The sequence below is a fragment of the Cupressus sempervirens genome, chromosome 5 (genome assembly GCF_028749045.1).
Source record: "Cupressus sempervirens isolate cs-2001-9-10 chromosome 5, ASM2874904v1, whole genome shotgun sequence".
In the NCBI taxonomy this organism is placed as follows: Eukaryota; Viridiplantae; Streptophyta; class Pinopsida; order Cupressales; family Cupressaceae; genus Cupressus; species Cupressus sempervirens.
In genome coordinates this window covers 939,427,100-939,496,365 of record NC_143122.1, presented here as the reverse complement: position 1 = coordinate 939,496,365, position 69,266 = coordinate 939,427,100, and the positions used below count along the sequence as shown (strand labels likewise).

Sequence of the window (69,266 nt, the reverse complement as noted above, 5' to 3'; positions counted from 1 at the left end):
CAGAAGAATCTCGCAGGATCATAAGCATCTCTACCCTTCGTGCGATGGAAACGATAATCCTCAACCACCAATGCAGCCATAAGCAAGCCAAATAAGAAAAAAAGACAAAATAGAAACTCTTTGAGCCAACCTTTAGACATTGACACGGTATCTAGTTCACATTCAGACAATGAGATATTATGCCATGTTGAATCCTTTTGGCTCGGTCCACATTGAAGAACCTAACCAGTCAATATCATATTCACACGCGCACGTGCACACTTCTTAACTATTCAATCTTGTAATTAAAAAAAGTCTTTTTATTTATTATGCACAATAATTCAAACGAAATGTTTTAGTTTTTAGTTTTTTTTGGATTGGTAAGAGGCTGAAGTCAAGATTAATTATTATGTATTATTATTTTATTAAGCACGGGTAGATTCGAATCGAAGACCTCTTCGATAAGAGGCTCACAATTTACTGTTGTGTTATAGGCTCTTGCCTAATGTTTTAGTTTTTATTGATGAATGTTTTTTCATTACTAATCCATTGAAAAGTTATATAATATTTGAAAGAAGATTACTTTATTTTTTAAAGATATTTTATCCATATTATTTTTATGTTTTATTAATTTAATTGAGTTTTTTTCAAAAAAAGTGTGTTTATGTACAAGGATTATGTAGATTCCAACCAAAATAGTTGTCGTCTTATAAGACAAAAATACATGAATACCACAGGGCTACAATTTGAGCCCAAAACATACTTACAAACTTAATTCTACCAATGCCAAACCTTAGAGCCTAAGCTTGACCCAAAATCATATGGGAGACCACTAAATTGTCAAAATCCAACCCAAAAAACTATCCATGTGGAGAGCCCCAACCACTGTCCATGCCATTGCCTTTACCATCCATCATTATCATCCATGTTGCCATGCCATGAAAAATTGATCCGAAGACAAAAAAGGAGCCTTACCACCTCCATGTCAATAGCCACCCTCTATAAGAAATTCTTACTAATTGTAGCCCAATGTTGGTGTTTCTTAAACCTAGTTGCATCTAGGTTCATAATGAATGCTTGCTTGGCCACTTCCATAATAAATTGCAGGAGTTTAGAGAGATTCCCAGACCATGGTATTCCAAAAGCTAGTTTTGTGAAGAGTACTATATTAGTGTTATCAACTTATAAATCCTCCTTGAAATTCTCTTTGAGAAGCAAGAGAAAGTTCAATTTCATGCCACCAAAGAACAAATGTGGTGTTAGAAATCATGAGATGTCAATCTCCTGAAAAATATCTATTGATAGAAGATTGGAAATCTCTTCCCAAAACAATTTTGATTCCCTGTATTTCTGAAATCCCACTAATTTAACTTTCTTTTAAATATTGATAAAATATTTAGAAATTTAATCTAAAACTATAAATATATAAAAAGTATACAAATGCCAATTTTAGTCGCACAAATTTTAATTGACGAAGGTTCTCCAATTCACTATTTTAGTGTAATATACCTCTCAACAAAAAGAGGTTTTAAGTAAAGTTCACCTAACCTACGAAAATAACTTCTACTTGACATTTAACTATTAATGAGAAATTAGATAAGCCGACGGTGTTGTAAAAGACCTATCTTACAAAGTTGGAAGAAAAGACCTATCAATATCACCAACCCAATCAAATGTACAAGCCCAACAAAATTTACCAAACAATTTAACCTTTAAATATTCTTTAACTTGTTATCAACATTATCGACAAAGTAAACATTAAACCAACATGCATCATATAGATGACATCCACATAATTATAACACTAGATATATCTTGTGGAAACCCAATTAAGGTAAAAACCATGGTGTGTGAACAATGCCCATAAATATTTGTACTCTTTAGGGATACACTCTATTAGGAACCTTCCCGGTTAAGGGTTAAAAAACACTATTAAATGCTACCCGGTTAAGGAATTTCCTTAGAGACCTATTAAAATCTTATACCTTTTTAGGAGTAACCTCGTAAGACAATTTTAAACACTCTTTTGAGAATGCCACTTGGTTAGAAGATTTACAAAAGACATGTTAGGGCCACCTGATTAAGGGATTATTTTTGTTACAATTGTTAGCGAGGTAAATATAAGAAATGCTCTGTAGTTCGCACTATTCTTGCTTAATCAGATCCAATGAAGTTACTTGACATATCAACATACCATTCTTGATCCTCTATTTTGATCTTACTCGATTTTGTATCTTCCTTTGTGATCACAACTTTCTCCAACCTTCATTTCTTCCTCACAACACTTAGTCATACTGTGCAACATTCAACTATGATGCCAATCCTCTTCTCTATCTCCTCCTTAAGTAGAAACTCTTCGATCAAAAACCCTAAACGTAAATCCAACGCTCCAGCTTAATCATAACAAATGTTGAGCATGTCATCCTTCTATTTCATTTTTCCATAAGCCATTTTGACCTTGTAGAAACATCCCAATGAATCCATCCACAAAGGTATTATATCGATCTTTTTGTCATTATCTCTTTCCTTCAATTATGCCATAGATTTCCAACTATCCAATACAATTCACACTTGTCAATAATAATTTGAACTTTGGAACTACGCAATGAATCTTCATCAATTGTTCTTCATTCATCAATAAGCTTTTCCTGTTTACCTATTTACCTATCCTTCCTTTTTTTCGATAAGCTCGATTATCCTTTGTACTGATATGTCTAGTCTTCTTGTTCACTTTTGTGTTTACCAATAAGACCTTTGTTTACTGGTAAGATTCTTCCTTTGCCTATTCATCTGTTCAATTTACCTATTTAACCTTTCTTGTCTACATCACTTTTATCATATCACTTCTCCTACACTCATTATAAGGCGTTGTCTTCACCATGCTTTCTCAATATCTTCTTGAATCATACTTAACAATCAAATCAACTAATTCGTTTACAAATTTGACAAATCGTTCAAATTATTCAACTATCCATCATTGTTTGTCTCGATCTTTACCCAGTTTGATTCCTATCTTCATAACTTACTGAAATCTATACATAAATAGCTGCTATCATAAATTTAGCATCTATACTCATCACTTAACATCTATTTATGATAGTAAAAGTATTATGTAATTGACTCTTCTAGACTATTTCTCCATTCTGGACCACTTCTCGCATGTGAAGAGTTCTTAGCTGTTGTTATTCCTTTTTCTTGGTTCTTTTGTTGTTTTCTTTCACGTTCTTTCTACGGACGCCGTTTGGTGCTCCCTCTACTGGCGTTTGCCCTTTGTACTGTTTCCAATCCCTTAGATCCTCATTGGTCTCTTGTTGGACATTAATAAATTTATCTTATCTTATCTTATCTTATCTTATGAATATATGGTTATAAGTTAAAACAACATGCCAAATAGTTTGACATCAATGACAACAATATAATTGATTATCCTGTGTATCTTGTTCCTCTTGATTATCTGTACTATATCACCATCAACATTACCATCATCAACTTTCCTTATTAATCATCATCATTAATCGATCAACCAAATCAATTATACCAACATGCCCTATTGATAAGTTGATTATCCTTTGCATTTTCTCGCAAAGATGAACTATTTAACAATATGGCCAAGGGGCCATGGCTCATCATAAGTCAAATTTAGATCTCCAAAGAGGGGAAGCAAGACTTGACACGTTCCACAACTCCTTTAGCATGGCTCAATCATGAGTTTAGTTTCCTAGTCTCTCGATGGAGCATTAGGATGATGAGGTTTTCAAGAGGATGACTCATGCCTTTGGTTAACTCATTTATATTTATCCTATGACCCTTATAAGAGGGTTGATATTTTCTTAAATCCACATCCATGTGTAATAGATTTCAAATTTACCATCATAAACAAGTATCAAATCCAAGTTGAGGAATGGAAGAAAATGGTGGATGCTTTAAATGCAAGTGGTGAGAAATTGGCAGCAATACTATCGTTTTTAAGTTTTGAAACCTTCAAAGAAAGTCTAGAGAGATAGTCTAGTGGAGAATAAGGATAGAGACACCCTTCTAAGGGGTACACTACAAAGAAGTATGAGATAGATATACCCTTCTAAGGGGTACATTACGAAGATGCATAAGATAGAGATACCCTTCTAAGGGGCATCCTACAAAGAAGCATGAATCTTCCAATGCTTTACCTTCAAAGGAAGTTTCTAATTAAAAGAAGTAGATATGTAGAGTGTTCTTCCTAAAACTCATTTTGGAAAACCATCTTAATTTAATGATCTTTCCTTGGAAGAGGAAGAAGAAACTCAAGGCCTTAAGTGTATGGGTCACCCTCCTAATGTTTTTTCTTGGATTAATGTAAAAAAGAGGTTTCGAAGGGACCGAAGACCCTTTACAACTTCAAAGTATAAACATATACAATGAAATATCTAGGATAAAACATTTCCAACATACCCTTGAATAGCAACCAAAGAAGAACTAGAGGAATTGTGCAAAGGACAACACTATTCAAGACCAAAAGAAACTAGTAGTATAGTAAAACAAAGAGAAAACCCAAACGACCCCATTGAGTTTGAAAACTATGACTCTACAACCAAAAGACTCAAGAAAAAACTAGAGCTTTCTTTTTCCTCCCTTCATCTGGGAGTGCAAAGTCATGTCAAAATGAGGAGAGGACTTCTTATGGTATTTACCAATAGCTAAGATCCACCCCTCCTCCACCATCACAACCTTATCATGCCAATCTTGAGAAATTGAGACCCGAGACCCCAAGACATAATTAGGACAAGAGTCAACAATAATTGAACCAACAAGAGAGTCCTTAATAGGACCAACATTGGAGGAAAAAATGAAAATTTTGTTGAACACAACTAGTGACAACAATCACTACAACATAATGTTGGACATCGCCAACAATATTGACTATCTTAATATTTCTCTGATTAGAACTAACAAATACAAATGAAACAATATTTTGATTAGAGCTAATATTCATTGCAATATATTGAGGAGATTTCCACCACCGGAACTAGTTGTTCCAAACCAACAAGATCAACAACCAGGATCAACAACCATTGCCATTTTCAGAGAAGAAAAATATGTAGGAATCTCATTCCCTTCTAAAGCTACATGTACTTGATTAGATTCACCTTCTTGATGCCTGAACTTCTCTTGAGAGGTGTTCTTAACCATTGCATAATGTTGTAAAATAAGCTCTTTTCCACCATGAAGATGGCTTCTTAGATTTAGCTAGTTGGAAATTGCACTTTTCAGCCACATGTTACAAAAAAATCTAGAACTTCAAATGTTAAAAAAACCCCAAAATTAAAAAGGATGAGTGCTAATTAGGAAGAGCCAAAGGTTTGTTCTAGAAGGAAGATGATGGACTTGTGTCAAAGCTCAAGGGATTTCTCAAAAAATCTGGCAGTATTCCCCCCCTTGAAGAGATAGAGGAGGCATCACTTGTCTCAAGGAAACCCTAAGTTAATACTTTAGATAATTATTTCTTTGAGAAAGTGAGTCTGGAGTAAGCCTAAGCAGATAAAAAGGTTTCTCAAGATTTCTTGGAAGAAAACCCCCTTCTTGAGGAAATAGGCAAGATGAAGCACTATACTCTAGATGAACCCTCATATTCTACTACTAGTTTGGATCAAATCACTCAATAGGGGAATTCCCCAAGTTATCTAGTTAGATGTTGTCTCAAGAGTATTATTGATACACAAGAAAGAAAAACAACCCTAAAAGAGAGAAAATAGAACATCCAATCCTCTTCTCATCTTGGAGGGAGATGTCAACATGCTGAACTAGTCTTCACAAATTTATTAATTTATGTCTAATAATTAATTAAGTTAATTATTATTTCCATTTGATATGATTAATTTGAATAATAATTATATTTCACCTTTCTTCTAACATTAAATTAATTTTAATTAAATAAATATATCCTAGCCACCTAGCATAAGGCTTGAATAATGCTTATTAAATAAATCCAACCCATGCCTTAATACACCAATTTCCTCCATAATCTGAAAAACTCATAGTCCCTAATTAATTAGTTAATCTCCTTTATTCCTAACCTCATTAGCCTATTATTTATAATTTGAAATTCCTTCACACATGTGAGCCTTTTTCTCCTAGTTTAAAATTATTTTCTCCCTCCAAAAAGTGTCATGCCTTTTGTACCCATACATGCACCCACCCCACTCTTCCATTTCCCCCCCTTAATCCCTCACACCTCTTGCATGATTTGTAAGCATGTTTCCTAATTATGACCATCACCCTTTCCTAAGGTTGCACTTACATGTGTGAGCACACCTCACTCCTTTTGCATGATTTCCTTTTCACTTGTTGCAAGGATATGAACTAGCTAATCCACCTCACCCCTTCACATTCAATCTCAACCCACCAATGATATTGAATCTCAACCATCTAATCTCTCTTCAAATTCTATAAATTGATGTCTCGTCCTCCCACAGATCCATCCACTTTTATGTTATTATTGCCATACCCCTTTTCCTTTAGAATCTATATCCATTGCAACATTATTATGCCAAATTGTGTTTAGATATCCCTTGTTGTAGACTTTTTTAAAGAAGTAAAGTACACAAACAAATGAGCGAGGGATGGGGGGTGAATCAGTTGTGATAAATTAAACTTAAACCCAAAATTACAAATCTCAACTCTAGCAAATAAAACAATGATGCACAACACGAGAAAACCATACACCATAGCACAATGATTTGTTGACTAGGGAAATCCTTGATCATAGGGTAAACCCCAATGAGGATGGTATTGTTATAATTCTTAGAATAACTTGGGGGGGGGGAGGCGGGTGTGAATCAATTATACAAGGTCCAAATGTACAAATAAAACTTTTTAGTGCTTAACAAATTCATATCCATAAAACCATAACATGCATGCATCCATTAGATCATACAATGTCTTAACTTAGTAGGTTACTGTCCTAGGTAAAAATAACTTTGTAGAAATGTAAACATGAACTACCATAAGCACATTCACACAATTTTATACAAGGATTTTATGTGGAAACCCAATTTGGGAAAAACCACCAGTAACATGCTACCTAATTTCACTCTTCTAAAGTGATGCCTTGTGAAAGACCAACCTTGTTAAATGTTACAATACACACTGTTAAATGTGACTTGGTTAAAGGATTTCAATCACACTATTAGGAGTGAGCCTTATTAGAGGACTTCAGAACATTCCATTAGAATGCCACCCAGTTAAAGGATTTACAAATGACTGTTAGGTCAACCTTAATCCAAAGGATTTTATCCACATTGGTACAATTGTTAGAAAGCTACAACAAGACTTGATCTAATACAAACTTACAACTCACTTGTAGATTGTAGCTCTCTGGTTTAGTCTTCCATTATTCTTGGCATTCATACTCTTTAGCTTTGATAGCTTGTTCACCCTTCAAGCATTCACCTCCTTAAGCCTTCTTTCTTTGTATGCCAACTGCAGTCTCTTTCGTTCTGCCACTAAATGAAGCAACACCCTAGACTTCTTGTGATTCTTAGGTTCTCGCACATGACAACCTTTTCTTCTTGCCAACTATCTTTATAAATAGAGAATTTAGATCTTTTGTTGCTTAAGCACAATCATCCATTTTAGGGTTAGGTAAGATTCAATGAATCTACCCACTTTTCCATTTGAGTTCCTCTAGAAACTTCCTCTACAATCTTTCTTGAATTTGCCTAAAAATGGTTTACCTTGAATTCTGTGCCACTAGCTCATCATAGTCATCTTCCACATGCTTTACATAATTCAAGAAACCAAATTAGTCAGTTCAAATTTGTCAAATCTTTGATTTAACACCATTTTCTGTCACTTGGCATCTATACTGTTCTGTCACTTGGCCAACACTAGTTCACTTGGAAAACACTAAAGTTTACTGATGCTTGACATCAACTAAAGTTTACTCGACATATACTAACTTTCACTTGGCTTGCACTGTTTGTCTTCTTTTCTCAGTACCTATTGATTTTCACTCGACTTCTACTATTTTCTACTCACCTTGTACTATTTTCTCGGCAAGGCTTGGCAAACACTTTTCTTTACTTGATCTTCTTCCAATCTTTGCTTGAGTAATCTTTCATTACATAATTTAAGTAGATAAAAAATACGCTATAGTATCAATGTATTACTTGGTCTTAGTGCTCCTTTTATACACTTAAATAACTCAACCTTTCTCTAGGTGCTCTTGTTATCTCCTCTTTTCAAATCCTGTTCATCAATCAACCAAATGATAGCATTTAGACCAAAAAGAAATTGTCTCACCAGCAAGTAGTGGGTTTGACATCATTGATAAAATAATGATTGTTCCATCACATATTCTACACTTCAAACAATCTCCCTCCTTGACATTGATGGAAAACTAATACCAACAACAATACCAAAAAGAAAATTAATATCTACGAAATTTATCCCTCTATCAATGTATGTCCTTCCTCTATATAGGGTAATGTGAGCTTTGTCAATCTCCTTCAATGCATCTCTCTTATATCTCTCTCTTTCTTATATCTTCCTCTTTATACTTCTTTCTCCCTCTTTGACAAAAATGCCAAAGACTTGCCATCTTTTCATGCAAATATAATCAATCCAAGTTCTCGCTCTATCACCTTGCATGTGACTTTAAATCTTTTAATTCAGCTCCTTCATTACTTTAGACAGGTCCTAAAGTAAGATCGTCTACATCAAGTTGTAAGATACAACATTTAGCTTAGTTAATGCAAAGCACTACCCTTGCTTCTTAAGTAGCTTTGGATAGGGGTATCACCTCTAGTTTACCTCTAAGTATTCATGTGCATCCTTAGGTAAAGCTTTTGTGAATATATCAACTATCTATTTTGTATTCACATATTCTATTCTCACTTCTTTGTCTTAAACCAACTCTCTCAAGTAATGATGCTTGATTGCAATGTGTTTTGTCTTTGTGTGCATCACATGGTTCTTTGATATGTTTATAGCACTTGTATTATCGCAATAAAGTACCACAGGTTTAGTAATTTCTTTTGAGTAGCTGTTTTATCCATACCACATTTTTACAATTTACTGCAACAATTACATATTCAGCTTCAACAGTAGATTGAGATATACAGTTTTGTATCTTGTTGGTCTAGGTGATCAATCTCTTTCCTAAGAAAAATGCTCCACCATGTGTACTTTTTCTATCATCAATGTTTCCACCCCAATCAACATTTTTATAGGCTCTTAACTCAAATTTATAATTTTTCTTGTAGTATAGACCATAATCTTCTATTCTTTTTAGATATCTCATAGTTCTCTTAACAACCATCAAATGATTCTCCTTAGGATTTGCAAAAAACTCTTGCAACAATCCCAACAACTAATGCAATGTCAGGTCTTCTATGTACTACATATTGCAACTTTCCAATCATAGACCTCTACAATGTTTGATTCACTTTAGTAGATTCATTAGTCTTTGAAAGTTTATGTCTTGTCACCATAGGAGTGCTAATTGGTTTTGAATCCTCCATACCAAAAGTTTTCAATATTTACTTTGCATACTTAGACTGAGTGATGTAAACACCATATTTCATCTAATAAACTTGCAAACCAACAAAGAACTTAATCTCTTCAAACATAAACATCTCAACTTCTTTCTTCATTTCATTTGCAAATGTCTTACATATTGCATTTTGACCTCCAAATATAATATCATCAATAAGAATTTCAGCTAGTAAAATACCTTTACCTCCTTTTGTCTTCAAATATAAATTGTTTCTATCACCAGTCTTCTCAAAACCAATCTTCACAAGATAATTGTGAAGCCTCTAATACCATGCTCTTGGGGCTTTCCTTAAACCATTTAAAGCTTTGTGTAGTCTACATACCATGTTCTTGTTGTTTGGATCAACAAATCCTTTAGGCTGTTCTATGTAAACCTGCTCTTCTAGTATACCATTTAGAAATGATGACTTCACATCCATTTGACAAACTTTGAAACCTTTCTATGCAAAGTAAGATATAAGAGTAGTCTTTCATTACAAACTTTAAGTAGATAAACAATACACTATATTATCAATGTCTTACTTGGTCTTAGTGCTCCTTTTATATACTTAAATAACTCAACATTTTGTCTAGGTGCTCTTTTTATCTCCTCTTTTCAAATCCTCTTCATCAATCAACCAAATGATAACATTCAAATAAAAAAGAAATGATCTCACCAACAAGTAGTAGGTTTGACATCATTGATAAAATAATGATTGTTCCATCACAGATTCTACACTTCAAACAATCTCTTTTCATTAGGTACCCACAAGATAATGTACTAATATATAAGCTCCTTGTAGAAGGATGTGACCCTGTTAGGAGCCAATTACTGTGCATTCAATACAATAGTCTCTTTTAGAGAAAATATTCCTATTAGGAGACATAGAAATGTTGTTAGAAGGTTCTAATCTTGTTAAAGGTTGACAGAGAAATAAATAGACCCACTATCTAAATGTTCTAGAAAGCGTAAAGATCAAACTCCAGGATAACAAAACCAAATCAAGTGAACCAACTGATCTGCAACTTGCTTACCAAAATAGTTCATTTGAAGCTCACCACAATAAACCAATTCATTCACCACTCTTCTTTGATCATTGAGTATGAAAGATCACATCCACTAGTCACTTACATGATACTACCACGATAACTCTTAACCAATAAAAATAACTTTTCTATATGCCCCCACAAATAATTAATAGGCTAGCCTACTAAAGATTCTCCAATATATAATTAATTACAAAGGACCATGCTAAGTCATACACACCTTCATAAGATTCATTAAAAATATTACATTAAGGTTTCCACATGTTACAATACAATTATTATATTATATGATGATACCAATATGTTTCCTCAACATGATCAATTATCAGTAAAATCTACTACACATTTTGCAATACTGACCTTTCCAAAATATTCACTAAGCTTTTCTACCATGAATATAGCTACACAAAAAAAAATCTTCTACCATGATCCAAGATCACTAACATTAATTTTATTTGGCCAATAAAATACAACAAATATGCTACCAATTGTCTTTGACATTATTTCCTGTACATTGGTATGCTACAAGTCTTCACCAAACATATTTTAACTTATCTATAACTCAACATATGATCCAACGAACATAGATATGATATCTATACTCATCCTTCAACAAAAATTTAACCTTACATAGCTTAACTTGTTATGTGCTAACTTCACTATGCTAACAATCACTATACAATATACACAATCTTTGTCTATCATGATTACATAAACATATGTTGTGATCAATCACAACACTTGTCATTAATACAAAACATAAACAATACATCCAAGTGCCAACCAAACCTCTATTTATAACAATATCTCCCTATGACATTTATGACAACATATGATGAAAAATCATCAATTCAAAAGTCACAAAGTAAACTGAATATAATTTTCTGAATAGTCTCAACATATACAACCTTTCTATACTTCTCTTCATTGAATTTCTCCCCCATATGCCTTCCATAGTTTTTTCATTGAATTTCTCTCCCTTTAACATCAATAGAAAATGTGTCACTATTCCAAATATCAACTGTCAATCTAAAATGCTCCCCCTTTCATGAATATCTTCATTAAAATATGTTCGAATTAGGTTGTATTTATTAATTAATTAGGATAAATATATACATCCCTTATATACTTTTTTGTCCTCTAGTACAAGTGTGAGGACATGTCACTTGTTTTTCCTCTTGTCTATGTGTGAGGACATGCCATTTTTGTAATTCATTTATTAAGAAACATTGTTTAATCCTCTTTAAGAGGATTATGACACTTGGCATGCGTGCATGTGCGCGCGTGCACACACACACACACACACACACACACACACACACACACTCTCGAATGTGGCATTCATTTACTTGGGAATTACTAAATAAATCATTTTCTCGTCTATATAAGAGATGTTCCTCTCTCATTCTCTACACTACACACACTATGTAGTTCTTGTAATGAGCCTCTCTCTCTCTCTCTCTCTCTCTCTCTCTCTCTCTCTCTCTCTCTGCATTTTCCTCATTCATTTAATTCACATGGGTTTTTTTCTTCCCTTAAAAAATATCTTGTCTCCTTGTGTTGATCTTTGGAATCTCTTTCAAGCTTATGGATTTATGACAACAATTTTATTTTCAATTCTCTTTAATTATTTCCTTTACAGTTTTTCATTGAATATTTCTTACATGGTATTAGAGTTTTTGAATCCTTGTTTGAGTTTGTTTTGAAGGTTACCATTTGTCTTGGAGACATTGTTGTTGAGAGAAGAGAAGTTTGAGCTTAATTTCTAACTTATTTGTTTTAGGGTTTTTATGATTATATGTATGTGTACATATACTTTTATTTTATTTTATTTTGATTTATAATCCTCTTTGAAAAGTTTAATGCCAAAGGATCTTGTTTTATTTCTCAATTTTTTTTTGGTTTGGGTGGTTTACAGCCAAACCCATTTTATATTCTCTTGTTTTGGAAGACTTACCACCAAAACTAAGAGAAACATATTAACATTTTTTGCAACTTATTTATTTTATTTTCTTTCGAGTCTGATAAACACAAATAAATTAATCTATTTTGTTTGCATGTTATTTTAAAATACTATTTTTTTATTTACAATCATTTATTCATTTTGTATTACATGTAATTGTAAAAAAAATCCTTTTTCAATATTGATTTTTTTTTTTTTGCGATCTGTAAACGACCGAAGCCTTATATTATATTAGATATTTTTCAATATTGATTTGATATTTACAAGTTCAAAATCTATTTTTTTCATTGTATCTAATAATTATTGCAGATTATCTATCTCATATTATATACTAAATTCAAAATCCAACTTTTTATCTATTCTTATTGATATTTCTATTTCTATTTGCATTATAATTTATTATTTTTAGGTGATATATTTGTTTATCTATAAACCTAAGAAATATTTGTTGAAGAAGGATCTATTTTAATTGAAATAATCAAATTCATCCGAGAATTTCTACTTGGCAATATGCTTTTGCTATTAGATGCTTAATATGGTATGACAAGGAACCACATGTCCAAGCCAACGTTGGTAGAAACACCTTAGCTCAATATGCATCGATGAAGATCATAATCGGTACAATATTTGGGAGAGAATTCACATTGATAAAGCTTTTCCTAGTCTGCAATAGGTTTTTTGTGCACTGGTTGAGGAATAGGCTGCTCAACCTTTGCATGTTTGAAAATCTCATCAAGCACTTCAGATATATTTGGATGTGCATGAACGATAAATTTTATATCTTGAACTTTTGTTCCTAAAGAAATAACATTTGATGCTTCATGAATAAGATTAGCAACATGCAAGCCCAAATTGTGAACACCAAGTATTTCTCCAATGTTTAGATGGTATATCAACTTTGCTATACCCTCTCCTTCATTCTCAACAAGAGATTTTGTTTTGACTTTGAAGCTTGTCTTAGCTACACTCACTTCAAATCTCTCTTTCTCTCCCTTTGTTCTTGATTGTGGCTCAATCAAACCAACCATCTTGATCTCTGGATGGGTGAAGCAAGCTGTTGGAATGATAAAATGATTAAGAATATCATCCCTCCCATAAATTTTCTATATGACCAATATACTTTGTGTACTAGCACCATGAGCAAACATCATTTTACCATTTGCATCTCTAATGTAATAGAAATAGGGAAACTTGCTTCCATTTGCATCAAGAACTTGCATACACTCATCAATGATAATACAACCTCGTTTAGTAGTTGCATTAATATTCTCAATGTATCAATAAATGTTGCATCTACCTCCAAGATCTGCTCTAGCTCCTTTGTGTTTTAATCAATAAGCTCTATTGTCACATGTTTCCCATCTTGGCTTCCCTTGCTCCTTTTGTATCTTGTTTGAAAATAAAACTTGGAATTCTTTTGTCTTTTATGCATGTTTTTTGGATAAAGCTACTTTGCTTAGTATGTAAGCTAACTCAGGAATACTTCTATTTTTTCCTTTTGTTTTATTCCCATTTTTTCCTCTGCTTTATGTTTTGAGGAAACTTATATTATTGTAATTCTTCATTGTAAATTAACAAGAAGTTTCATTTTTGATCTTCTATTCTAATTTTTTTCTTTCTATAGTTGCATATTTTTCCATCATTCAAACTAGATTATTTGCTAGCTAAGCTAAATTTTTACATGGTATCAGACCATAGGGTGCTAGAAAGAAGAACAAATTTCTTTTGCAAATATTGAAGAGATTTATAGTTTAGAAAGAATGAAGTTTCCAACCTCTGTACATCTTACACCATATAACTAGTTTGAATGGAAGCGAAAGATTCAACTTCATCTTAGAAGTAGAGGCTTGTATTGAATAATAATGGCAACAGAGGTAGAACCAAATTTTGTAATTGAAAATCTATATATTGCAACAACATGGATGAGACTTTCCCCATAATTACTGTTTCATGTTGAAGCATGCACAACTCCAAACCAAGTATGGATTACTCTGGAGGCTCTTTTTGTGAAACAAGATGAAATTCAAGGTCACATGTTGGAAAATGAGTTGAACACATCAAATCCAACTAGTTTTGACAATATTCAATATTTTTAGACTAAGTTCAAAGCTCTTTTAGTTTTGCTGAAAGGATGTGGAATCAACAAATCCTCATAAGAAAATAATTTATTTCTTGCTATTTTATAAAAAATAGGTCCAGAATATGTTGTATTTGTCTCTTCTTTTTATACAACTAGGCTAACAATAGGAGCAAGTTGGAAGATGCCCAAACTCGATGCCTTTATTGAGTCTTTGATACATGAGCAAGATAAGCTCATAAAGGTGGGCACTTAAAAAAGCTCCAAATCTCATGCACTTGTTGTGCATGCAAGTGAGAATAACAATTCAAAATCCAAAGGAAAAGGGAAGAAGGAAATTGATCAGAAAAAGGGGTTGAATGCTAAACCTCTAGATGAATCTACTAGCACAAAGGAAAAGAAGGACACAAAGGGAAAACCATAGTGTATCTATTACAACTGTAGTTACCATCCATAATTATCATGCATGAAGAAGATCATTGATCTCATGGCTCAAACACTTCAACAAAATAATCTTGGTAAATATATTCTTAAAAGTGTCAAGAAGAAGGAAGAAAAAGAACTAGAAACAAAATGTAATGCCCATCCATTAATTTCTATTCACTCTTCTTTATATGCATGGATCATAGCCTCTAGAGCTTCACACCACATGGCAGCTACAAAATATGATCTTTCATCTTTAAAACTCTATGAAGGTCCTTCTATTCTCTTGGGAAATAAATCTCCTATAGAGGCAAATGGACAAGGGAGGGTAGAACTTGAGATTGGTAGCTTTGAGAATGTCTTGCACATTCCAATTTTTTAGCCAATCTTCTTTCTATCTTCTATTCGAGCTTCTGGGTGAGATTGTGTGAGATTTTTTAGCATCAATGTTTCAGATCATACTCCATGATCCATCATTAGAATGAGTGAGAGAGCTAAGAATGTAGAAGAATAATATGTTGTAGACCAAGATAAATAATAAGAGGAGAGAGAAAGGCAAGGAAAAGCCACATGTAAATGAAGAGAAAAAAGAAAAAAAGGTCAAGAAAATAGAATAAATTACAAACCACCAAATGAAAAATAAAATAAAACTCAATGAAATAAAATTAAAGTTTTATTATAAAAAGGAAAAATAGAAGTAAAGAGAAAATAATAACACAAAATAATGATAACAATAATAATAAATAGATAAGTGAATGAACAAAAAGTAAACAGCTAACTCAAAAATAAAAGAAACTGAATAAGAATTCAAAATAGAAATTGAGTGAACGTATAACCTAAAGGAGAGTGGGGTGGGCACTAAAGAACACTACGACTGAAAGGTCAGGAGTATGAGAAGAAAATGAAAATCAACCTAATAAGGATCTAATTACATATATATAAAATAAATAAATAAAAAGTATGAACTCAATTACAATGAAAATAATGACAAAAAATAATGATAAAAGTAATTATTTATCAAATCACACATACATGAACTAGAAGGCAAGTTGAATTCACCCTTGATTCAGTGAGCATATATGACATGTAAGATAACTCCAAAATTGCAATTGGTAAGGAAAATCACTAATCTAATTTGTATACTTTTTCTAATTTTGTTGCTGAATTAGATCCTATTTTGCTACTAACACATGCAAATGATGAAAGTAGAATTTGGAATGAAATCTATGGCCATTTAAAATTTAGATACATGTAGCAACTTAACAAGGAAGGGATGGTAAAAGGGTTTCCTTCCATAGAATCTTCTAATGAAGTTTGTGAAGGTTGTGCTCCAGGAAATCATTTGCAAGAAAAGTTTTAGAAAGGGAATGCATGGAGAGCTTCTTCTCTTTTAGATGTTTTTCGTGGTGATCTCATGGTTCCATTTCTGGAACCTTCCATAAGTAAAGATAAATACGTGTTGACATTTGTTGGTGATTACACACGATACACATGGGTTTATCTCCAAACTTGAAACTTAGAAAATAAATCCATGTGTATCATGTGTAATAATCAATAAATGTTAACACATATTTAGATTTACTTATGGAAGGTTTTTGAAATGGACCCATAAGACCACTATGAACAAGTTCTAAAGGAGAAGAGGCTCTCCATGCATTCCCTTTCTAATTTTTTTGTTGAGGATGTTTTCCTAGAGAAAAACCGTCATAAAATCTATTAGAAAACTCTATGACAAACAACCTTTTTACCACCCCTTCTCTGCTAAGTTGCTACATTTATCTAAAAATTAAATGACCATATGAAATTGGTGATTTTCCTTACCAACTTCAGTTTTGGAGTTATCTTGCATGTCATATATGCTCATTGAATTAGGGGAAAATTCAAGTCACCTTCCAATGCATATATGTTGTTGATCCCTAAGGTGTGTTGTCTATTAGTGTTAAACACTTGGTTATTAATTTGGCAGCGTTGGTCGGTCATCACTAGGATCGAGCCATCCTATGAAGGTTGAGCTATGTATATTAGACTTGTTCTTATTTCATTTAATTCTAAGCAATTATTATTTCCAAGAAAGTATATGGTTGCCGAGTACTCCTATACATGCCAAGTGAGTCTGAAGACTATGCACCTCGAGATATATAGAGTTAGTTCATGTTGAGTAATATAGGTAGTGCCAAGCATACAAAAGCAAAGGAACAACATGAAGATTAGTTATGATTGAGCTTCAGAGTGTTCATGTGCCGAGAAAACCAATTTTGAAATATTTTTTTGGAATTGCACAAACACTAAGGTAAACCATTTTTGGATGACTTAATGCATGTTTTAATGATTGAGGAGAAATTTAAGGAGATGATTATGCATTTTTTTGGGATCATTAATCCCTATGCAAGGTGATTAACCAATCAGAAAAATGAAAGGTTTAAGTGACGAAAGGGAGAAATCTAGATCATTGATCTTGATTTTGAACCTTCTCTAGTTGGTTATAAAAGAAGGATCCAAACCCTATTTTCATATGGTGTATATGTGTGTGTATTTGGATACTTGAAGAAAAGTTTGAAGGAGAATCAGATAGAGTGATCGAGTAGAGTAGTGAAGAGTGGAATAATGATATAAAAGATTAGAGACCAAATCAAAGACTGGAAAGAGGAGATCCATAATCAAAATATTAAGTAAAAATAAAAGGATCAAGTACTAGTACATTTTGGTAAAGTCATTCAAGGTAAATCTCTTAACAGAGTTGTCCTAACAGGCCTATATAAATCTTCTAACATAGTGGTTACTTTGTTGTAAGTTTTAAATCCTTTAAACAAGGTACACTGAATAAGTCTTGTAAGCTCTTAATAGGGAAGACCCCTCACAAGGTAGATCATTAGAAGTGATCAAAATTCTAGCCCTAATAGGCCAACTTTGTTACTACAATAGTGAAGATTTGTGGCACTAGTTTTATCTTCACCTTGGAAGGTTTCTAGGTTACTAAATCTTTGTGTTATGTGTTGATCATTTACTTTCATCTTTAAAGTTGTGATTAGTAGATTAGATCTGATACATCATTGTAGTATATATTTATGTGACTACTATTGCGAGGATTAGATGTGAAAGATACTAGTTACATATTTGTTTCAAAAGTTAAAAGTTTTATAGATCCTGATTCACCTCTCCCCTCTAAGTATCCAACTTTACCAATAGAATTCCAACAATTGGTATTAGTGCATTGTTCTCTTAGCAAAAGTCTAACCACTTGAGAGTCAAGATCTTGGAGATGAAGGCTTATAAGTTGACAAAGATCGTTGAAAATAAGAAGCTAAATATACAACTTGCATGGTAGCATCTTGAAGTAACAAGATAGGAATTGAAGAAATCCTTAAAGAGAAGGAAGGACATGGAAGTCATATAGAATGATACACAATATCAAGAAGAAGATACTGAAGGACTACTTAATTATGAGAATTCCAATGAAAGTGATGCAACAATAGCAAATCTATTAGAGAGGAACGCTGCATTGAATAATGAGATAAGAGGATTAAAGAGATAATGAAATCTAATCAGTAAGGCTATATGTGACTGAAAATAAAAAGAAAAATGAGGAAAATAAATCAATGGATGATGAAGACAAGAGACAAATGACCACAAGACTTGATGAAAGAATATATGATGTGCAGAAACTCACACACAAAAAACTTGATATACTCAATAAATTTCTAAGTGCAAATCAAGAACTCAATAGAAAAGATGTGGAGATTGAAAATCTAAAATCTGAGAATGAGTGTCTAAGGAATGAGTTAAGATCTGGAAAGGTAAGGAATGAGTTAAGATCTGAAAAGGAATTCATTGAAAGGTTGAATAAACCTAAAAAAGTTGTGAGATACTATTAAGAATTGATGTGATCACAAAGAAGACTCCATGACACATATGGACTAGGATATGACACACACCTATCATCTATCAAAGAAGGAGAACAATCAAAGGATGGAGAATAGAGGAATGCAAAGCCAAAGAACAATATCATTGTGGGAAACTAGGTCACACATAAAATATTTGTAGAAGTAAGACTGGTAAGAAAAACCCTAAGCCCAAATTCAATGGATGATTCTCTTATTGTAATAATCAAGGACATCAAGAACATGAGTGTAGATACAAAGTCATAATTACACTAGTTACACCTAAATTTGAAGGATATTGCTACAAATGTCAAAAGTATGGACATATAGCTCAAGAATGTAGATCAAAGGCAAAACCTAAGTAGACAACCAAGAAGAAAATAAATGAACCTAAGCAAGGTAAATCATAAAATTGGGATTACAACACATGTTACAATTATCATTTATGTGGAGAATATGGTCTATGTCTCGGTCACTACAGATATTGATATTGATGCTCAACATCAACTATACTCCAACTTGGTATATGTTTCCTTTACTCAATTCTCAATTCAATAATATCCTTACGCATCTCATCTTATGTAGATATGGACTTCACCACATCACATGTTAGGAATTGATGTATGATAAATCATTTGAATTATAGTTCCTCACATACTTTATTTTCTTAGTTTGAGGTAGTGTACATGATCCATTGGATTGGGTTATCTCGGCTTCACTTGTTCCACTGTTGTTGGCTTCATCCTTCTTTCTCCATGTCTAATTCATCTCATTTCTTATTTTTTCTACATCAATAGTTCCTTTTCCTTTGTTATGTTCATTGCTTCATGTTGGTTTTTAGGTCCTACAATTTATGTTCAAATGTCCAATCTTGTGACAACTATAGAAAAGTATATTTCCATTCATCCAGCTCTTAGTTTGCCTCTAAAATGTGTCCTCATACAATTTTTCACAATATGTGGATCGATATTTTGTGTGGACCAAACTGATATGTTTGAGTGGCTATGATTGAGAATTGGAATGCAGTTGCAATGAAGTTGGTGTAGTGACCAAGCTAGTGAGTGGAAGTATGGATGAGGAGTTGTCTTATGTATGCTGAGACAATTGTCATGCATTTTGAACCTATCTAATATATGTACAAAACATTAAATGAGAGGGTATTTAAACTATTTGAAGGTATATAGTCAAATTTGAGTTCATTTCTTTATTCACCTAGTGATTTGAGAGTTTGTAGAGCAATTCAAGGTGATTACAGAGTGATTTATATGAAGTTTGTAAAGATGTAGTGCGTCTCATTGGAAAAATTGAGTAAGGTCACAAATTCTATTTGAATCGAGTTTGATTATTTTTCAAAGTTGTTTGAAGTTTAGAAACCCTAGTTTGCAATCACATCATCTACACATGGAAGTGCAAAGGAGGCACTAAAGAAAAACAAGGCCCAAATTGTACAAAATGATGTGTGCCCTCCTCCAAAATTTAAGGATTATCCTAAGATCGTGATGAATGGAGACACATCTAGAGAATTATCATCAATTCCACCTCGAGTTATCATGGTACATGATGTAACATCTTGTTACATGTGTAAGATTGAAGAAATTGGTGATTTTGAGCTGAGGAACACATATGACAAGCTATGCGAGAATGGAGTTTTGAAGGAAGACAACATAGTAGTTTCCAAGAAAGGGATTACCCATGCCCTAGCTTTTCCTAAGGTTTTCAAGGTTGGGTGGATCAAAATATTTTTGATAAGTTGCATGGCATGAAATTGTGGCTAGAGAATGGGCTAGGAAAGATTTCCAAATCAATCATCCATCAAGTTACTGGTTACCCTACCCTTGATCAAGTCAAGAAAGTTTGATGCTAGGCCAGAAACACAATTGAATAACTTACAAAGGTGAAGTGGAATGGCTAAGGAATGCATATCAATGCAAGTGATGATCTAGTCATTCAGTTTGCAGTCCAAGTGATTACACATAAATTCTACTAGTCAAGTTGACTGAATAGTGTGCCTTGTGTAGCTATAGATTTGGGTTACAAGATAGTCAAGAAGGACCATAGCTACAACTTGAATGAGTTCCAGTTGATTCAGTTACCAAAGAATCTTGGAGCCATCAGAAAGGAAAAGTACATCTTGTAACTTTGGCTCACTAATACTATGTATATTATTTTATGTACAAAATTTGTTTCCTACCATTGGAAATATAATGTGGGAGAATGATAGACCTATAACTGATAAAATCAATGGTTATATTGAGGAATTAGGTGAAAATTTTGAGGCTGATACATTATGAAGTTAATTTTGATGAAGTGTCTATAGCTATATTACCATTATTATTAAAGGAGATTGACAAGAATTTTGAACCATTAGACACATATGAAACAACAAAGCTTAAGATATTGATGCAGACAAAGGTTCCAAAGATGGAAAATAAAGAAAGGAAAATGAGCAAAGATCTAGAAGGAAATCTTGGAGAGGTACCCTTGCAAATCACTAAAGATAAATGGGAAGATTAGGAGAGTGATGAAGAAGATGATGAATCTAAGGGGAAAGAGGTAGTAGTTGCTGAGCCTCAGGCACCAAAAGGTAAGAAGAGTCTAAAGAAAGTGGTTACACCACCCACTTCTACACCTCAAGGGAGAGTAACTATGAAAGGATCAAAGACAACAATCCCTGCAGCTTCTGAGCCAAAGAAAGGAACACTAAAAATAACAAGGCCAACAAAAGTCAAGACACAAAAGTAGAGGTCATCAGAGGCTAACAAGAGTGAGAAAGGTTAGAAGAAGATGCTGAGGAGGAAACTCATTGTTAAGCCTGATGATAAAGAAGATTACGAAGCCGAGAGGACACAATTAGATGATCTAAGTAAGTTTCAAATAGTGCCTAGGTGATCTCCCCAGGATATAGAAAAGGTATGTGAGAATATTAGAGGTTCAATAGGCCTAACTAGATTTAAACATGTAAAATATGATTGTTTAGATAAAGGTGATAAGGAAAAAGTAGAATAGGCAGTTTTGAATATGATTGTTAAGTTTAAATATACTCCCATTGAGTTAGGTAAAGAACTACCTGAGGAATTGTATAATAAAATTGATTCTAAATGGAAATGGGCATTAAATATAGAAAGAAAAATAAGGGAAACAACCTTAGCCCAAACAATGCCTGATTTAGGGAAGACTCATATATCTATAGCCTTAATAGATTATGCATAGAAATTTGTACCCAAGAGTAGAGCTTATAAAATTTTGAGGAATATAATTGAATGCATTTTATAGGAGATAAAACATATATGGGAGAAAGCCTTTGGGATAACGTCGACTCTAGTAAAAGAGGAAGAAAAAAAAGATCAAAGAGATGAGATGGATAATATAGAGGATTTTTATAATGTCGCATAACAGTTAGTAGAGATAGTGGATAAAATGACTCAAGATAAGGAAATAAAGACAGAGATAGTCATTATTAAGGATGAAACCCCTACAAATACTATGCCCAATATTAATATAATTGTAAAAGAGCTATAGAAGTTAGTGTCAACCAAATCAAAACAAGGGGAGAAAGCTCTTAAATCCATCAAATACACTTTGATTGATACCTCCAATCTAGTTATTATTCAAATCATGGAATATCCAAAGATTGTAGACCAAGGAACAAATCAATAGGTAACTGTATCAATAACTGAAACAATGATTATTATTGTTGATTACAATTCTCAAATACAATAGAAGACACTAGTCATAGATATTGAGGAACAGAGTGGATCAATAGTTGAAGTGAAAAGAGATGAAGAGCCTACTAATGTAGATCAAACCCCAAAAGGTGAAACTAATGGGACGAATGCTCAAGTAGAGAAATTTACTACAAGTGATGAAGAGCACCAATCTTAGGACCTCTGACAGAGGGAGAAAAGAAGGCATAGACACATAGAGATGCAACAACTGAGGAACAAAAGAAGGCAACAAAAAAAGAGAAAGGTCCGAGTGTGGATGTTTCCTCACACTCTTTCCAACTAGCATTGCCGAGTGGCAACACCCCTACAAAGAAAATGCTAAAGAAGAAGGCATGGTAACCTAGCAAGATAATAACATTAGATGAAGTTATAGTAATTCCCAAGTTTGATATTGATCACTTGAGTTATGAGTAGATACAAATATTTCAAGATTTATTGTCTAGGAAGACCAAACAAGAAGAATTGAGAAGTGGACATTAACAAAAACAAGTACTTCAAGAAATCAAGGATATCTTTGTTGATGCATGTGATATCAAATATATTAATGAGAAATCCCCTCTAATGGATCAATTAGTGGATACTATAGAAAATATAAATAATGACGATATAGATGCAAATGCAAAGTTATTGCTGTAAGAATTTTCCTAAGGGAAAAAATCACCCAGGAACTAAGAACTCAAACACAAGCACACAGTAGACCAAAAGAGAGAGAGTATGATCAGAATAGCAATGTATTCAATAACAAGTTCATCAGAGTACACTAGGAGTGCCTGAATATAAAGGCCTCAGGAGAGCTTCTAGAATGCATAGAAGTTAGCATCATGATGTGTCATACAACCAAGCACATGTCCACCATATATGGGTTATCCTCCATTAAGCACGAAAGTAAGTGCGGTGATGAGAGGATAAGCCTACAAGGGTGTGTCATGCAAAACAGTGTTGTAGACACCATGTGCTAAAATAGAGTTGCGTACTCCTATGTTGTCTACATGACAACTCACAAAGGTGCGCAAACTCTTAAGTGTCTCACAAATAAAAATAATAAAATAATGCATTAACCTAAGTAAACTTAAGTAAGAGTAAATAGTGAATACTTATTTACACCAACACCCCCCTTAAGTGCAACTAGGGGAATGCCCTTAAGCTTACGAACTAGGATGAAGATGCATAATGGGTCCCAACTACTAGGCCATATTAGGTACCCATGTACATAATGAAGATGCAAATCTCCCATAAAGCGAGGAAAGAGGGAAAACCTCATGGGAAAAACCCTCCCCCAAAAAGAGAGATAAGGAAGGATGCATCGATGGATGGAGTAATCAAGACCCCCCCATTATGACATACATCCAATATATACAAAAGAGAAAGAGAGAAGGAAGAGAGACAGAATAGGCTCTCCCCCCCAAAGGAAGAATGTCGACAAGTGAAAGCTACTCCAATGAAGAAGCTAGTCCAAGAATGTAGAATGGTGTTCGTCCCCGTAGGAAGAAACAATGCTAAAGGTACACTCCTGAAGATGTATGGTGGCCCTGAAACCTGCTCAAGTATCCCTGTACTGATGCTAAAGTTCACCCCTTCCAACTATGCTGAAAAGAATGAATGTAGATTGATCAAGGATGTCTGTTGAACCTGTTCCACTAAACCATCTGTCTCCTCAACTAAAAAAGAGACCTCCACTAATTGATGTTCATAAGGATCCACAGTCATGCCAACCTGCGAAGATTGATCATGTAGAGAATGGACATGAGGGTTAGAGTGAGCCCTCACAACAACTATAGAAGAATCATCATCAATGAGAAGATGTAAGTCCTCAAGTCTGTCTCCCAAGTCAACTGAAGCTGGAGCTGGAAGATGTGATGTACCATGATGTGTTGGACCTTTCACTATGGCAATGTAAGCACATGGACTGGACTAATGTGACTATCAGTTTCCACTATGTATGAAGTGCAGAGAGGAGTAGAGGACTAGCTGGGCAAACTTTCCTCAAAGTGAACATTCTTCTCCACAAAAATCTCGTGTGTCTCTAGATCCATTAGTCTGTAAGCCTTCAGATTGTCTTCATAACCAATAAAGGTACAAGGCCTAGGTGTCAGTGCCTTGCAACTCCTGGAAGAAAGGTTTTCCCATGCTGGACAACCGAAGACTCTAAGGTGACTCACAACTGGTTTTTTGCCGCACCATGCCTCAAAAGGAGTCTTTCCATCTAAGGTTGGATGAGGATATTTGTTAAGTATGTGAGTAGCACTGCTAATGGCTTCAACTTCAAGTGTAGGATCAAGAGACTTGGCCTTTATCATGCAACTTGCCATGGTCTTGAGAGTCCTAATCCTCATAGCTGCAACATCTGTCTTGTGTGGACTGAATGCTGGTGAAATTTGAAGATCAATCCCCTCAATTTTGCAAAAGTTCTTAAGTCTTCTGTCTATGTATTTGTTCTCATTTTCCACCCTTAATACTTTGATGGCTTTCCTTGACTTGTGTTCAACATGAGTCTTGAAGCTTATGAACCAATTCATTCTTATGATGAAGGAAGAAGACCCAAGTGAATCTCGAAAAGTCATCAACAAATGTGAGTATGTAGTGGCCTTGGCTGACTAAAGTCACAACAAAGGGTCTTGCTAATACCATGTGAACTAGCTGAAGAACAACTAGAGCTTGAGAAGACTTCCCTTTATCATACTTCTCCTTGAGATTCATATCCACTGAACAAGATGAACACTCTCCCTTAGAAAAGCTGATATTAGGTAGACCTTTGACCATGTGTTTTGAGCAAAGTTGCTCAAGAGAGCGGAAGTCAAGGTGACCAAACTGCTCATGCCATAAGTTGATTTGTGAAGTAGAGTGAGTTAACAAGGCTTGGGAAGGACTCTTAGGCACAAAGTGGGAGAAGGATTATAACCTCTTGTCATCACTAACTTTCCCCACTGCTACCAATGAATCATCTTTAAGACTTCGCACCATCACTGAATTTGGAAGGAACTCAACCTTATGACCATCTCCAAGGTGAGTGATTTGGTAAACTGATAGGAGATTGGAGCTTAGATTTGGAACATAGAGAACATCTTTGAATTCTCCATCTTCCATTTCCACATGTCCTTTCCCTTCAACTTCCATTTTAGCATGATCTCCCACGAAGATGTGTGGTACCTTTGACTGATTCAATGAAGAAAAGACTTCCCTTGAAGAACCCATATGGTAAGAGGCACCTGATGTTGGAATAATGATACATTTTTCATTAGTTACAACACTTATTTGATTCTGAATGCTTACCAAGTTCATCACTCAGTTTACAGTTCATACCGAGCATTCGTTGGTTACCAAGTATGTTCAGCAATGTTTATTGAGTCAGAAAGGTAAACAAAGGTTTCAGTGTTTACCAAGTCAGAAAGGTAAATGAAGGTTTTAGTGTTTACCGAGTCAGAAAGGTAAACGAAGGTTTTAATGTTTACTGAGTCAGAAAGGTAAACAAACGATTTAGTGTTTACCGAGTTAGAAAGGTAAACAAAGGTTTTAGTGTTTACCGAGTTAGAAAGGTAAACAAAGGTTTTAATGTTTACCGAGTCAGAAAGGTAAACGAAGGTTTTAGTGTTTACCGAGTCAGGAAGGTAAATGAAGGTTTCAGTAATTACCAAGACAGAAAGGTAAAAGAAGTATTCAGTGCTTACCACGTGAATTGAAGGAGTTAGTTTCTACCGAGTGACACAATGTTTATTGAGTCACCAGTGGTTACCAAGTTCCAAGTTACTCAGAGTGATTAGTATGGACTGAGCCCCTACCTCTACTGAGTGCATGACAATGCCACGTAATGTAGTGGATGCCGAGTGTCAGAAGGTCACCGAGTGAGTTTGAGGAACCTGAGTTTTCTACTATCTGGCCGACTCAGTAATGTTTTGTCCACTTGTGTTTGGCCGACCTTGTTGCTGTAAATATTGGAATGGTATATATGTAATGTATTGTGCCATTTAAAATATAGAAAATAATGAAGAAAAGTAACAGTGAAGTAAAAGCGAATTGAAAGAGAATCAGCAGCAGAGTATTTAGCAAGGTTATCAAGGAGCAGCAAAGATATATCCATCACATCAAGTGATCAGTACATAAGATCTAATCAGCAAACCAGTTGCAAACAGATCCACTGCTTCATCCTAACAGGTGAATCAATTTTGTAAATCCTTTAACAAGGTAGAATTGACAGTCTTTTGTAAATCTCCTAACAGAGTGCATACTTCATTGTATGTTTGTAAATCCTCTAACAAGGTGGATCTAGCAGTCCTACTTGCTCCTAACAGGGCAGATCACTAGAAGTGATCATTGTAAGCCTTAACCGACCAACTTTATACTGCAGTATTGAAGTTTTGTGGGTATCATCCCCACCCCAGTTTTACTTTCAAATTGAAAGGTTTCTGGGTCATCAAATCAATGTGTTAATCTTTTTATGCATACAGTAAAGTAGATGAATGAATGGTGAATTTTTATTATGCTAAATTTGTTTAAATTGTTTAAAGATTACTGATTCACCCCTCCCCTCTCAGTAACCTTGTTAGTCCTGAATATTTCCAACACCTGAGTCAAGTATCCATTTCAAAGAAGAATTTGAATTTTCCATAAGTGCTTGACCTTTACCCTTCGAAGAGGTTGGAGTAGAATCCTTGGAAGTACTTGGCACTTGAATCTTGTTCTTCTTGAGTAGATTTTCTAACTCATCGATTCTTTTTATTTTGCAATGATGCTCGTCATGATTTGGCTTTTTGCAATATGCACAAAAGAGTTTGTCCTTCTTTTCATTACTTCCCTTTTTGTTTGAAGAAGAACTGCCTTGTTGAGAGGATGATTGTTATGTCTCAGATTGTGTTTTCTGCTTCCACTGCTTGTTGTTGTTGTTTCTTTTTCCCCCTTGACTAGATTTGTGATCATTACTAGCCACTAAGGCTTTGGTCTTAGATGACTTGAGAAGTCCAAAATCCACCAACCCAAAACCCCAGATTGGAAATCCAAGAGCCTACCACTTCTCTGATAGGATTCCACAATTAGTTTTGGGCAACGAACAAGAGTCACCTTGATTCCCCTACACTTCAAGCTCTGCTACACTTAGGCAGGTAGACCTTCTCCCTCCAACCTGATCACTTGGTTTAGAATTTTTCTAAAGTGAATTTAAGTTTGGGAGTTCTCCAACTAGCAAGGTCATGGAACTTGACAAAACTTAAACTAAATGTTGAGTACTTGAAATAATTGAATGTTTTGTCTAAGATTTGTTAATAATGAATTTGATGCTTGTAGGAAGGAAGATATAGATTTTTTGACTTCAATAATAGAAAGACCAGTGCCTCTGCTCATCCAGGCAATCGAGTCAACTTCAGTAAATTTTCACATACAACTTAATAATGTTCTTATGCACTTGAACTGACAACAATTAAATAATCAAGATGCGGCAGACCAAATATTACACATTCTTAAATTAGTCCAGATTGAATTTTAACTCCTCTGGTAGGGAGACAAACTGGACACAGATACAGAAACAATTTATATTTCACAATATCTGTGATGATCAAATTTAAAATCCATCAAATCCATCAAAGGAAGGCTTCTAGCAAGCAGATCCCATGGTTAACTTATGAGTATTAAAACTCGAAACAAAGTTGGCGTACTCAGAAGGTAGCTTCTTCAGGATGTGATGAATCAACCTGTCATCCTTCATGGGATTTCCACAATCTTTAAGAAGTGCCTTATACTCATTGAGTTTAATGATGTAATCCTGAATTGTGTCATAATTTTTAGGATCCAAGAGAAGTAGATCATCCTCAATCTGAAATCCCTTTTCTTCATCCACTTTACCATATAATTGTTCAAGTTTATCCCAAGCTTCTTTAGATTTTGAACAATTTTTAATGTGAAAGAGAAGATCCCCATGTGCACAACTCCTGATAACACCTAAAGCTTGTTGATCTTGTCTTTTCCAATCAATGAGTTCTTTAGCATCAGTAGGTTTGGTAATTGTACCATCAACATACAAACTATATCTTTTTTCCATTACTCTACTCCATGCAATATCTTTCCTTGTAGAATAGTTGTGTGAAGTCAAAGAAGGACATTTAAAACCCATGATAAATAGAGACACAAAAAACATAGCACACACCCCCCCCTTTTCACTCAATCAAAAGACCCCCCCAAAAAAGATTCTTTTCGCACTTTATAAGTAGTGTGTTTACAATGGGCCACTTGTCAAAATGAACAAAGTGGACTTTCTAATTTTTCTTTTACAACTACCTTATGAGGCTGAAATCTATCACTTAAGCACTGTAGCTTAGATTTACAATTTTTTTGAAAAAGAATCAAAGCTTTACACTGCCAAAGAAGGCCTAATTTTGAAAGTGATAAATTGGTCCACAAAACCCTAGAATCTGACTTCAGATCTAGAAAGTAGACAAAAAAAAATGCAATTTCAAAAACAAGAACCTGAAAAAGTGATCAGATGTGCTCGTACGAAGCTTCTGAAGTTGCAAAACATAGGATTATGCAGGTACAGTTGCCAAAAAATGCAATTTTTGCACAATCTATGCACCAAAACTAGAAAATGACACCACCACTAGAAAATTTAGGAAATTCTACCTGATTTCAAAAAAAATTGTACCTGAATTGGAGTCCGAATGTTTGAGTTATCGGCTCTCAAAGTCAAGCTTCCAAATTGAAAAGCAATTTGGAGAGGGGTCTAGTAGAGAAAATAAGAGTCTAAATTTGATGGTCAAATGGCCATCAATGCAATTATAAAATGCCTAAAAATGACATTCAAACGAGCGTCAAATTTAACACTGAGAAAAGATGACGTCAACAAAAATTTAGGCTCTGTGTTGATGTGGTAGGTGACTCGGTGTGTCCGTACTGTATGGAACATACGAAATGCTTGCGTGGAAAAGGCCAGCTATCCACAGGTGATGTGGCTATACTGGGTAATGACGTGGCCTCCTGCTGTCAACTTGGACATGTGGCGAGCAAGTATTAGACAATTGCCAGCTGACGCATGTTTGTGTGCAGGGTAGGCAGCAGGGATAGGTGGTGGCTAAAGTATGGGCCACATGGCAGAAGGCCAGTACTTCATGTGCTGGGTGGGCAGGAAAATAACCTACTGTCGCTACCAGAATATTCCACAAAGTCATGGGCAGGATATTAAACAGTCGTCGGAGAGTCGTGAATATGCTGGAATCTATGCAGAACGTCGGGGGTCGCAGACAATTGCCAAAAAGCGCACATGCATGCCGAAGTTAGAAACATGACATCGAAGATCCACGCGGGAAGGAAATCTGGTACTGCAACGTTGGAAGGTCTAAAAAAAAAGCCGGTGGGAAAGTGCTGCAGACTCCGGCAGAGAGGATAATGTAGACGTCAGGAAACTCCAACAACAACTGCCAAAAATGAATGCCTGTGTGCTGTGGTCAGGATTAATAATCCCACATGCACCGGTTATATGCGCTCTGTGCAATTTAAACTGAAGCTGTCGCACCAAATAAGCAAATAAAAGGAAGCCGCCGGGATGTGGGTTCTGCCGCCTGGAAGGAGATCTCATCGGTGGGTCCTTGTGGCTGAATTTCTTGTTGTACTCGCCTGCGAACTTTGCAGATTTGTATAGTACAGCCGCAGGAGAGAATGATGTAGAATAATCACTGTGATTAACAAAATAAACTTCCACAAATGGCAGATCCGGGGTGTCACAGCCCAAGTGTGCAAATTTTTTTTCTCTGCTGGTGCCCGAAAGGGCAAAAAATAATTTCTAAAAATTTGACAAAAATTCAGAGAAAATAAATGATCCGAAAATTAAATTATAGATCTAAAAAAAGACCATACCCATACCGCAAATCGGGCCTTTAGGTGCCGATTTGCAAATTTTTTTTGCCTCACAGTCGACTTTAGGCCAAAGTAGCCGAGTTTATAGTCAATTTTCACTGGTTCAGCATTTTGGACGCAATGGCAAGGTTAGATCTGGTGCTAGACGCTCTCAATTTTTGTAGCACTCCAGATTTAGGCTGAGGTGATGAAGCAAGCAAGAGGTCTCGAACAACTTGTGATGAGAAAGTCTCAACGCTCTGATACCATGTAAGAATTTGCCTAAGAGAAAAATTCACCCAAGAACTAAGAACTCAAACACAAGCAGATAGTAGACCAAAAAGAGAGAGAGTATGATCAGAATAACAATGTATTCAATAATTGGTTCATCAAAGTACACTAGGAGTGCCTGAATATAAAGGCCTCAGGAGAGCTTCTAGAATGCATAGAAGTTAGCATCATGATGTGTCATACAACCAAGCACATGTCCACCAGATATGGGTTATCCTCCATTAAGCATGGAAGTAAGTGCGGTGATGAGAGGATAAGCCTACAAGGGTGTGACACACAAAATAGTGTTGTAGACACCATGTGCTAAAATAGAGTTGCGTACTCTTGTGTTGTCTACATGACAACTCACAAAGGTGCGCAAACTCCTAAGTGTCTCACAAATAAAAATAATAAAATAATGTAAAATAATTAATTAATGCATTAACCTAAGTAAACTTAAGTAAGTGTAAATAGTGAATACTTATTTACACCAACAATTGCAATGGTTTGAGAACAATTTTTTAGAGAAAGTGTCCACTGAAATAGTCATCATGCAATTTTAACTTTTTAACCTTGAAAATAATGTAGGTGGTGTAGTACAACATACTCATATCTTTTAATAGAACATTATGTGATGTACCTAGGTTTACAAAAAATATTTAGGATCAGATTGAGAAGTTGTAGTTAGATTTGAAGTTGACATGATTTTTTTTGAAGATGGACAGAGGTTCAAATCCCATTCATTATAACCGATTGATTTTTGCTCAAGGGAGATTGGCTGAATTGCAAATCATGGATGGAACAATGAGAGAAAAATTAATTTCCATTTAGTCAATGTTGATACCTCATTTGGAGTTGATGTAGAGAGAGTTTTCATTAGCAAAGAGATAGAAAAAAGAGATTCACATCTCTCTCTTGCATAAAGTCTAGTTGACCTAGCTGTCAACTAGAAATAAAGATTATAGTTTTGGAACTTGTCAGATTGAGTTGGGACAATGCGCTTGCAATGGTTATACATATTCACAAACATTTTTGGACAAGTATGGTTTGACCCCTTCACCCCAACAACCATGAGTGACAAAAAAAAGGGGGAAAATGTCATAAAGGGGAATGCAATATCAAGGGGGAAATAAAAATGTACATGTATATGATCAAAGGTATGATTCTTTGAAAATATTTTTATGAATACTCATTTTGAAGTTAAGAGTATGTCGAAAGTTATGTATACATTGTTGTATACATTGAAGTCTTTATGAAGACCGATTCATAGTCTACAAGGGAGTACTATTTTCAATTTTGGATGTAATATTAAACCATGACAAAGTGTTTTTTCTACTAATGTCAAAGTGGGAGATTGTTGATCCCCAAGGTGTGTTGTCTATTAGTGTCAAACACTTAGTCATTTTTTTGGCAGAGTTGGTCGGTCATCATAGTGACCGAGCCATCATATGAAGGCTGAGCTATGTATATTAGACTTGTCCTTATTTTATTTAAGGATGAGCAATTGTTATTGCTGAGCAAGTCTATGGTTGCTAAGTACTCTTATACATGCCGAGTGAGTCTGAAGACTATACATGCTGATCTATATAGAGTTAGTTGATATTGTGTAATGTAGTGAGTGCAAAGTATACAAAATCCAAGGGACATCATGAAGATTAGTTATAATTGAGCGTCAGAGTGTTCATGTTCTGAGAAAACCAATTTTGATATATTTGTTTGGAATTGCACAAACACTAAGGTAACTTTTTTTGGTTAATGTATGTTTTAATGATCGAGGAGTAATTTAAGGAGATGGTTACATGTTTTTTTTTGAATCATTAAACCCTATGCAAGGTGATTAACCAATCAGAAAATGAAAGTTTTAAGCAACAAAAGAGAGAAATCTATATCATTGATCTTGATTTAGAACCTTCTTTAGTTACTTATAAAAGCAGGATCCAAACCCTATTTTCATATGATGTGTGTGTGTGTGTGTGTGTGTGTGTGTGCGCACGCGCGCGCGTGCATGCGCGTTTGGATGTTTGATGCAAAATTTGAAGAAGAATAAGATAGAGTAGATAAGTAAAGTAGTGGAGGGAAGAATAGTGATATATCAGATTAGAGATCATATTAGAGATTGGAAAGAAGAGATCCATAATCAACATATTAAGTGCAAGCTAAAGGATCAAGTACTGATACATTTTGGAAAAATGAATTAGGGTAAATCTCTTAACATAGTGGTCCTAACATGCCTATGTAAATCTCCTAATAGAATTCTTACTTTGTTATAAGTTTTAAATCCTTTAATCAAGGTAGGCTGAATAAGTCTTGTAAGCTCTTATTAGGGTAGACCTCTCACAAGGTAGATCATTAGAAGTGATCAAAATTGTGTCCCTAACATGAAAAATTTGTTATTGTATTAGTGAACATTTGTGGTTGTTATCCCCACCCTAGTTTTACCTTCACCTTGGAGGGTTTCTGAGTTACCAAATCTTTGTGTTATGCATTGATCATTTACTTTCATATTTATGGTTGTGATCAACAGATTGGATATTATACATCATTGTAGTATATGTTTATGTGATTACTGTTGCAAGGGTTAGAGGTGAAAGATATGAGTTTGATATTTGTTTGAAAGGTTAACAATTTTATAGCTCTTGATTCGCCCCCCCTCTCAGTATCTAACTTTCCCAATAAGCTTCCAACATATGTGCGATTTGATACATAAAGAAGATTGACTGAAAGTTTTGGAATGTGCAAGACATTCTCAAAGTTTCCAATCCTAAGATCTACCTTCCCTTGCCCATTTTCTTCTACAGAAGATTTTATTAGAGTAATTAGCTATTTCCTAATTAACTCCAATTTTCTTAAGCTAAACTTTAGGTATCTAATAATTAATTATGTTATTAATTATTATGATGCAACCTAGGTCAGGCCTTTTTAGGGTTTTAATTTCCTTTATAAGGATGATTTGTCATTAATTGATTGATTCACTTTTGATAATAACAATCTCTTTTTTGCTCATCAAGAATGTCTCATATGTGGATTTGTGATTTCAAGCCTTCATAGCTTTTGCTTCTCTCTTTATGTGATAAGTGTTTGCATGTAGGTGATTCTTGGGAGCTGTGGGGTTGATCTTTCATAAAATTCAACATGGTATCAAAGCTGAGGATCAACTTCATTGCTTCAGGTTTTGGAGTTCCAGTGCCATGTGTGGTTGTGTTTCCTTAGGTCTCCCACTCATTCACACCATTTTGGGGGAGCTTCTATCAATGCTCCTTGGATGAAACAAAGGTGACGCATGCATTTTGTTTGGAGGCATGATTTTTTGGTAGGAATGTTGCGTAGCAGAGAAAGGAAGGACTTATCAACACTTATGGAGCCCTCATTTTTTGGCATGATTATAGGTGATTTGAATAGATTTGGAGTTAAGTTTTATTGGATTTGTCCCCTCTTCGACGTGCTTGGTCAACAACCTCCGTTCAATGCCGTACGATATAAGACTTGGAGTTCAAAGCCTATACCTACTTGGTGTTTGACATAAAGTTAGCTGCAATTTTTAGTTTTTGACAAGTGATTTTTAGTTTTTATTCTTTCTGATGGCTTTTTCCATTGACAAAGTTAGGGGTATAGTTTCTCACTTTGGGAGACATATCTTTAGCATTTTATCTCCAATTTGGGAATTCTTTATATCATTGGAAAGGTCTTTTTGAGATCTTTCTAGTGATGATGGTTATTTTTCTAGATTCTTCTCTAGGTACATTCTATTTAGTTTTCTACATTTTAATATTCTAGTGGATATCTTGGTTGTTTTAGGTCTAAGGATCGATTTTATTGCTTTAGATGATTTGTCATGGGTTGTACTATATGTTGTAAATTAGCCTTATGTCTCTTCTTGTCCATTTAGACATTATTGTATGCATTCTTACAAACACACTGAGATAAAGTTCCATATTCCATCTGTACTTTCATTTCAATAGTTTTTCCTTCTAATTCGAGCAGTGTCATCTGAGGACACTCATGTAGATTATTGTATTCTTGGGATTCATTATATCTTGTGCCTTATTGTACATGCACCACTCATGATTAAAATGCCATGGGGGATTGATGTTTTGTTTGTTTTTTCCATCTTCTTTTGTCCAATAATCTTCCCTTCTATGACATTGGCCTCATGATGTGTCTAAGATTGATCACCTTAGTACACACATATATACTCTTTTGTGCATATTGATCATGGTTCCCTGGCATGCAATTCTTTTGACTCACTTTTCTAGTTGCTTGTCACCTCACCCTTATCTGTATTAGGGGGTTCTTCTATTATTTCTCATGCTTCCTTGGTTCGATGGAGTGAGCTATGTATTCAGTATTTGTTCTTATGTAGTAGGCGGATGCAATGGATGGGTACGTATTAATTTTAGTGAGATGGATCATTTACCATATAGACACTCTTCTTTTCATTCCTACTTTGGATGCAACTGTCCATGTTTGATTGATCGACTCTTCAAGGTTTGGTGTTTTATGCTATCTTTATCTTTGAGTTCAGTTGTTTGACTTTGTGTGCCTCTTGATTTGATGCAGATTATAGTCTTCTCTACCTGGTCAGGTTCTATTTTAGTGGAGGTTCTTCATATCAATATTTACTTTGTAGCTTTTACATGCTTCAGTGGTGTTCTTCTTGATCATCTTTTCTTCCTATCTTCTAGGACATTCCCTAGTTTGGAGGCTTCTTTAGTCCTTCACTAGTTCTATTCAACATGTTTTCCATCTCTTTTCGGAGTAGGGTTTTTCTCATGTGGTTTTCTCTATTTCTCCTTTTTTCAGAGATTTGGTTGTGCTTGGGTACCTCATCAGGCCTTGTTAGTGAGACCCAAATCTACTTTTGGTATTAGTTTCTAGGTTTCTAGCTACTCCCTAAGTTTATCTTGGGGGGGTGTTAGAGTAATTAGATATTTCCTAATTAACTCTAGTTTTCTTAAGCTAAACTTTAGGTATCTAATAATTAATTCTTTTATTAATCATTATGATGCAACCTAGGATAAACCTTTTTAGGGCTTTGATCTGCTTTATAAGGACGATCTCTCATTGTAATATTCATTCACTTTTGATTATAGAAATTTCTCTTTTTTCTCATCAAGAATGTCTCATCTGTGGATCTAGAATTTCCAACCTTCATAAATTTTTCTTCTCTCTTTCAGTGACATGTGTTTCTATGCAGGTGATTCTTGGGAGCTGTGAGGTTGATCTTTCATTAACTTCAATAGAATTATATCCTAAGATAATAGGAGGACCTTCACAGGGTTTTAAAAATGAAAGGTTATGCTCTAGGAAAACACCCTCAAGAAAAGTTTCAGAAAGAGAATGCACATAGAGCCTCTTGTCATTTAGAAATTTTTCATAGTGATCTCATGGGTCCATTTCCATAACCTTCCATAAGTAAAGATAAATATGTGTTAAAAATTATTGATGATTACACATGATACACATGGGTTTATTTTTTGAATTTTAAGTTTGAAGTTATTGAGAATCTAAAGATTTTCAAGGCCCATGCTAAGAAGATGTCTGGTAAATGATTAAGATCCTTTGTAAAAATAATGGAAGAGAATATGTCAAAAATAATGTCCAACATCTTTGTGATGAAGTGAGAATAAAGTTACAAAATACAATTCCATACACTCCACAATAGAATGGTGTAGCTGAGAGGAAGAATTGACCCTTAAAGGAGATGGATAGTTGCATGTTGCATGCAAGATGTCTTCCTTCCAAAGCATGGGATGAAGAAATAAAATGTGCTTCATACATACAAAATAGATCTCCTCACAAATCCATTTAAAGAAAAATACCTTTTGAAGCATGGAGTGACATGCAACCAAAAGTCTCACATTTTTGGATTTTTGGATCACATACATGGGATCCTATTCCTATTAAAAAGAGAAAGGATTTAGATCCTCAAAGAAAAGAATGCATCTTTGTTGGATATCCATATGGTGTTAAAGGTTACAAACTTCTAGATCTCTCAACAAAAATAATCTTAATTGAGAGAAGTGTCTAACTTGATGAGAGCATTTCAAATACATCTCATGAACAACCTGGCACCACTTTTGTACTACCTTCTCTTATAAATATTAGATATGATACATCCACTTATCCTGGTATGTTGGTTTTCAATCTGATTTAGATTAACACAATTATGCATGTGTAGATCCACTTCTAACACTTGATTTGGCTTTCAGTGATGATTTAGACTCCCCTGTGAGAAATCAAAGAACTATGAGCTTAGCTAAAATATATGATGGACCTCATGAAATTTCATTTACTAATCCTTTCATGCCCATGCATGCCTATCTTGTTCAAGGGTTTGATCCTTTGACTTATGTAGAAATTGCAGAGAATCCACTTTGGTAAGAAGCCATGAATGAAAAATACAACTTGCTCATTTCAAACCAAACTTGGGACTTGGTTCCACTTCCCTCAAATCACAAGCTTGTAAGATGTAAGTGGGTCTATAGGAAAAATAAGTTAGAATATGGGCATGAAAATAGATACAAAGAAAGGTTGGCAGCCAAAGGTTTGCAACAAGTTCATGGCATTGATTATGATGAAACTTTTTCTGCGGTATAAAGAATGGAGTCCATTTGACTAGCTCTTTCCATTGTAGCAACAAGAAGGTGGGAGGTTCACCACATGGATAAAAAGAATGCATTTCTTCATGGTGATCTTGAGGAGGAAATATACATGGATAAATCACAAGGGTATGTACAAAATTAATCTTCGGTATACATACTGAAGAAGTCACTCTATGGTCTCAAGTAGGTACCTAGAGCCTGGTATGTTAAAATGGACTCTTATATTTTATCTCAAATTTTATGCGATGCAAATCTGATCCAAAAATCTATATGATGAGAACCTATGACTCCTTGTTGATCACAATTCTTTATGTAGATGATCTACTAAATACATGTAGTTTTCCTTCATCAATTTCTACAATTAAAGCTACTTTGCATGATATATTTTCCATGATGAAAATTGGTTTACTACATTTTTTCTTGGACTTGAGATTAACCAAAATGATTTAGGTTTTGCCATTTCTCAATCCAAGTATGTGAGATATCTCTTAGCTCGATTTCACATGACTGATTACAAGCCATCAACTACACCTTTTTTATTAGGGTAAAGCTTGAGGATGGAAATGATACACCATTGGTTGATTGCACTCAGTATTGACAACTTGTGGGGAGTCTTCTTTGTCTCACTCACTCTTGTCTAGATCTCTCATATGCAGTAGGGGTTGTTTCTAGATACATGTGAGAGCCACATGAGCTACATTGGAAAACTATTAAGCATATCCTTTAATACGTTCAAGGAACCATTTGCCACGAGATTCATTATTTAGCATGATGTTCTTTGGATCTTATTGGCTACATTGATTCTCATTGGGCTTGTGATATCATTGATCACAAGCCCACTTCAAGATATATTCTTATTTTGGGATCTAGTGGACTATTTCCAGTCAAACAAGAAGCAATCTTGTATTGCTTTATCATCAACAAAGGTTGAATATAGAGGCACACTCAATGTTATAGTTCAAGTCATTTGGTTGCAAAAAATTCCTTAGTGAGCTAAGTATTCTTTTTCATCTTTGAACTATCATTTGGTGTAATAATCAGAGTACACTAAAGTTTTGTAGAGATTGTACAATAACAACAGATATGAAGAGCATCAAGATACACATGCACTACATCCAATAATTGATTCATGATGGAGTAATTGATTTGAATTATTGTCCCACTTCTGAGTAGATTGAATAACATCTTCACGAAGACTTTCACAGAGAAAATTTTTCACTTTCTGTGAGAACTTAAGAGGAGGTATTAGCAAATAAAACTTGAGTTTTTTTTTTGTCTTTTATCCATATTTTTTTTGTATATAGCTTGTTTTCTTAGTGTGTAAGCTAACTAAGGAATACTTATATTTTTTTTCATTTTTATTACCGTTGTTTTCTCTATTTTATGTTTTGAAGAAACTTATATTATTGTAATTCTTCATTGTAAATTAATGAGAAGTTTCATTTTTCATCTTCTATTTTGAATTTTTTTCGTTCTACAAATGCATTTTTTTTTTTTTTTTTAATCATTCTAGCTAGATTATTTGTTGGTTAAGCTAAAATTTTACACATCTAATGTGAATATAAACCAAGTTCTTGATAACTAGTATTAGAATTTTGAATACCTATGAGGATGGCTTTTCCAATGGGTTTACTCTATTTTCTCCCATAGATGAGGCATTCAATGGGACTGTGATGTCTAAGTTGAAGAAACTTTCCAACACCCAACTAATTTATATATTCTAGAATACCATATCAAACTTAGAAACCAACAACACACACTGAATATTGACCTCACTCCCAAGTGCAGTGTACACTGTTGAAGTTGATGAAAGATCAACCCATAGCTCCAAGAATCATCTACATGCAAACACCTATCACAGAAGAAAGAAGCAAAAGGCTATGGAGGTTGAAATTTCCATATCCATTGATGAGACATTCTTGATGAGCAAAAAGATGAATTGCTATTATAAAAAATGAATTGGTCTCAATTAATGTTTACAATGAGAGATCATCCTTATAAAGGAGATCGAAACCCTAAACAGGTCTAACCTAGGTTGCATCATAATAATTATTAGATGCCTAAAGTTTAGCTTAAGAAAACTAGAGTTAATTAGAAAATATCTAATTACTCTAACACCCCCCCCTTAAGATAAACTTAGGGAGTAGTTAAAAACCTAGAAACTACTATAGAAATTAGATTTGGGTCACGACAAATAAAGCCTATTGAGGCACCCAAGCACAACCAAATATTTGAAAAGAGGAGAAATAGAGAAAACCACATGGCAAAAACCCTACTCCAAAAAGAGATGAAAAACATGTTGAAAGAAACTAGTGAAGGATTGAAGAAGCCTCCAAACTAGGGAATGTACCAAAAGATAAGAACAAAAAATGATCATGTAGAACACCACTGAAGCATGTAGAAGCTACAAAGCTCTGTCAAAAGTAGCCATGATCAAGATATACAAAATAGTACATATGTGTGTACTAAGGTGATCAATCTGAGATACGTCATGAGGCTAATGTCATAGAAGGGACACTCACTAGACAAAGGAAGATGAAAAACAAAGGAAAAACATCAAACCCCCATGAAACTTTAATCATGAGTAGTCCATATACTAGTGAATCTAAAGAATACAATAATCTGCATGAGTGTCCTCAAATGACGCTACTCAAATTAGAAGGAAAAACAAGGCAAAATAATTGAAATGAAAATACAGATGCAGTATGGCACTTTATCTCAGTATGTTTACAAGAATGCATAAAAATGATGTCTAAATAGCCTAGAAGAGACATAAGACTAATACAATAGATAGTACAAGTCATGACGAATCATCTAAAGCAACAAATTCAATCCTCAGACCTAAAACAACCAAGTTATCCACCAGAATGCAAAAATGCAGAAGACTAAATAGAATGTGCCTAGAGCATAATGTAGGAAGACAACCAACATCATTGGAAAGAGGTTAGAAAGACCTTTCCAATGATATAAAGAATTCCCAAATTGGAGATCAGATGCTCATGATACGTCTCAAGGAGTGTAAAATTGTACCCCTGACTTTGACAGCAGAGAAAGCCATAAAAAATAATCAAACTGAAAACTAACTATACCACTATGATAGGATCAGAACCATCTTTCCAGTGATATCTCATTTATGAAAAGTGAAGTCTATATGCCCAAGATATGAGCAAAAATGTGAAGGTAGGTCCATATAGAGCCTAAAGATGTGACAAGAATGTAGATGCAGTGCTGACATGACATTGACGTTAGCAAGTGACGAGCCCATAATTGATAGGAAAATAGCTATTGAGGCAAAAAAATTCTTGGAAAATGACACCTCCCAAAAAAAAAAATCCAACCACTGGAAACAAGACAATGTGTGAAAAATAATGTCATTGGTAAAAGAGTTGATGTTAGAGTAAAATTTCAGTGGCCAAATTCCACATGTGTCAAAAAATAAAGTTTTATAAAAAACTTTGATACTATATCTCGACAATAGACTTGGAGTAAAAAGTGCATCATCCTCCAAAAAGAGACCAATAAAATTTCAACTCGAAGTCATGAAAAAATGCATGGGCTTCCAAAGTGGGGTCAAGTACAGAGGTGGACTGGACAAGTTAAAGATCACTCAAAAACTAGAGCAAGTAATGGCATTGATAGGAAGAGAAATACGACATGCATGCAGAAGTGAAAGTGAAGATTGGGAAGAGTGGCCCCAAAAAGTCTTGACAATGATTGGTAGCCCAAGGTGGGGCTCAAAACCATGGAAAAATAAACCACCAAAGGAATAGTCATCAAAATCATGTAGCGCAGGGGTGCCAAAAAAGGAAAATCCTCCAATCATTGAACAAGGAATCAACAAAGTTGTAGATGTCGAAATCAAAGGAGGGAAGTCCAAGAAGGGGGCCATGAAAAAAGGATAGGCATTATGCAAGCCTAGGAAAGTTTAAAACATAGACCGAGGTCCTTGACTCCTGCCCAAAACCATGTTCTTTAAACCCAACAATGGATACTGCCCATGTGCTTTTTCAAAAAAGCAATAAATTCTTGAATAGCTCCCAGGATAAAACCTCCAAACAACCATCAAATGAGGTGGTGAAATGGACATCAAGGTGGACTAGTAACATCTACCAAAAAATCTTCATGCATATGAGCCAAGGAATGATGCAAGTTGGGGAGAGCCCAATCCACAACTTCATGCATTGATGGTGGGAAAAACTCCAAATCTCTCCATAAAACATGGCCCAAAAAGTCTCGTAAACCATGATGTCAGATCATACCTCCGAGTGAAAATTGAAATCCACTAGGTTGAAAATACCAAACTACCATCCTTCTAATCTAAAATGAATCACATCAGTCATGCAGGTTGCGTGTTAGAGTTCAAGCCTAAGGCAAAGCAAACCCAAAAATCATGCATAGATTTGCTGAATCAAAGAAAACATGTCTGAAAATGGACCTACTGAGGGGCAAGAACATCGGTAGGGGGCTGCTAATGTTGAAGGAGACCAAAAATCTACTTTCAATGATGACTCCCAATAACCTCTTGTGCATTAACCTCATAATGTATGCTTGGAAGTACTGGGCACCTCCAAAAGCAATAAAAAACCATTGGTTTTAGGTGGGCACACAAAGGATGCACATAGGCATAGAAGAAATATGACTTATACCTTACTTGCTTGCACATGTATAGACCATCCAAAAAAGGTCGCCTCACACTTTTTTAAAAAAATGCATCCTTTTGCATATGCAACACAATGGCCAACACTTTTGAAAAAAATCTGCCTGCAACGCATGAGCTTCTTCTTTCAAAAGAAAAATTTCCATTCATTTTTTGATAAATCAAAATAAAAAAAAGTTGCCTCATTTTGAGTGCCCAGGTCAAAATACCCTAGGTGCAAATTTTTTTTGCCTTAGATCTCTGCAACGTCCATACTAGATGTATTTTATATAGAAATGAGGGGTTTTCAAGTGCTTTGAGTTTAATGGTGATGTCCATTTGGGCTCACAATGCTTTGAAAAATATGTCCTCCCCAAATCCAACACAAAATCCTCTGAAAGCCACAAATTTGAAAACCAGTGTCAAATCTCTCAAGAACAGAATAGGGGCATGAAGATCTGGAGCTCTAGTACCATGTTGAAGTTGATGAAAGATCAACCCCATAGCTCCCAAGAATCACTTGCATGCAAACACTTGTCATAGAAGAAAGAAGTAAAAAGTTATGGAGGCTAAAATGGCCAGATCCATAGATGAGACATTCTTGATGAGCAACAAGATGAATTCCTATTATAAAAAATGAATTTGTCTCAATGAATGTTTACAATGAGAGATCGTCCTTATAAAGGAGATCAAAACCTTAAAAAGGTCTAACCTAGGTTGCATCATTATAATTAATAAAAAATTAATTATTAGATGCCTAAAGTTTAGCTTAAGCAAACTAGAGTTAATTATTTGTTGTATTTTCTGGGCAGATTGTGTTACAATTTTTTGCATCAACGTTTCAGAGCACACTTTGTGATCCATCATGAGGATGAGAGAGCTAAAGGAAAAATATCTAGATTTAATTAGGAAATATCTAATTACTCTAACATACGCATCTCTAAACTCAAGCCTAATATAACTATTGCTTACAATACCTAGCCAGTTTGGCACCCACTCTAACTTTAGCATATGGTTAATAGTAAATACTATCTTTCCATTCTAATCCATCTCTTCTGTTGCTCCTCTTTAACATTGAAATACTTTTTCCTCTAGGAAGATAATTTAAGGCTCTAGACACTCCAAAAAATGCACCGAATCTTGATAATCATCAAGCTATGAGGGCTTTGTTTTCCATAAGTGGTGATTATTATTGAAGTTGATGAAAGATCAACCCCATAGTTCCCAAGAATAACTTGCATGCAAACACCTATCACATAAAGAGAAGAAAAAGCTACGAAGGTAGGAATTCCCAAATCCATAGATGAGACATTCTTGATGAGAAAAAGGAGAAATTGCTATTATCAAAAGTGAATGAATAAATTACAAAGATATCAATCCTTATAAAAGGAGATCAAAATTCTAACAGGTAACTAACCTAGGTTGCATGATAATAATTAATAAAAGAATTAATTATTATATGCCCAAAGTTTAGCTTAAGTAAACTAGAGATAATAAGTGACTTCATAATTAAATAAATATTATTTGGTTAATAAGAACATACTTTATTACTCTAACACCCTCCCTTAAGATAAACTTAGGATGTAGCTAAAAACCTAGAAACTACTATTGAAAGAAGAATTGGGTCCCATCAACAAGGCCTAATGAGGTACCTAAGCACAACCAAATCTCTAAATAGAGGAGAAATAGAGAAAACCACATGGGAAAAATCCTATTCCAAAAAGAGATGGAAAGAATGTTCTAGAAGATAGAAAAAAAGGATGATCAGGAAGAACACCATTGAAGCATGAAGTTGCAAACACTGCCGAACTGCTAGTCTAAAGAACCTCCACTATATAGAACATGACTAAGTAGAGATGACTAATTCTAATGAGCTAATAAATTGAAGATGGAAGTTATCTTCACGGGCTCCAAAAATCGGAATAAAAGAATGCCTATATGATAAATGATAAATCTCACCGAAATGCATAGGTATCCAGCCACTGTAATTGCCTAGTACATAGGATCAAATACTGAATACATAGCTCATCCATTGAACCAAGAAAGAAATAGAACTGAAATAACCCCCCTATAATGCTGAGAGGTAAGAAATGAACACTAAAATTGAATGCAATATCTCCTATAGAAAGAAGAACCAGGAACATCAAGAGTGCAAAAGAAGTACAAACAACTATAATGGCATGTGTCATCGACACATCATGAGGCTAATGTTGTGGAAGGAACAATCACATGACAAAGGAAGATGGTGAATATGGCCAACATGAAACCCCTCAAGGCACTTTATAATGTAGTGTGAGTACAACAAAACACAAAGATATGCAAGATCCCGAAATGCGATAGAGTGACACTTTATCTCAATGCATTTGCAAAAATAGCACAAAAGGATGTCAAAAAAGATCAAAATAGACATAATATTGATACAAGAGATAATAAAACCCATGAAAAATCATCTAAAGCAATAAAATTGATCCTAGGACTTGAAACAACCAAGGTATCCACCAAAATGCAAAAAAAGAAAAATGGAATGGGATGTGCCTAGAGCAGAATTTGGAAAATAAAATGTCTCAAAATATGTCTCCCAGAGTGCAAAATAGAACCTATGACTTTGAGTTCATAAATTGGTAACCAAATAGCATCAAAAGTCCAAAAAAAATTGCATCATCACGATGGGCTCGAAACTAGCTTTCCGTTGATATCTCGTTTGTGACAAACAAAGTCCGGACAAGCAAGTTACGACCAAAAAACCACATGTATGTCAAAAAAAGCTAGAAGGGCCCAAAAAAATTACCGCCTCAGGATCCGTGCCAAAATGCCTCAAAAAGCGTGCCCACCAGTACCAAAATTACCTCGTGAAGCATGTCAATTTTGTACCTAATATATCTCGATTTATGTGCCAAAAATCTCGACCCACGTACAAAAATAATGATTTTTTTCATACCAAAAAGTCTCGAGTTGCATGTGAAAAATGTCAATTGTTGAGCTGAAAAATCTTGATTTACGTGTCAAAAAATCTCAATTTTTGAGCTAATTTTTTTGACTTGCATGACAAAAATTAGAAAACCATCGCGTTGGGAAATGTGCCCTATTAGGAAGCAATATTATTTTTTCCAAATTCAATTATGTCCATATTCCAATTGTGCCCTAGGTTGCATGATAATAATTAATAAAAGAATTAATTATTATATGCTAAAAGTTTAGATTAAGTAAACTAGAGATAATAAGAGACTTAATAATTAAATCAATATGATTTAATTAATAAGAAAATACTTTATTACTCTTAACAATTATAGCTTCTTTTTCCATGCCCTTAGATCTTTGTAGTTGGATTGCCCCAAGCAGTAATGTGGGTATTGTCTTCAGTGTAGCTCTTGGAAGTGGTTATGAGATTTAGACTTCAGAGGAAAACCCTATGCAAGAGTGGGCCTCCCTTAAATATTATAAATGAAAAATTAAGATGAAAAAATGTCAATTTTGACTATTTGACACTTTTAATCTAGGAATCAAAGTCTTAAGATGTAATGTGATGATTTCTGAAACCATGTGGTATAGTAGCTACTATAAATACAAAGCAAAGATAAATTTCTATTGACATTTATGATGCCACCTCCCTCATATTTCTCACTTAGAATAGTTAATCTCCAACCCTCCCATTGATCATTTTCCTAGTTGGTTCTCTTTTCTCCTTTTTTTCCCAATCTTTTTCCTACCTACATTTCTTCATTCACCTTAGCTAGTTGATTCACCTTTCTAGAATTAGTCAGAGCAGAACTATTTTAAGTATTCCTTTATGATACCATTTCAATTTAATCATTCTTTCTAACATTTTTTACATTACCGTTCCTACCACATTTATTTTTTAATCACTATCCTCAGTTCATCTTAGTTTTTAAATTATCATTTCTACAATACTATTGCTAATTAGAATATTTGCATTCTTATATTTCGTTCTGCAAATTTTTTTTCTCTTGTTGATTTAATAATATTAGCTATCAAATTAATCCATTATTTTTATTAAAACCACTTCTCCTAAAGGTATTTCTTATTCATTTATAATTATCCCTTTTTAAAAAAGTTTAATGTAGATTTTAATTCATTTTGTAATTATATATATATATATATATTTTCCAACAAATAATCTTGTTATTTTTAAAGGTTACATGGAAGTCTTCCTCATTTATAAGAAAAAATTCTTTTAATTATTATATTTTAATACATCAATAGACACTATATATATATGTTGGTGTAAATAAGTATTTATTATTTACAATTTACTTAAGTTTACTTAGGTTAATGCATAATTTTATTATATTGCATTATTTTATTATTTATTTAGGTGAGACACTTAGGAGTTTGCCATTGGAGTGAACAACTCTAATTCAACACATGGTGTCTACAACATTGGAGTTTGCATAATTAACTGAGTTGTCATGTAGACAACACAATTATTCATACTTCCATTTTAGCACATGGTGTCTACAACATTATTTTGTGTACTACACCATTGTAGGCTTATCATCTCATCATCGCACTTACTCCTGTGCTTAATGGAGGATAACCCATATTTGGTGGACATGTGCCTGGTTGTATGACTTATCATGCTGATGACTTCTATGCATTCTAGAAGCTTTCCAGAGGCCTTTATATTCAGGCACTTTTAACCAATATTGAATGAATATATCATCATTCTGATCATACTCTCTTTGGTCTACTGTTGTGCTTGTGTTTGAGTTCCTTGGTCTTGGGTGAATTTTGCTCTAGGACAAATTCTTACAGTATATATGTATGTATGTAGACACACATATGTACACACACACACACACACACACACACACACACACACACACACACACACACACACACACACACACACACACACACTTTTCTATCAAGTTTTTAAGATTCACTATTTTTTGATCAGAAGGATGTTTTTGTCTAGTATTTAATTATTTTAATCATGTAATTTTACAACAAACTAATTGAACATTATTATTGAGTTTCTTATAATATAATTCTAGCATTCATTTCATATTATCACTTTATTTATCCTTCTATGTGATAATTCAATTTGATTTTACTTTCAATTCACATTTCATAACTTGATGTCCTTTAATATGTAACAATTATATCCTATCATTTCAAGTACATTTTTTGAAACTTTCTTTCAATTGTTAAGTTTGTTTTTAAACTTGTTTTAAATAATTCTTTTAATCAAGTTTTAATAATACTTACTTCATAAATGTTATTCATCCTTTTATAATTTTTTAAAAATTCATTTCTTTTTGACTTTCTTATCTTTGATATTAAGCTTTAAAAGTTATTAAAATTAACATTCAATTATATTCATTTTTCTTCAAGAATTCAATTAAGTATTTTTATGATTTTTTTTCAAGTCTCTTAGTTTTCTTGAAACTTTACATTTTATATATTAACACATATTTCAAAATTTTATAATACAAAGTATTCATTTACATTTATATATCTTGACTTACTATTTTTGAGATTTTAAAAATTAAAAGTATTTTATCTTTTATACATTTTTAAGTGCAACTTCTTTTTATAAAATAAGTTTTTTACTAATTTTTTTAATATAAAATATTTATTAAGTTGTTCAAATTCAAATTTAATTTTATTAATTACTTTATAATAATTTCTTTTTTCAAACATTTCACTTTCATAATAAAAAGTTTATTACATTTATTATTTTACAATAAATTTTCTTGTAAAACTTTGGTAAGTTAGATGATTCCCTTTTAGAGTTGTCAAATTTTTTTTTCATCTTACAATATTTTTCTTATCTAACTCATTTAGTCTATCCAATCTATGTTTCTTATATTTCATTGGGACTTCATATCTTTTTGGGAGGGTTTGCAATCCATTATGTCTCGTATGTAGACAAACAACTAATAGTAGATTATTTAGCTTCTTGCTTACTCCTATGTTTAACATTCTATTAAACTACCATCCACATTGCATTTCCATAATTTATTTCATTTCAAATTATACATTTATTTTATAAAGTTTAGTATTCTATTAATTACAATTGTCCCATTATTGTTAATTATAAATTTCTTTCAGAACAAGTGATTATGTTCCATTGACCATTTGGCTTTCATATGATCCTATTTTCTATAATTTTAATTGTGTGATTTCATAGCATGATATTTTAGGTGTATTAATTTGAGTATATATGAGTGCACACATATATTCCTAGATAAGTATACAAGCTATTGAACTTGTAATGATTACTAAATTGTATGGGTACATTCTTGTGTAAAATAAATGGGTTTCCTACTTAAATAGATAAAATAAGTTATGTATCTATGTTCACCTTCAATCAATATACCATCTAAACAAATGTATTGGATCAAGCCAATTTACAACCAAAAACATGTCAAGTGCCAAAGATATTACACGATTCTCTATAAATAGCTCTTCTCACTTTGACCACTCCCCCTTAGGAGCAATACCAAGCATCACATATGGATGAATGAATAATGTTATGAATATAGAAGATTGATGCAAAGATGCATCAATTACTGTGCACATACCCCTAGAATACTTAAAGGTATCTTTAGCCAATGGTTTAGTGATTATATCTACTATTTGTTCTTTCGTGCTCACACACTCCAATATGATTTCCTTCACTACAACATTCTCTCTTAGAAAATGATTCTTGCAATATGTTTAGTCTTCGAATGTAAAACAAGATTCTTGGATATACTAACTATACTTGTATTATCACAATGCATAATAGTAGACCTAGAAAACTAACATCCTTTAACATTTTCTCCATCCACAATATCTGATAATAATTGTTTGTTGCCACAACATATTCTATATCTTCTATAAACTAAGACATACAATCTTTGCTTCTTACTCAACCAAGATAACCTTCCACCAAGAAATAATGCTCCTCCACTTGTGCTCTTTCTGTCATCTACATTTATCGTCCAATCAACATTAATACATGCATACAATGTAAAATCATTAGATCTATCATACCATAATTTGAATTTTAATATTCCCTTCAAATATTTGAAAATTCTTGTTACTATTGCAAAGTGTGTCTCTTTGGGATCTTCTTGAAATCTTGCTACAATTGCAATTGTATTGGCTATATATAGTCTTGTATGAGTCAAATATTGTAAGCTACAAATCATTGATATGTACCTTATTTCCATAGCATTAAGCAAATCATATTTGTTAGATAATTTTCATCCAATTACCAAAGATGTTCCAATATGTTTGCAATTTTCTATACTAAATCTTATCAACAACTCTTTAAGATACTTAGTCTGAGATATAAATGTCATCTTTAGTTTTTTTTATTTGCAATCTTATACCATAATCTAAATTCCAATATTCCCTTCAAATATTAAAAAAATCTTTTTACTGATGCAAAGTGTGTCTCTTTAGGATTGCTTGAAATCTTGCTACAATTCCAGTTGCATTGCCTATATCTTCTCTTGTATGAGTCAACTATTGTAAGCCACCAATTATTAATCTACACCTTTGTTTTTATATCATCAGGTCAATTATCTTTGTTAGATAGTTTTCATCCAATTACCATAGGTGTTCTAACAAGTTTGCAATTTTCCATACCAAATCTTACCAATAACTCTTAAAGATACTTAGTTTGAGATATAAAAATGTCATCTTTAATATATGTTATATGCAATCCCATAAAAATATTCCATGCTACCAATCATATACATTTAAAATTCACCTTTCATCTCATCATATTTTTTTACGCGTCTTATCATTTGTGCCAAAAATAATATCACCAACAAATACTTCAATGATTAACAAGCCATCAAAATCAGTTCTCAAATACATATTACTATCCATATTTCCTTTCTTAAATCCTAAACTCAACAAGTTATGTTTCAAACCATAAATAAAGTATACATCTTTAGTGTTAGGCTTACCATTAAGAGTAATAAATCCTTTTCCCTTAATAGAACAAGGTGCATTATTACCAACTCTAACTACACCTCCATCATAGTTCTTATATTCAACAAAGTTATCTTTGTCATCTGTCATGTGATGTGAACATGCACTATCTACAATGTAGTCTAATTTTCTTTTCTCAACATGTGACCTAAGTGCCTTTTCTTCTTTAACATCTTTAACATGACTTTCTTCCTTAATACAAACAAATCTATTTTCATATTCATCATCATAATATAGAAATTTGATTTCTTTAACTTCTATCTCATCATCACTCACATACAAACACTCTTTAAGAATATTTAATTTGTAAGGTCTAGATTTCACCTTAGGTTCTCTTTTAGGACATTTGAAAAGTAAGTGACCAATCTGCTTGCAATGCCAACAAACAAAAGGATCTTTTTTTATTGAAAATACCCTCACTTTTAGGTTCCCTTTTTGCAATCAATAATAAAAACTCACCATTTTTCTTCTCTTCTTGCTAAATATCTTCCCAGTGACTTTCATAATTTCTATAGCTTCCACTAGTTCTTAAAATATTTGTTAGTAATCTATTATCTTTGTGTGGACTAGCTCTAAAAGTAGTCTCAACTCTAGGAAAAACATCTTTCAATCTACTAGTTTCAAAAGATTGTGGTTTCCCAATCAATGTTTAACTCTATTAAAATATTTCATAAGAGGAATAACTTCTTCAATAAAAAATTTCTTGTTAATATAAGTAGTCGAGGATCTCAAAATCTTTCTAATAAACTTCATCTTTTGTTATAGTTCCTCCAAAGATTATTATACCTATAGTAATCTTAGTTATTCTTCACACATATGTTCTAATAGTTTCATCTTCTTTATATTCTAACATTCTCTAGCTTAGTTTGCAATTCTGCAACCTCATTTTCTTTTTATGTTCATCACCTTCATATAATCTTTCTAACCTTGTCTAAATATCATAAGAAAGATCAAGATCTTTAACATTAATGAATTCAACTTCTAATAGTGCACTAATCAATGATTCCCTTGTAATCATATTACATTGGAAAATCTTCTTTTCATCATCCATGCTTGAAGATAGTTTTCTCTCTTCCTTAACATCAACTTCTGTCTTTGTAATTAACCAAAAGTCAATCCCCATATATATAAATTGTGTTTGTATCTTATCCTTCCAACTGTCATAGTTCTCACCATCAAACTTTGGAGTTTCCTTCTTGTAAGCCATATATATCCTCAAGATTTTAAGTTTCCTTCTCAAGGAGGACCTGATTCTTTTATACCAATTTTTAAGAAGTAAAGTCCACACACAACTTGGGGGTGGGGGAGGGGGGCATAGGCGGTGAACCAGTTGTGACAAAATTAAACATAAATTTAAACATATAAATCTCAACTCCAACAAATTATACAATGATGCACAACAAGAGAAAACCATACATCACAACACAATGGAAACCCTTGATGAGAGGGAAAATCCTAGTGGGGATGATAGCTAAAAGATAATAAACTAATATATAAGTTCCTTGTGAAAGGATGTGACACTATTAGGAGCCAATTACATTGCATGTAGTACAATAATCCGTACTAGAGGAAAAATCCTTGTTATGAGATGTTGAACCCTTGCAAGAAGGCTCTAACCATGTTAAAGTTTTATAGAGAAAAAAATAGACCCATTGTCTAAATGTTCCAACAATTATGAAGATTAGACTTTAGAATAAAAAATCTAAATCAAATGAATTGATTGATCTGCAACTTACTTGCCAAAGTAGTTAATTTGAAGCTCAACTCAATCAACCAACTCAATATCTACTCATGTAACATGAGAGCCTGCATCTACTAATGACATACATTATATACATGATACCATGACGATGACTCTCAACCAAGGAATTTTTTTTTCCTTTATACCCTCGCAGATAACTAATTAGGTTTTCCTATTAAAGCTTCCCTAATGTACAATTAATTAAATAGGACCATGCTAAGGCATACACACTTCATAAACATCATTAGAAATATTATATTAAGGTTCCCACACATTAAAATATAATTATATTATATTTTAAAATGATAACCAATACATCTCCTCAACACAATTTGATGTCATTAAAACATACTACACATTTCACAATAGTGATCTTTCTAGAATAATCTCTCAACCTTGCTACTATGAACATAACCGCATGGGCAATTTTTGTACCACAATCCAAGCTTGCTGACATTATTTTCATTTTTTCAATAAGATACAAGAAATATGATACCAACTATCTCTGACATTATTTCCTATACAATGGTATGCTACCAATATTCACCAACATAATTTAACTTATTTAGAACTCAACATGTGATCCAACAAGCATATATATGATATCTATACTCATCCTCCAATACAAGTCTAAGCTCACATATATTAACCTATTATGTGCCAACTTCACTATGCTAACAATCACTCTGTGATATACAAAATCTATGTCTTTTATGATCACATAAACATATGTTGTCATCAATGAAAAACATTTTATCAATAAAACACATAAATACTACATTTAAGTGCCAATCAAACCTCTATTTCTAATAGTTTTGAGAGCATTCCACATTTTATAATATCAAAGAGAAAGTCAAATAGAATTGAGTGCTTCGATTTTAGCATAGTTAGATTGGTGCATGATAAAATCCATCTTAGAAGCATCAATTGAATGTCCTAATTTCATTTTGGGTCGATGGAACCAATTTCATGTAATAAAGATCTATTTTAAGACCAATTGGCAAGGTAGAAAACTCTATAAGCCCCATGGTCAAACTTGGTCAATAACTCAAAATAATAGCCTAGGATAAGTTCTTAGGTGTTTTAGGTCTAATGGGTTCATCTGGGATCCATAGGAAGAATCAGATCACATTAACATCATAAATTGTAATAAGTTGCAAAAAATGTTGCAAATGTAACTTTTACAACAAATTGTGCAAATCACCCAACCAACTCCCACAATGGATACTATGGTTTCAAAATCAGTCGAGGACACTGGTTGAGGCCTATTTACCCTAATTGGAATCAAATCCAAGAAGATTTGATTATGGAGTTAAGATTTTTGGTGAATCAATAAAACTTGTGGTCCAGTTTTCTTGTGATTTGTGTTTGTTTATTATGTTTTGGTAGATCAATTGGATTGAGACTAGTGCATGAATGTTATGGTTGGAAATAATCATGAATAATATTTTAAATAAACTTGATTTTAAGCCTTAATTGAACCATACAAGGGAGAAAACTCAAACCCTCTGCAAAGTGCCTAGGAATTGAAGGAATAATAAGGGTTTCACAGAAAAATGACCCTAACTTGGGATTCCACCATAGGATAAAGATGGTATTTTGGGGAATGAGATTTAGGTAATTAACCTATCAATTTACAAAAGTAGAGACTTGGATGAAATAGGCAACCATTTTTAGTGCGAAGCCCTAGGCTAAACATCTCTTTGTGTTTAACCCTTGTTTTAAGGAATTGAATATGTAGAATATCCTTGGGAGTTGATAAAGCCAACATATAGTTGTAGATAAAGTGTAAATTGAATTCCCTTTACATGTTTCAACCATTGGTTCAGTCTTTTGAAGACATGGGTGAAGAGTTCCCTCTTTAGGAAGCCTAATTAGCCCTATTAGGCTTAATTGTGAGCCTAATTGGTTTGGTGGCAAATAAGTAGAACCATAACCTAAGACTTTAGAATCCAAAAAAATTCTGAAAGGATATCCCAAAAGGTGGTTAGTTATAGTGATCCTTTGGAAGTTATAAGAGTTGTTGCTCAAAAACCTTGTTTGGAGGGCTACTTGATGACTAGATCTAGTAGGCTTAAAAGCAGGTTTGAAACTTAAAAGATATAAGGGATTACATAACCTATTTCTTGGATTGTAATTAGGTGTCTCAAGACTATTTTAAACCTTTGCACTCGCTAATGTCAAGGGTTATATATTTTCACACTTCTTTGAGTGAAAACCAAGTAATCAAGGGGATTCTTAGAATGGTATGGTTGTTGGAATGTTTGTGATGTTCCTACTCATTTGAAAAGGAGTTGAAGAAACTGAATGTTTCTTAAGGTATAAAATATTATGATTATAACATAAATGTAATGCCTAGGGAAGATGTATCCTACTAAGTAAACCTAGTGTTTGTGGGTTCATTTTTCTTCCATTTCTACCTCTGCATCAAGTGGTATTAGAGCTTTATGAAAATCCTAGGAAAAGATATTGTTAAGATGTCAACCCATAATTTTGATGGAAAGAGACCCAAAAGATGCCTAGAATTACCAATACATAACTTGCCAAATTGCTTCAAGAGCTAAGGGGAGAAATGAGAAGTTTGAAAAACAAAGTTAAAAGAGGGGAAGAAAGGACCTTAGAGGAGAGGATAGAAAAAGAGGAGATCCTTGAGATAGAAGAAGAAAAAGTCCTCGCAGACCAAAGGTACCTTTTGAATTCCCTTAAGTTTTTGAAAAATAGAACCACATAACACAAACTTGATCTTGCTATACTTAGTGACAAGATGGATGCTAATTTAGTCATGGACTAGATAGATGCATTGGAAAATTTCTTTGAATGCGAGGCCATCCCTGAAAACCAAAAGGAAGCTGGCAAAATCCAAGTTGAAGGGTACAACACTAACATTGTGGAATTTTATCCAAGGAGAAAGGATGAAAGAAGGAAGGAACATGATATCATCTTGGGAGGTGATACTTTCCAAGGTCAAGGAGGTGTAACTTCTTAAAGACTACGAAATTCAATGTCATAGGAAAAGACAAAGTTTGAGACAAAAAGAACTAGATGTGTAGTTACACCAAGTAATTCCAAAAGTTTTTCTTGAGGTCCAGTACCACATAACCTGAAAGTGTGAAAGTGGCCAGATATCTTAATGGCCTAAGAATGGACATACAAGATGAATTGAACCTCTATTGTTCTCGTTGTTTCATACGAGTGTTTCCACAGGGTGAAGAATGAGAGAGAGAGGTGGAAGACAAAGAAGAAAGAAAAAGAGCCACTTGTTAGAAAGAAATATTTTAGGCATTGTTACCACCTTCGAGGGATCACATTCTTGTTGGAGTTTTCTATCGTTCTTATGGCCGTGGGATTGTGATTATAGATTGGCTTTTAGGTCACTGCATGAAAATTGATTTGAGGACAATTGCCACCTCAACTTTTCTTCACCCTTGCAACCTACAAAAATGTCAATAAACCTAGAAAAAGTGCTCAAATGACAACAACAATTAGATAAAGTTTTAGTCAAGAAAAGAGAAACACCAAAATAGATATTAGAATAACCCAAATACGAGGTCCTATTGGACGTGTCAAAAATGTATGCAGTTAAATATGAAGCTAAACTACACATTCAACAAATAAACCAACTACAAACATATATGAAAGGACAAATGAAAGCATATAAAAGTGAATGTAAACCACTAAGAATCATGTAATGTCCCCACTATTAGGGTTAATTTGGGAACAAGTAATACCTATAAAATAATTGTTAGAATCAAAACAATAATAAAACTAACTATATTGTTCTATCCTCTAATTTAATCCCAATCTTAAAGACGTCTCTAGATCAGGCTTCCTAGCTTATAGCTACCTCACCGTCTTCTTGAGAGTACACCCCTTAAGATTCTTCTTGGATGGGATATCCTTTATCCAAGGCCAATTACATATGCATATGTTGACATCATCATAATATTCTGACACATGGAGATTATCTATTGATTCCTGGCCATGGTGGTCAGATGGAGATCTTAACATCTCACATGCCCCATGCTTGGAGTCTCATTAATCTTCATGGTGCTAACCCCATAGCTTAACACAATATTATCCAATTTCCACTATTTCTCATATAAGGAATCATAGAATATATTCACATTATTCAATAAGTAAGAAAACCATATTAATCCTATATATAAAACAATAATAATATATCCCTTTCTTAGGATTCTTTGACCTCCTAACAAGTAGTATAGAGTTTTGCTCGATGTTTATTTGTACTATTTTAGGTCACACAAACAAAAGGGATAGATAAGGAATTAAGGAATCTCCAATGGTTTTGATGGAAAAGGGCAATACTAACGGTAACACCCATCTTTGTCCTCTCGGTATCCCTTGAGTGAGGTTGTATTACTATGGCTTCAACGTCTCGCTTATTCAAAAACCAAAAAACAAAACAAAACAACAACAACATATCATTTAAGTGACTTTCATTTATAAGTATAATAAATTCAATACATATTCATAACTTATCACAACTTGTATATTTCATTTATAATATCCTACATATATAAAATAACACATGTCTTCAAAACATAATTCTTTGTTTTATATAAGAATGAAATCTCTCTCCCACACAAATTTCTTGTTAATTAATTAATAATCCACATAATAATAATTCTCTTAATAGTCAACAATCCACATAACAATAAATAATAATTCACATAAGTGAAATTAATCCTATGATGACAAGGAACATTAATTATTTCAAAAAATAAATAAATACTTACTTGCCTTATTAATTCCTTTCCCACATGCCTTTATATTCCCTTCTCTTTTTAGATTCTCCTTGTTTGTTTGCTTTACTTAATATTCAATTATTACTTATGTTTGCTCAGGCCACGTAACTCCAAATATTTTCTCTTTGTCCTAATCGTTATACCTTTCAATGATTGTATTTTTACGTTGCCTCTCTTGTCCCATCAAGACTTCGATAAATATGTTGTCAAACACTCTTTTTAGTGGTCAAATCCCTTCTTTATTAATTTGTTATTATGTTCCGCTTATGTTACCAATGTGTCATTATAGTATATCGGTATTTTTGATGTTATTTAGTTTATATGTTAGCAATACTTTATTATTATTATTATTCTGTTTTAATAATAAAATTTGAATGGTAAATAAAATATAATTTGATATAAATTATAAAATAGAAAAAATTATAATTATTTGGATACTTTGTAAGTTGGTTTAAATAATTAAAAAGATTATTAATACACATATATTTATTGAAATTTATATCTAAGCTTAATAAGGAGATATGACAGTCTTCTCTTACTGTATTGCTTGTTCTCAAGCAATTTTTAACTTTTGACAAATAATACCTACAAAATAATTGTTAGAATTAAAACAATAACACAACTAACTATTATTCTACCCTCTAATTGAACTTCAATCTTAAGGATGTCCCCAGATTGGGCTTCCTAGCTCATAGCTACCTCACCGTCTTCCCAGGAGCGTACCCTTTAAGATTCTTCTTGGATGGGACATCCTCTATCCAAGGCCAATCACATTGCATATGTTGACATCATCAGAATATTCTGGCACATGAAAATTATTTATTGATTCCTGGCCATGGTGGTAAGATGGAGATCTTAACATCTAACATACCCCATGCTTCAAGTCTCATTAAACTTCATGGTGCTAATCCCATAGGTTAACATAATATTATCCAATTTCCACTATTCCTCATATAAGAAATTATAAAATACATTGACATTGTTCCATAAATAAAAAATATATATTAATCCTATATATAAAACAATAAAAACATATCATTTTAGTGGCTTTCATTTCTAACTATAATAAATTCAATACGTATTCATAACTTATCACAATTTGTAAATTTTATTTATAATTTTCTATATATATAAAATAACACAAATCTTCAAAAAATAATTCTCTGTTTTATATAAGAATGAAATTATATATATATATATATATATATATATATATATATATATATATATATATATATATATATATATATATATAATAATACATTTTAGTTATACTAATAAATAATCCACATAAGTGAAATTAATCCTATAATGACAAGGAACATCAATTATTTCTAAAATATAAATACTTGCCTTATTAATTCCTTTCCCACACGCCTTTATATTCCCTTCTTTTTTGGATTCTCTTTATTTGTTTGCTTTACTTGATATTCAAATATTACTTATGTTTGTTCCCTTTCAAAGGTCATGCTTTTTTATTTAATTGCTTTTCAATGTTCTATCCAAAGGCGATGTAATTATTTGCCTTCCTTAATATGCTTGGAATATTCCAAATATCTTCTCTTTGTCCTAATTGTTATACCTTCTAATGATTTTCTTTTCTTCATGCCTCTCTTGTCCCATCAAGGACTTTAATAACTCTTTTGTGCTTATGACGATAAGCCGATAGATATATGACAATAAAATTATTTAAAAAAAAAATCTAATGTGAACAAATTAGATTATTAATAATTTTTAATTTAAATAACATAATATTTACTAAATTTTTTTTTTTTTAAAAGAGGGGTAAACGCTTTGACCTAGAGCTATGAACTAGTGAGACCACAAATGGGGGACCTCATCCCCATGAGATTTGAACCTTGATGGCAAGGATAACAACACAACAACTTAACCATCACAACATGCCACTATTGGCAATATTTACTAAAATCTTTTAAATAGATTAATAAATATTATTTATTTAAATTCAATTTATCAAATATTTTAAAAAACCCATAAAAATATTATGAAAAATTAATAAGAGATATACAAAATGATAATATGGAAAATTTACAACTCTCTAAGAAATATTCTATTAACAAAATAAATTATAGAAACTAAAAAATAATATTTAAAGAAAATACTAAACTAATATAAAAAATAAATTAAAATAATTTAAAAACAAAAACTTAAATCAATTTTAAAAATCAAAAGTTAAATAAATAGAGATAATAACATGAACTAATGTGGAGATCACAAGTAATTATTTTTTAAAATAAATATGAAAAGAAAAATAATAGTTAAAAGTGGAGATTTAAAATATAATCTTATGTGAACAAATTAGATTAGTAATAATTTTCAATTGAAATAACATAATATTTACTAAAATCTTTTAAATAGATTAATAAATATTATTTATTTAAATTTAATTAATCAAATATGGGAAAAATAATGATTTTAAAAAATCTCATCAAGAAATCTCTTATGAAATATTAAATAAGAGAAATATGAAAAAATAACATCTCTAACAAATATTCTATTGACTAAATAAATTATAAAAACTAAAAAATAATATTTTCAAAAAAGCAAAAATAATATAAAAAATAAATTAAAATAATTGAAAAACTAAAATCTAAATCAATTTTAAAAATCAAAAGTTAAATAAATAGAGATCACAACATGAGCTAATGTGGAGATCACAAGTAAATTATTTTGAAAAATAAATAGAAAAATAAAAACAATTGTTAAAAGTGGAGATAACAACTAATAAATATCAAAAAGAGAGTTAAAAGTGGAGTGAGATAAAAAGGATTTATAATTTTCCGGTCAAACTAACAACTTTTCCATCAAAAATTCAAATTTGAGGAACAAAGTTCCCACAAATAGCCTATTGGCTAAAATATTTTTTCCAACGTTGTTTTGAGCGATCATTTCCTTTTTTTATTAATTTGTTAGTATGTGTCACAAGCTTCAAGATGGCTTCAACAACAGATGTGAAGGATTTCAAGCTATGAAAATGTGGATAAGATTTGACATTATGAGGGCATGGTTGATGATTTTGTTGCAAAATGGAGCATAACTAAATAGCATGAAAATGTGGATGAATTTTCAGAGGGGAAGGGTTCAATTTATAGGCAAGGGGTGATGAAATGGATGACCAAGATGCGATGTTGAGGAATGGTGAGGGAGGGCCAGGAGAGAGGATGAGAAAATTGGAGGTAAAGTGGGGGGACAAAGGAGTTAGTAGGGGGATGAGCATGTAAGAGATGTGTAAGTGGCATTTAAGGTTGACATTAAGGTAGTTAGGTGTGAGTGTAAGGGATATGAGTGCTGGGACATGAGGGTGGACTTTGGTTTGGGTTAGGATTTCTTAATCCATACTTAACGTTGTGCAAATGTTTAGGGAGTGATTAGGCTTGGGTTAGGGGTGGATTAGGAGGCAAGTGGGCTTGTTAGGAAAATGCAAGGAAATGGGTTGGTTAAGTGAGGTTAATTAGCTAATTAATATGGCTTAGCATGGTGAATGGGTTGGGTTGAGTTTGAACCTTTGGATTTGGATTGGGTTAAGGGTTTGGGCTAAGGTTTGAGGAATTAAATAATTTATTTAATCAAGAAAGGAAGAAAAGGGGATTAAAATAAACATGCTTGTGTGATTATTCAATTTCATGGAATAATAAGAGTTTTAGTTAATAAATTAGATTATAGGTTATAATTTGATCATCAATTGGACTATATTCAATTAATTGAATTAATTAACTATGGGGTAACATAACTTAATTAAATATTAATTACTTAATCAATAATGCATTAGGAGATGATTAAATAAGATTACTTGATTGTATAATTAGATTTAGATGTGTACAAAATTTTTCTTTGAAAAAGGAAACAACTTCATTATTTATAGCATTTTTCTTCCTTAATACATTAGCATCTTTATTTGCAATAAATATAATCTTATTACTGCTCAGTTTAGCTTTATCAAAATTGTATTTTGCTCTACCTCCATAACCATGTTTCTTAAGACTTTTGACACCAAAATCTTTACTTCATACTCAAACTTTTAGCATAGTCCTAGTTTAAATATCTTTCCAACTCAAAATCCATTTATGAAATCCCACTACCAATCCCCTAGGAGCATAATTTATTCAAAGCTTCCTCTAACTTAAACTTCTCAAAAAGTATTTTTTTAGAGGATTCTTGATTCCACTATTTAAAACGTTCTTTGGAACACTAAATATTATTGGAGAAAATAATATCCTTTCTACCATTTCTTTCTAGGGATGAAGATCACCAACCTATTACAAGATCGTTAAAAGAGTTCATCTATGAACCACCTTATTTTGAACTTAAAAGGGCATCTTGTTAAGATTTAACCACTGATAGAAATAACAATTACATGCAAATATAAACAATAGATCACATAGAAGAGAACACAAGACAACAAGATTTAATGTGGTTCACCCAAACCCTAGGCTACGTCTGCCAAACAATAACTCCAATATTATTATGATCCAATGATTACAACTTGATTGCAATTCGTAATCCCTTACAACTCAATACCATTGAAAGAAGCAACTTTCACATCACACCTTATTAAACAATCCCTAACCCTAAGCCCTTTTATACAAGTATTTTTTCCGTTTTAGGGTTAAAATTAGTTACAACATTTCGACCACAAATTGGTGAATAAATATAGTCAATTGGCGAATAGTAGCCAATTGTTACCCCAATGAATTTATGAAGTATGTACAATACTTCCTTGATTAGTCACCACAAACTAACACATCTTGTTGAAAAAAGATTAATACAGACTTATGCATATGTGTTTCAATCATTATTTTGTCATTGATCTCAAAAATGCTACTTGTTGGTAAGACAAATGCTTAGTTGATTTGAGCACCATCATTTGTTTGATTGATGAAGAGGATTTGATCAAATGAGAATTGAGATAACAAGAGCACCTAGAGAAAAGGTTGAGTTATGGTATGGAAAATGAGTACAAAGATCAGTTAAGACAATGATGATATATTCTATTATTTATCTACTTAAGGCTGCAAAGGTTGGATACACTGATTAAGTCTAGAAGAACAAGTAACAAAATTATGCCTGCCAAGATTGACTAAGTGCACAGTAGGTGCCGAGCAAAGTTAATGCAAGCCAAGTAGAAAATCAGTTGGAGTCGAGAAAAGTTGATTTAGATAATCTTACAAAGAAACCAATAAATGAGATGCATAATGATCCCATAAAAATACATGAGATAAATTCCATTCTTAGACATCTCATGAGGCAAAACAAAACACTTTCCATACAAGTCTATCAATACTTCACCATTTACATGGTCTACTTTCTATTTGAGAGTATACCATTCATAACTTTTTTTTTTGATACTTCTGTGAAAAAGAATTTAGAGGAATTTGAAAAACTAGGCATATTAAAACATATCCAAATCTCATTCCAATCCAACTAATATGTTACAAGTTATGGTCTTTGTACTGAGACCCATTCTTACTGTCATAAACTAGTAACAAAACTTGTAACCTCGCCTAGGGCATCCCATATCTTTCACAATAAAAAACCAATTGATCGCAAACCAATTTCATAATAATAAATATTTAGTATAGTTTCCACATATATAATCCATTCAAATCTTCCAATCAAATCATTATATGCATGGAAATCTATTCCTGCAACTCCATTGAAGATTTTAAAAAAGCAATTTTCGCTAAGAAATGTATAACTTCCACAAATCTCAATAAAAATGACTCAAACCAAATGGAAATAAACTATGTTCACATACCTTTCCAATGAATCCATTTAGAGTTCATAAATCTTCCATATGTGTTAGTACTAGGTGCTGCAACATGATTGTTGTTAGGGAATCTGAAATCTACAAACAAGCACTTTTACCAAAATGCTCATAACATATTCATTTCTTCACATAATCACTCAAACCCAAAACCAAAATGACTATTATTCATCCTAATATCCAAATATATAGATTTTACATGGTTTCCAATTTGTACATGTTTGTACAAGACCTATAACCAACACAAGAACTGAAAAAAAATCAAAACAACTTAGAATCACTCCAAATTTGTTTCAAATGTGAATGTTTTCTTCCCTTATCATTTGGTTCAACCATACATAATTTTTTATAGGTTCATTGGTGGTTTACAACTTCCCAACCAACTTTTGAACCAACTCTTTACATTCTCTTAATCCTTTTTGCACTTTTTGCAATATTACAACTTATAATTTTGCACTTTCTTGACAACTTTACATTTATTGCCTTTAGGCATTACAATTGGTTCCATTACATGGAATACCACATAAAAACATATTGAAATACATTAAATAATTAAAATATTTCTTGGGATCATCTACAATATCATTATGACTAAGTGCTCCTGCACTAGTTTTAGATTTTGGTGTTTCATTTCATGCTACACCTCATAGAGGTTATTTCATTGATTACGTCCAAGGGGATTTTGGACTTGTTTATTTGGGGGATAATGAGTCTTGTCAGATTGTTGGAAAGGAAAAATTTAAGATTAAGTTGCAGAATGAGAATCATTGGCTACTAAATGAGGTAAGACATGTTCCAAGGTTGAGTAGGAATTTAATTTCAGTAGGGCAACTCGATGATGAGGGTTGTGTAGTTACTTTTAATGATAAAAATTGGAATGTTTCAAAAGGTTCCCTTGTAGTAGCAAAAGGTGTGAAAGTAGGCACCTTATATCTTTCTACATGTCATATTGTTCCTTCTACTTTAATTGTTTAAGAGAAAAATGAATGTTTAGGAACTGTTGCTATAGTTGAGTAGGGAGAACAATTAGTTGCTGTAGATTCTGGTACAACATTGTTGCACAACAGACTTTGGCACATGAGTGAGAAACATATGAAAGTAATGAACATTCAAAGAAAGTTTTAACAGGTTTGGAATGTGTTAATATGGATTTCTATGAAAGTTGTGTGTATGGAAAACAAAAGAGAGTGAGTTTTGTGAAGATTGGGAAGGAAAATAAAAAGGAGAAATTAGAGCTTGTGCATACAGATGTATGGGGATCGACTCAAGTATCTTCCCTTGGTGGCCTTCATAATTATGTTACATTCATTGATGATGCAACTAGAAAAGTATGGGTTTATTTCCTTAGACAAAAATATGATGCATTTCAAACTTTTAAGAAATGGAAATGCTTGGTTGAAAATGAGACTAGTAAGAAATTAAAATGTCTTAGATCTAATAATGGCGGTGAGTATTGTAGTCATGAATTTGAAGATTATTTCTCCACTAATGGTATTTGTAGACATAAAACTGTTCCAAGGATTCCATAGGAAAATAGAGTGGATGAACACATGAGTAGGACTATAATGGAGCATGCAAGGAGCATGAGGTTGCATGCTGGGTTGCCATTACACATGTGGGCAGAGGCTATCAATACTATTGTATCTATGATTAATAGAGGTACCTCTACTCCTTTGGGTTGTGGTATTCTAGAGGAAGCCTAGACTGGTAAGAAGGTGACTTATTCTTTTCTCAAAATCTTCAGTTGTGAAGCATTTGCTCACATAGATTTTGAAAATAGAACCAAGTTGAAAGCTAAGTCAAAGAAATGTGTATTTTTTGGATATGATATTAATGAATTTGGTTCTAGGCTTTGAGATTTTGAAAATCATAAAATTGTAAGTAGGGATGTCATATTCAATGAGAAAGTGTTGTACAAAGATCTATTGCAACAACATGAGAAGAAAGAAGATGATTATGTAATGTTAGATGATGTTCCAGCCATTCCTCATGATGTGCAACAACTGCAACAACAAATACCACACACACACCAGTGAATGTTAGATGGTCAACAAGGCTAATTAGACCTCCAAAAAGATTTTCTCCATCTTTGTATTCTATTTTAATTACTGATATTGGTGAACCTGAATGTTATGATGAAGTTGTGTAGGTGGATACTAAGATTCAGTGGGAGTTTGCAATGAAAGACAAAATGGACTCTTTGTTGAAAAATAAGGCATGGGATTTATACAAGTTGCATGTAGGAAAAAGGGCTCTATAGAATAAGTGGGTTTATGGGTTAAAAGAAGAGGATGGAGGTAAGAAAAGATTTAAAGCTAGGTTAGTTGTAAAAAGATTTGCATAGAAAAAAGGAATTGATTTTGATGAGATATTCTCTCCTGTTGTTAAAATGACTTATATCTGTACTATTTTAAGTATTGTGGCTACTGAAGATTTGCATTTAGAGTAGCTTGATGTTAAAACAACTTTCCTTCATGGTGATTTGGATGAAGAGATATATATGGCTCAGCCATAAGGATTTGAGGTCAAATGTGAGGAGAACATAGTATGCAAATTGAAGAAAAGTTTATATGGCTTGAAGTAAGCACCTCAGTAGTGGTATCTAAAATTTGACAATTTTATGCATGACCATGAATATAGTAGGTATCATTTAGATCATTGTGTTTATTTTAATAGGTTGGATAATGACAACTACATTATTTTATGTTTATATGTTGATGATATGCTTGTAGTTAGGTCTAACATGGATCACATTAAGGGGTTGAAACACCAGTTAGCAGATGCATTTTCTATGAAGGATTTGGGGGCAACAAAACAAATCCTTGGTATGAAGATTTGTAGAGATAGGAAGAACATGAAATTGATGCTATCTCAGACTGATTATGTTGAGAAGGTGTTGCAACATTTCTCTACGGAGAATGCTAAAGCCAGCACACGTTTACCTGATCATTTGAAGTTGACTAAGGAGATGTGTCCCAATACACAAGAAGAGGAGGATAAGATGTCAAAGGTACCCTATGCTTCAGTTGCAAGAAGCTTGATGTATGCTATGGTATGTACTAGGCTAGATATTGCACATGCAGTGGGAGTTGTTAGCAGGTATATGAGTCATTCAGGACTTGAGCATTGGAATGCAATCAAATGGATTCTCAGATATTGGAGAGGAACATCTAATAAGTGTTTACACTTTGCGGGCTCTACTACTGATTTACAGGGATATGTTGATTCAGATTTGGTAGGGGATATTGATACTAGGCGGAGTACTATAGGTTATGTATTTACTGTTAGTGGGGCAGTAGTGAGCTAGGTTTCTCGGTTATAGAAGGTTAATGCTTTGTCCACTACAGAGGAAGAGTACGTTGCTACTACAAAGGAAACTAAGGAGATGATATGACTTCAGTTCTTCTTGGAAGAATTGTGACACCCTAAGAAGGATAATTGTTTGTTTACAGATAGACAGAGTGCCATTCATCTTGCAAAGAATTCAGCTTTGCATTCAAAGACCAAACACATACAGTTGCGTTACCATTTTGTTTGGTCAGTTTTGGATGATGGACAATTAAAGCTGGACAAGATACATATAGATGACAATCCAATAGATATGTTTACAAAGGTTACTAGTAATAAGGGAGAAGCTGAACTCCTCTTTAGCTTCGGTTGGTCTTCTAGATTGAACATGAATAAAAAAAACAGATTCAGGGTGGTTTGATCTAGTGGAAGCCTCATGGAATAGTGGCATAGCTATAGGATCAGTCTCCAAGTGGGAGATTGTTAGATTGTCGTGACTAATCAAGGAAGTATTGTACATACTCCATAATTCCTCGGTGGGGTTTGGGGCCAGGCCAGGCCCCGAGCAAGGGTTTGGGGGTGTTAGCCCCTAATATAGTTGGGGCCGTTAGGCCTCAATTGTTTGAGATTCAAGGGCCCATAATTTTTTTTGGGCCCTATTTTATTAGGATTTTGGGTCGACATGTAATTATTAATTATAACCCTAAAGTAGTAAAAATACTTGTATAAAAGTGCTTAGGGTTAGGCATTGTTTCATTGTGGGTGATGCAAATTTTTTTTCTTGCGGCAGTATTGAGTTGTAAGGGATTATAGATTGTAATTAGGGTGTAATCACTAGTTTGCAATAATATTGGACTTGCTGTTTGGTGGATGTAGCCCTGGGATTAGGTGAACCACATTAAATCTTGGTGTCTTGTGTTCTTTTCTGTGAGATCTATTATTTTTTGATATTATTTATATTTGCATGTAATTGTTATTTCTGTCCATGGTTTAATCCTAACAAAATCCTCTAACAAGGTCACATTTAATAGTGTGCATTGTAATCTTTAATAGGGTTGGCCTTTCATAGGGCATCACTTCAGAAGAGTGAGAATTAGTAGCATGTTGCTAGTGGTTTTTACCAAATTGAGTTTCCGCGTAAAATCTTTGTGTCAAATGTGTTATTGAATCTGTTATGTTTCATGTTTACATTTCTCCAAAGATGTTTTGACCTAGGATAGTAACCTACAAAGTTTAAGTGTTGTACATGATCTAACGGATGCATGCATGAAAATGTTTTATGGATATGGGTCTACTAAGCATTAAAAAGTTTTATTTGTACATATGCACATTGGATAACTGATTCATCCCCCCTCGTAGTTATTCTAAAGAATTCCAACACATCTAGCTAGCGTCTAATCTACTTGGAAGTTTATGTTGTTTGGGTAATGGTCCAAGCTAGCAAAAGGAAATATTTTAGCTTCATACACCCAATTTTATTCTTCCAACCTTGTCCGAAAAAAACTTGTCCGATTTCCTTGTAATACATAAGAAACCACCATGCATGTTGGTTGAATTAAAATCCCCTCTTGAAAAAAACCTTCCATTTGTCTTCTCTTCATAATGAAGTTATTGAAATCTTTTTGAGCCAAGTTACCCCATTCTAGCCCCCCTTTTTCTCTCCAAGATGAAGGATGCCATTAAAATATCCTCTCATCAAACACAAAGATTTGTTTTTATCAATGAGAAAATTTGCAACTTCATGTCAAAGGGATCTTTTGCATTCTACACCATTTAGGCCATAAACATTAAGCACTACAAACATTACATTTTGGGTTTTGAAGAAAAAATTGAAACCTTCAAAATTACATCCTTTTTGGATTATTCGAACATCTAACTTTGATTCATCCCATAGTACCCCTACTCTCATAAATTCAACTAAATAACAAATCATCTTAAGCAATGTGCAAAAAACACACAATCATCATTCTTGAATTTAGTTTCTTGTAGTTAAACTCTAAATTATGTTTCATTTGATGAAGACATCTCTTATCAAGGGAATTACAACCCCATACATTCCATGATAGGATCTTCATCCATCTTGAGAAAATGCATGAACATTTTTTTTAATCTTAGTTTTCTTTGGCGTGCAACACATCCAACCATTTCTAGCAACTCCTTTTCTTTCCTTGCACCTCTTCTCTTTTTATCACTCACTTTCACTTTTATTGAGAGAGTTTTGGATAGTCCCAAAATACTTTTATCCCTAATTCCTATAGATGAATTCAAAGCCAATTCATCCATGGTAGTTACCTCTTCCTTGTATTCTGAGCAACTTTCTTCATAACTAAAGTGAATACATTGGTTCCTACTTTTTCAAGGGATTTCTCACTATGCGTATTTAAGCCTATTATAATCATCCTTTTTAGGCTCCTACTCCTGCTCAAAAGTTATAATTCCAACATGGTAATTCTAAATCCCTCATCCATATGCTCTCTCTTCTTCTTAGACCTTTTCAAAGAATTCCCACCAATGGTTACTTCTTACCAATGCATTGGCTATTAGAAGTAAACATGTGATCTAGACAATTTTGCAAATTAAACAAACTAGATTTCTAAGTGGGAGATATATCCTTGACGATTAAATGTTGTGCAGAGGAGACAAAAACCCATAGAATGGGTGAAATCCCAAGAACTTGTTTGATTATTGCTTAGCTTGATATTTTTAAGGTGAATATTGTTGGGGTTGATCTAAGAATTGATATCGAAACCCTTAGTTAATATAGACTCTATAGGACTAAGGTTGGCAGCCTCATAGTATGACATTTGAGGCTCTAATATTAGTTATAGGTTCTTTTATACACCTTACTTTGAAATATGAGTTTATATTTTAGCTTTTGATTATGCAACCATTTGTTAATGTTGACTACTATCAATTTTGCAATATTTTACCCAATTGTTATATATATTTTATCAGACAATATTAAATAAAAAACAAAATATAGTCATACACAACATTCAAGTCTCCCTTATTGATTATTTCTTCTTTGACATATATTGATTTGGATAATTTATGTCTAGACTAAAGGTGGGGTCCCAACTTTCAAGGAAGAAGATGTCCCATTGAGAAGAAAATAAAATGTGACATTATTATTTAGAATCTTGTCCACCAAAATAGGATACCCTACATTTTAGGGCTTTATATTTGAGCACAAAAAAATTGCGGGGGTAGCAATTCCCCAACTTAGGAGGTTTATTTGCCATTTGTCATCCATGTAAAATCTAAATTCTTTTAAAAATAAAAATCTTGCCCAAACAAAATTTTAGAAAGAAAACCAAGTTTATCTAGTTTGAATATTTTATATAGTAAATAAAATACTTTATAATAGTTTCTTCATTTACTTAATAATTTGTGGTCTTTTTTCTAATTTTAAAAATATAAAATAAAAAACATGTTAGAATATTTATTTCTTTAATTCTAACTTTTATATTTGGTAGATCTAATGTTGTTTAAAATTTTTTTAACTATCAAATTTTTTAGATACACTTGGTAGTTTTTTTAAAGAAAACCCCTTCCGAAAGACTTTAACCTAAGAGCCATTTTAATACTCTCTATAAAATCAACTTGAGATTAATTGAAAATAACATTTAAAAAAACAAAAACATCTTAATGCTTTGTTCTCTAACTTCAATTTTGTCAAACTACTATTACTCGAAGAGTTTATTCCAACATTTTTTAGGCTGCTAGCACTATTGTACATTTATTACCTTCTTACAGGAGCACTATATAATCTTTTTCCATAACGCACTGTGAAGACAGGCAAGCCCAGTTT

At 33.2% G+C, this 69,266-nt stretch overlaps 1 long non-coding RNA gene and 1 pseudogene across 1 annotated transcript in view; one reads left to right on the top strand and one right to left on the bottom strand.

Annotated features, from left to right (window-relative positions):
* Window positions 1-13,158: 13,158 nt before the first annotated feature.
* Window positions 13,159-13,931, bottom strand: LOC149559054 (dihydrolipoyl dehydrogenase 2, chloroplastic pseudogene; annotated as a pseudogene).
* A 55,274-nt stretch (window positions 13,932-69,205) lies between these two features.
* LOC149559053 (uncharacterized) overlaps window positions 69,206-69,266 on the top strand; it is a 1,604-nt gene continuing 1,543 nt past the window's right edge. The window contains exon 1 of the long non-coding RNA XR_016364324.1: window positions 69,206-69,266. This exon is cut by the window's right edge and continues 364 nt beyond it. This is a non-coding gene — a long non-coding RNA (uncharacterized LOC149559053).